This window comes from Aegilops tauschii, chromosome 2 (genome assembly GCF_002575655.3).
Source record: "Aegilops tauschii subsp. strangulata cultivar AL8/78 chromosome 2, Aet v6.0, whole genome shotgun sequence".
In the NCBI taxonomy this organism is placed as follows: Eukaryota; Viridiplantae; Streptophyta; class Magnoliopsida; order Poales; family Poaceae; genus Aegilops; species Aegilops tauschii.
Genome location: NC_053036.3, coordinates 82,753,718 through 82,825,806, shown reverse-complemented (window position 1 = coordinate 82,825,806; position 72,089 = coordinate 82,753,718). Strand labels below are relative to the sequence as shown.

The 72,089-nt window shown below is 45.0% G+C and overlaps 2 protein-coding genes across 2 annotated transcripts; both read left to right on the top strand.

The window, feature by feature from the left end:
- The first annotated feature begins 6,429 nt into the window (after positions 1–6,429).
- Positions 6,430–11,131, top strand: LOC109753061 (phosphatidylinositol 4-phosphate 5-kinase 6). The gene is made up of 8 exons (XM_020311996.4): positions 6,430–7,983; positions 8,357–8,521; positions 8,630–8,795; positions 8,905–9,021; positions 9,162–9,355; positions 9,465–9,571; positions 9,664–9,748; positions 10,353–11,131. Exons 1-8 carry the CDS (start codon positions 6,755–6,757, stop codon positions 10,639–10,641), a joined length of 2,352 nt encoding a protein of 783 aa, XP_020167585.1. The 5' UTR covers positions 6,430–6,754; the 3' UTR covers positions 10,642–11,131.
- Positions 11,132–20,302: 9,171 nt separating this feature from the next.
- LOC141040765 (uncharacterized) lies at positions 20,303–54,699 on the top strand. The gene is made up of 5 exons (XM_073506882.1): positions 20,303–20,450; positions 22,951–23,410; positions 23,491–23,710; positions 23,794–23,968; positions 54,542–54,699. Exons 1-5 carry the CDS (start codon positions 20,303–20,305, stop codon positions 54,697–54,699), a joined length of 1,161 nt encoding a protein of 386 aa, XP_073362983.1.
- The last annotated feature ends 17,390 nt before the right edge of the window (positions 54,700–72,089 follow it).

Here is a 72,089-nt window from a genome sequence, read left to right as displayed (position 1 = left end):
TAACCTTCTGTTATGGCCTATTTTTGGTATGTCGATCTCTGCCATTTGTGCCAGGATCTTCCTCCCAAACAAAGTAGACACGAGGATCTTCCCATTACTGTGACGTTTATTGCGTTGGCATTGGGTTAACTTAGACGCACTTGCAAAAACAAAAAACAAAAAAACTTACACATACATACTGTCTGCGACCGACCCAAATAAAAAACTGACTAAGACACCCATACGTCAAACAATGATTTCTATATATTTTTAAGTTATCATTGATTTTTTGCGAGGATTTTTATTCTTGATTGCCTGTATAGATGCCTACTCCACTCCTTTTTATAAGGTGGATTGATTTTTTAAAAGTCAAACATTTATATTTTAGCTAAAACATACAACGATAAATAAAAAATACAGTATAAAAAATACAAAAATGTATTTCATGGTGCATCTACTAATTTGGAATTGTAGACGTTGATTGCTTTCCTATAAACTAAGTCAAAGATAGAAACATTTGACTTTGAAAACTAACTAATATAGTCTATAAAAAGGAACTGGGAGGCAATAATACTCTTGACAATTGTTGGTCCGAAAGGGAGGATAACCTATTTAACCTAAACACATGTGTATTTTATTTACAAAAACTCAAAACATGTGTCTATTAAGTTTTAAAAAGTCTGAAAAAAATGAAAGTAGGCATGAAAATGTACAAACAAGATTATGAGAATAATGTGTTGATCTATAGCTTGCATAAAAAAGAAAATTGAAAAAGGAGCTGGATAGTTAGTATATTTAATGCTTCAAGTGTACCTTTTTTTGCACCAACTACAAGGATGCAAGACACTGCACAAAACTTCAAATCCACACATAATACCAAGTTCTCTACATGTGTGGTTTTTTATTATAAGAATGAGATTTTTCTAATGCTTTCATCTTGAGCACATAGCATATGCTAGCGTGTTCACTTTGAAGTTTTTTTTTTGCGAAAGGATCATATCTATTATAAAAATCATCTGAAGTAAAAAAACAACATCTCAAACATAATAAAATTACATGTTGTGCATAGACCACTGAACGAGCCGCCGACGCGGCAGGCGGATGGGAGGCGAGTCTATGGGCTCGCAGGTAGGGGTCGAGTGGAGTAAACCTTTCCCCTAATCAATAAGTTAATTGCAATTTGGTTCCTGCTTAAATTTTAATACAAAAACGACGAATATCTACCATTGGTTCAGAATTTGTCTCGATCAAACCTAAAATTATTGACAATCATTGCAAGGAAGTCACTGCATTGTTTTTTGTAATAAAAATACACAAGCAATCCTCAGATGTTTCTTTTAAAAGTGGGTGACCCCTTAGATTTCTCCAATTGGAAAGCAATACTGAACTGGAACATTTTTCTTAAAGTTAATTGGTTCAATGTATGTCATATTGTTTTTTTGCGAGAAAACTTCCGATCTATTCATCTTCAATCATGGCAGTACAACAAACGCCAGAAATAATAAAAATTACATCCAGATCCGTAGACCACCTAGCGACGATGAGAAGCACTGAAGCAATCCGAAGGCGCGCCGCCATCATCACCCCTCCCTCGCTAGAGTCAGGCACAACTTGTTGTAGTAGACAGTCGCGAAGTCATCGTGCTAAGGCCCCATAGGACCAACGCACTAGAACAACAACCGCCGCCGATGAAGAATAACGTAGATCAAAAGGATCCAACCTGAAGACACACGAACATAGAGCGAGCAATAACCAGATCCGAGCAAATCCACCGAGGATAGATCCGCCGGAGACACACCTCCACACGTCCACCAACGATGCTAGATGCACCTTCAGAATGGGAGCTAGGCGGGGAGACCTTTATTTCATCTTTAAGGAGCCGCCGCCGTCTCGTCTTCTTGAGCAGAACACAAACCCTAACAAAAATCAAAGAAACTACTAACAACGGAGCCCTCCCGCCGGCCTTTGCCAAGTTCACCGCACCCCCAAATGGCCCTAGGGCCACCGGAGGCGAGGTGGACCTGCGGCGGCGGCGGCGAGAGGCACGCGCCCTAGCTTTTTTCTGAGGAGGGGGAGGCGGCGGCTGCGTTTCCTTTTGCAAATTATGTCATATTGTTTTGACAGATATATAGTGGACCGGGCCCATTAACATACAGTCAAGCAACTTCAACTTAAAAATCACATGATGTACAGATATATAATGCCCAGACAATGCATTTCATAAAACATATTTGCCCCCTCTTTTTTGCCTGGATATTTGTCTCCTTTTTAGGTCGTCGTGTGGCAGAACCGGTCAGACGTGTGTGGGTGTGGCATGAGTCATTTTCCTGTACATTTTTCCTCCTCCCCTCTCCAGCAGACGCGTCCTGTTCCTCCATTTATTTCATTGTTTTTTTTCTTGCACTGTTTTTGTTGTTTTTTGAGGAAGGATCTTTCCACAGTGCGTGACAAATCCCAAAATCCAAACCCTTGGCAGGTCTCCAATATATATATCCCATTGATTGTCCGCACAGGGCGGATGTGCAACAAGAAGAGAACTGCTTTGGCCTGGCCCCTCCAACCAAGCAAGCTGATTGGACTGGAACTGGATTAGTATATCCGAACAGCTAAACGATGGACACGGAGCAAGAACAAGCACTGCAGCTGTGCGAGAACAATGCCGCAGTTGACCTCACAATACGTCCAACACTATTTTTTGGGCCCTTGAGTAAGTATCTGTCTCCTCGCACGTTGGAACGGCCATTGCAGATGTGATTAGATTAGGCCAACTGCACCGCAGGACTCTAAACGGACGTCCGGTTTGACCGGATTTTGTCCCTTTAGGGTGGCAATGGATTCGTCCATGTCCGCCTCTGTCCGTTGTGTTGTGGTTCGCCCAGCGCGCGGCCGCACCCAAATCATGTCCGTGTTGGACGTGATAAAAAAACAGAAAAACCAAAATAAAATGACTTCAAAAATAAATAAACCAATTAAAAAAATTAAAACATAAGTTAAGGGGCCATGGCCACAAAACGGCCCAGTTTCATGGTTCACTTAGGCCCAGTGCCTAATTAACATAAAAATAAAATAAAAAACGCCGCCCGCGATCCTGCCGCGCCCGGCGATGCCGTGGCCGTCGCCGTCTTCAGTGGCCGCCGGTGTTGTCGTCGTCGCTGACGAGGTCGACGTAGTCCGGCGGCGTCCAGAGGTGGGCCGGCGGTCCGTGGTGCACGGGGGCGGCGGGCTGGAAGGTGGCCGGTGCCTGCACCACCTCCTCCCGTGGCGAGGCGTCCCGATCCGGTGACCGCGGTGGCGTGGGGCACCAGTTCACGCCCCCCACGGCGTCGGCTATCTGCTCTGCCGTGCACGACCAGGTCCACCCCTAGCCCACCAGGCCCGGGTGAAACGCGGCCACCGGCGGCTCCTCCATCACCTCCTCCTTCACCACCATCTCCAGCTCGGGGATGGCGACGTCGCCGGACGTGGAGAGGGCCGTCATCTCCTCGAGGCCCTCCCATTGGCGCTCGTCGTGCGTGCGCATGGAGTCCTCCATGACACGCGCCATGAGACGGGCCTTCTCCTCCACTGTCATGCGAGGAGGTGGAGGTGGTGACGGAGACGGGGAAGGCGACGGCGTGGGCGTGAGGCCGCACACCCGCGTACGCCCGCGCACCTGAGGAGCAGCTGCTCGGCGCTCTGGACGTGGCCGCCGCGGCGCCGTAGACGTGCCGGCGAAGAAGGACGCCCGCCGCGTGTCGTGCTCGTCCTGGAACCAGGTGTCCCACATGGGCGAGTCGGGGGCGTACCTTTCGTCGTAGTATAGGTCGTCCGGAAGGAGGCGGCGGCGGTGCTCGATCTCCTGGCGGCATGCACGGCCGCTCAATGGGACCGGCGGGATGGGCACGCGGTCGGCTGACAAATGCCAGTTGTTTGGGAGGTGGACATCGCTCGAGGGAAGCGGCGTCCTCGTCTCCCAATAGCGGCGGCATACGGCCGCCTCGATGTAGTGCCGGTCGCGCTCGCCGGCGGCCGTGGGGGCGATGGAGAACGCGGGCGGCGCGGGGGCCCGACGCGGTGGTGATGCGGGCTCCTCCTTCTTCACGGAGCCGCGGCGGCGACCCGACGAGGAGCCGGCCTCGCGGTCGTGCTTCCCCTTACGGCCGTAGTTCCATAGGCCCATGGCTGCGAGGCGGCCGGCGAGCTCAAGGCTAGAGTTTGGGGACTTTGGGTTGTCGGGTTTCGAGGAGGCCGCGGGGTGGAGTGGGGCAGTGTGGACGACGACCGGTTCATGGCTTCCTTATTTAAGAAGGACCGCGACCGTTCGCCCGGGCGGATGACAGGCGGGGCCGGCCACCCGTGCGCATTGATATTGGGTGGTGGGAGGTAGGTCGCCGCCAGCCACGCGGTCGCGACGCAGACGAGTGACGCGTCCGTTTGGTGTCCGCCGTGACCCAAAACCAGCGCATATTTACGCTTGAAATGGGTCGACCCGGACACAAAACGGACCAGATGGGTCCGGGCCGTCGCGCGCTGGGCCGCCACGTTTGTTCCTTTTACCCCAAACGGACGGGGCCGGACGGGATGGGGTCGCGCGGTGGAGTTGGCTCTAGACATTGGCCGGCCAAGAGGAACCAATGGTGGTGTCGCGTTGCTATGAGTGTTGGAGAAAATAAGAACAGCTAGCTGTGCGGGCAGGGGTCACCTAATCGCAGGCAAGGACGCGGCTTTAAGAAATGGATCAAGACAAGATCGGCGGATCGCTTGCTTGCACGCACGACGCCATGGTTATGTGATCTTTTATTCCCGGGGCGGGGCGGGGCGGTGCAGTGCAGGACATGAGAAACTACAAGGTAAACGCCATTGTTTGTTAGGTCTGCGGATGCACTTTTGGTGCCTCGACGATACTGTCAGTATCAGATTTTCTTCAGAAAAATCAGGTTGGAACGGTAGAAGGCCATGGCAAATGCCATCTACTACCGAGATGAAGAAGATATTAGGTCGTTTTCGTCTTCTAGCTTTCTTGGGAAGGTGGATTGGATGAATCCGTGAACGTGGCCATGTTTTAGGGTTTTTGTTGATGCTTTGTGCAACCAGATCCACAGGCCGCTTCACTCACCGATGCGCCATTGATCTCCGACGTACGAGTGGTACTCTCAGGATTTGGGTTGGCATCCTATGCGATGATCCTAAAGTCAGCTCCATCTTAAAACACATCTCCATCTTTAAATACCGAAGCAGGAGTACATGAGTACAAATACAACATGCGTCGCATGACAGTGGAACAACCACCGGCAGGATCAGGGGCAGGACCAGCTCTGCCGCTCTCAACTCAGGAGAAGATGGCCTGCATGTCTATCCAGTAGCAGTATCTCCTGCTGATCCGCTTTATCAGATCCTGTCACCTCTCTTTTTTAGTCTTTTTCTCCGAAACCGAGCTTCACACAAAGTGCTCGATCTTAAGCAAGATTGGGCTATTTTTTAGGCAGCAAGACTGGGGTATGTGGTTTCAACCAAGATTAGAGACCAGGCGTTATTGGCTGAGCGCTGTTTGATTAATTAATAATGGCATCACCGACCGATGAACCAACTGGTTAGACCTAACAGTCAAGGGATTAGGACCATACACGCTGCTAGCATCAGCTGTTAGGAGTACGGCTGCAGATTGCCGGATGAGGCATTGACAAGGGAGGTTACGACTCCTAATCCTAAATATACTATAATTAGCAGCAGCAGCTGAATGCACCAGCTATTCAGCTAGGCTGGTCCTGCAGGTATGCTAGGTACAGAGACAAGGCACCATGCCATGCACCACACACACACCACAAATGGAGGCTGCAAAGAGGTTGAATTGTCAAGTAAACTGATATTATCTTTTTTTAAAGAAAATTGATTAATCTCTGTAAAACTGATTCGTGTTGCACTGTTGTGCGTCCACGTCGTCATGGGAATACGTCGTCGGTTTCCTGCTGCTGATGGATATGGCTTCCTCCTGTGCAGTGGAAACCTAGGAGAAAGAAAGAAAGACCAGGACAGGAGGCTCATGGGCAGACAAGCCCCTAAATTAAGCCACGGACTGATTGATTAGTTGGCTAGTGGTACTACTACCACCCTTGTGCTAACCTGAAGCTTAGCTTAGCTTAGCTTATTAGGGACAGCACTAGAACCCACGCATTAACCTAGCTACACAGGCCATAGGAACAAGACAAGCACCCGCACTAACCACCACAATAACCACCAACAAGACGACCCTGCTAGTAAACGCAAGAATCAACCAAGTCTCCTTGCTAAACTTTTTTGTCTTTGTTTTTAAGTCCGGTTGCTAAACTTATTCTGTAAAATTTGTTCAATTTTGACAAAAAAATGAAAAAGACAAAACTAGAACCAGTTTAGGATGGACGGAGGCCATCACGGGGGCCATGGGACGGATGGGAGGAGTACCAAGTTTCATCAAAAAGAGGCAGATAAAACAGAGGAAAACAAAGCGGAAAGACAGACACCCCTTCCACCTCCCCTCCCCTGTCTTCTTCCACCCCCCACCTCCGTCTCCTCGCCCCCCTCCCCAAAGCGCATTTCTTTCTTTCCCTCGCCCCTCTCGCTCTCGCTTGCGTGTCTCCATTAACTCCTCGCCATTACCCGCCTCACGCCCCCCAGCAATGCCGCCGTGGAGCGTGCGCGCGCGCGGCCTTCACCGGTGCTAGCTAGATCCACCGCCAAGTTCGGAGAGGGAGCTCGAGCGGCGGCGGCGGGACGAGGAGAAAGAAGAGACGGGTGTGGCCGGGAGAGGCGGGCGCGCCCAATGCACGAGCACACCCTGGCCAGGGCGTGGGAGGCGACGGTGCGCAAGGTGCAGCAGCATCCGCAGCCCGGGGGCAGGCGCCGGGTCGCCCCCATGCTGCCCGCCGACGACTCCGAGACGGCCTCCTCCTCGGCCTCCTCCTCCGCGGGCGTCGACGATGCCGACCCCCACCGCCACAGCAGCCAGGAGGAGTACGTCGAGCGCGGCCTCCCCAACGGGGACTTCTACACGGGCCAGTGGCGCGCCGGCGCGCCGCACGGCGCCGGGAAATACCTGTGGACGGACGGGTGCATGTACGAGGGGGAGTGGCGGCACGGCAAGGCCACGGGCCGGGGCAAGTTCTCCTGGCCCTCCGGCGCCACCTACGAGGGCGAGTTCAAGGACGGCTTCATGGACGGCGACGGCACCTACACCGGCGCCGCCGGGGACACCTACAAGGGCGCCTGGTCCATGAACCTCAAGCACGGCGACGGCAGGAAGAGCTACGCCAACGGCGACCAGTACGACGGCGAGTGGCGCTCCGGCCTGCAGGACGGCGCCGGCCGCTACATCTGGCGCAACGGGACCGAGTACACGGGGGAGTGGCGGGCCGGCCTCATCCACGGCCGCGGCGAGCTCGCCTGGGCCAACGGCAACCGCTACGACGGCGGCTGGGAGGACGGCTGCCCGCGCGGCCAGGGCACCTTCCGATGGGCCGACGGCAGCGTCTACGTCGGCTTCTGGACGCGAGACGGCCCCGGCGGCATTGTCCAGCAGAAGGGCGTCTACTACCCGTCCCCGGCGGCGTCCTCCCCGACGGCGCGCGACCCCCGCGACGTCTTCGCGAGGGAGTTGCCGGGCTTCATGGCCGCCGCCGGCGCCCCCGAGTCCACGCCGCTGCAGAGGCCGCTCAACAGCTCGGGCAACCGGACGGCCAATGGGCGGGCGAGCTCGGTGTCCGGGATGAGCAACTGCTCCGGCGGCGACCGCAAGTACGACAAGATTTGCATCTGGGAGTCGGACGGCGACATCACCTGCGACATTGTGGACGGGGCCGCCCTGGTGGACGACGCGCGGAGGAGCGTGAGGACGGAGGACGGCGCGGAGGGCGGGGAGCTTCTGCCGCCGCCGTCCCCGGCGCCGCGCATCGCCAAGTGGGTGTCCCCGCGGCAGGCGAAGCAGCAGGGGGAGACCATCGTCAAGGGGCACAAGCACTACGAGCTCATGCTCAACTTGCAGCTCGGCATCAGGTGTGTTGCTCTGCCCATCTCCCTCCATTAGCGACTCTGAACTATGCAGATTTTGGAACTTTGGCCGTGGAATTCGATCAACCGGAGAAATTTGCATTTGCTTTCAGCACCTTTGCCGATTTATTTACCAGTCTGAATTAGGGGATGCAGTATTACCCTGTCAGTGGTGAATTAGTAAAGGGTTTGCTTCGAATCATGCAATCGTTAGGAAATGAGAAGAATTGTGGGTTTGGCCAATCCGGTTTCGATACATGGCAAAGGCTTGTACCTTGTGGATTCTCAATCAACATGACAGCCATTAGTCATTTTTTAATCCATGATGATAGTTAAGTTTATCTTTATCTCTGCCCTAACAATGATGTGTTGGTCACAGGCATGCAGTTGGGAAGCAAGGTCCGGTTACGCTTGAGCTGAAATCGTCGGCATTCGATCCCAAGGAAAAAGTGTGGACAAAGTTCCCTCAGGAAGGCTCGAAACACACTCCGCGGCACAATTCTTGCGACTTCAGATGGAAGGATTACTGCCCACAGGTGTTCCGGTTGGTCATCACTCACCACTCCCCATTTCAAAGCTATATATATGATGTATCTTCCTTCTGGTGTCACTATGCTGATCAACATGCCATTTGTTCTGAATTGAATCGCAGGACATTGCGCAAGTTGTTCAAGGTGGATGCTGCTGATTACATGTTATCCCTCTGTGGAAGCGAGGCTCTCCGGGAGCTCTCGTCTCCGGGTAAGAGTGGAAGCTTCTTCTACCTAACAAACGATGACCGGTACATGATAAAGACAATGAAGAAATCAGAAGTGAAGGTTTGTTCTTTGTGGTTCCCTCTTGTCTCTAGGCTTTCTAATTAAGCTTCATCATAAATAATTCCAGAAGCTTTATGCTGAACGCAAGAAATGCTTGTTAACATTACAGATGCTTTTGAAGATGCTTCCAGCTTACTACAATCATGTCCGTGCGTTTGAGGATACTCTAGTGACTAAATTTTTTGGTCTACATTGTGTCAAGTTAGCTGGTGCAAATCAGAAGAAGGTTAGTGATGAATGCAACTTTATATTTCTTCTCCATACTTGGCACCATCTGTTTTGTATGATTTTGATTTGTATTCTTTATCATTATGTCCAATGTTCAAAACTTGCACCCTAACTGTTTGCTGTTGCACTACTACCCAGGTTCGCTTTGTCATAATGGGGAATCTATTCTGCTCTCATAATTCTATCCATAGGCGGTTTGATCTGAAAGGCTCGTCTCTTGGCCGCACAACTGACAAGCCACAAACTGAAATTGACCAGTATACAACTCTGAAAGACCTTGATCTAAACTTCATATTTAGATTAAAGAAGCAATGGTTTCAAGAGTTCCAAAGGTGCAACCATTTTCTTTTCATATTCTAGTTTGTGTTTTAGTTTATTACTAGTACCAATTTGTGCATTTAGTCCATAATGTTAATAAAGAACTTAATTGTATCCAAGCAGGCAAGTGGACAGGGATTGTGATTTCCTTGAGCAAGAGAAGATTATGGATTACAGTCTCCTGGTGGGGGTACATTTTAGGCATAATGGAGAGAAGCTTCTGACTGAAGGTTGGTTGGATAACTCGTAACACATTTGCAAACTTATCAAAGAACCATCAGTTGGTTGTTTATACCTTACAATGTGCACTGTTTGATTGAAGGTTGCATGGACAATGATACCAACACAGTATCAACACTTCGGCTTTCAAGAGGATACATGGATCAATTTCTTGCTGATCCAAATGGGTAAGCTAGATATTTTACCACCCTCATCTGTTATACCATGTACTTATGTTGTACTGGAATGCAATTTTGATCCTTGTATAGTAATTAGTATTAGGTGGCTTCATACTAGCAAATTATCAAATATTGCTAGTTTATGGATCCCTTTATTTATATATGGCTGAAAGTTGGTGGTTTGTTTGCTTGATACTTCTTTCTTAAGCAGCATTTTAATTCTAAGTCAATAGGGATGTCTAATTACAAAAGTTAACAATCAACAGTCATAACAACTGAAATGAAATAATTTTAAATGCCATCGATGTGATCATTCTTCTTTGACCTATTCAATTTCAAAATCTAGAACGTGTCGAGTTCTTTCGTGCCCACCATGGCTTATTTCTACACCTGGACCCTAGCTGTTCTTACCTTTAGATTCATATTTTTCAAGCGGCCCTGCATACGGTTGCATAGGCTGTCAACTAGCTGAATAGTAGGTAGGAGTAGTAAATATCCACAAAGTTGAACTTTCAAGATAGGGCTACTGAAGTTTTTCTTCCCCATAAAATTCTGGTTTATGCTGTTTCGCTATTTATTTGAGATATTTATCTGAATATCTGTGAATGAACAGGTTGTCTAAAATCAAACTCGGGACAAGTATGCCTGCAAGAGCAGAGCTGACTGCTAGGAAGAACGATTGCGAGCCGCAGCTCATTGGAGAGCCAACCGGGGAATACTACGATGTTATACTGTATTTTGGGATCATAGACATACTTCAAGATTATGACATCAGCAAAAGGCTTGAGCACGCGTACAAATCTTTCCAGTACGACCCGACCTCGATATCGGCAGTGGATCCAAGGCAGTACTCGAGGCGTTTTAAGGATTTCATATACAAAGCATTTCAAGAGGACAGCTGAAAAGATCCCGGAGCTTGACAACGAAGCCAGCCCCCCGATGCAGATGAACCTTGAGATGTCAATGGAAAGCTCAGCCTCTGCATAGCGAAGTGGGGTGCCCGAACTTGTACGCCATCGATTTTTTGGTACAAGGATGGTTGAGTGCGGCTTCAGCGCAGGCCATCCGGATGGTAGAGTTGCTCCAGAAATGGTCCGGCTCTCGCTTAAATTTAAATACTAGTTATATTAATATTGATACATACAATACATAGAGCTCACTGATATTTGTAGGGTAGGAGATGGAGATGGAGATGTTAACTTAGTGATTCAAGTTAAAAGATAGGAGAGTTGTAACCAAGCGCGCAAGCCGGTCCGGGAGTTGTAAATGTCTCTTTTTGTGTTTCACCTGAGGGTAGGCAGCATGTGTTAGGTTTTTTGTGGGGTAAAAAATTTGTTGATTGATACGCTTACGCTTGTCGACATACATGCCCATGGGAGGGACATGCTTGGATTTCTTCTGTCTCAACATTGTACATTGTTTTCCGTTTGGGACCTGGAATTGGAACACAGAGCGGCAGTGATGCCTCAGTTTTGTTCTCCTTTTCCTGGGCTGAATGATCGTGTCTTGGGCATTTGCCAAGTCCCAATGAATGATGCTGCACCCAAATGGGTCCAGGCCAACTGAACTTGGTGAGTGGCAGCTGAGGCATCGGCATTTTGTGTGCTCCGTCGGGGTCAGCCTGTGATGATGGCTTATCTGCAATCACCAAAAGTCGCAGGAAATTGGGTGTAATGTTTGCACATCTGGTGCAACTTGCTCCCCTGCCATGAGAGTGACAGATTCATCGGCTAGCTAGGTTCGTGTTTGAGTTTAACCTAAATCAGATCAATCTGAATTGGATGTGCTAACTAGAAGGAACTGCAACAGTGTATCTGATAACAACATCACATGTGTCCATCAATCTAAATCAGATCCGGGCCACTGTTTTCGGCACAGCTTAATTGTGGATGCTTTGCTGATGCCATGTATAGTACTACTATAGTAAGATTGTTGTTTTGTGCTGATGAAATGAGATGTTTGATACGCATGTCTGCCTGACTGCGTGGCCGCACCTTTCAGTCGCGGTCATCGAGTCATGCATAGGTAGTGCCTGGATCTGGATCTTGATATTTTTCATCTTGTGCTGCTGCGCCTTTGATCTGGAAGTAGCAATGATTGGACAGTGTTAGGTCCATAGTCGACGTGGATCCGAGTTCGTGGATGGAAGAAGTTAACATCTTCCGAAAGCGTTTCCTGCAGGTGCAAACAGCTCTGTAAAAGTGGTGCTGCGGTAGCGAAGGAAGGCTTGTTTGTAGCTGGTGCCGCCAGTGCTGGGTGAGCTTTCGTTTTGGTCTTTGAATTCTCTTCATAAAATATACTTCTGATTTCTGATCTTGTTGACATGATTATTGTATTTTATGGTGTTTGTGCTGATGGGGCGAGCTTAGAAAATTTGACGAGGAGGGGGTTGGAAGATGAGACAGTTGTGAGACGTGTTCCCGTGGTTTTATTATTATTATTATGCGTGTGATGTGGAGGGAGATCGTGGCCGGCAACTCTCGACACCGAACCTTCTCTCGTACGCTGATTGGACGCCGGCGATTCTGTTAACTGATGTAGAAAACAGAAAGGGGAGAAAAGGTAGGAGGAAAGTCGTGCATGCACCCAGGAAAAATGGCACCCGATGAACGAGCATGCCATGTACTATGCCAAAAACTAATCTTCACCATTTTTTTATGGAGGGCGTTGGATGATAATCTTTGTTTTTGGACAACATATATGATAATAGTATGTCATGATTGCGAGCATGTACTTATGTTTACCTGAACGCGAATCGGCAATCATGGTGTTGCCTGCATGTTCTCGCCACTTGCAAATACTCCCATATTATAGGATATATATAAATATATACCTCATGATTAAGCTAGAATCTGAGTGCATCTGGTACATAATTGAGTTGATCTCTGTGCAGATAACCTACCTGTGCTGTTATACGTGTCACGTTTGCCGCCGGCTCCACAAACTCAATGTTCGTGCCCGGCTGTTGCTGCCAAAAGGCAGGCCAGGTAGGGGAGAGGCAAATTTAAAGCCGAGAGGTGATGGTGCCCCAGATAATGGACACTGTCTCCAACTCTGAAATACTACTGCTGGTAGTATTATCTTTTCCTGAAAGCAAGCAAGCACTCTCAAGAGTTTGATCAAGTCCCATGATTCATTCTATCTTTGCCGTTAGTACTACACCTCGAGACAAGGAACCGGAGGGAAAATGTACAATCTCTCTGGTTAATCATATCCATGCAGATGCACGTCTCTCTCTGTGACGGCTCCCGTTGCCGGCCCAAACTGGGAGCTAGCCTACGAAATACGGCGTGGGAAAGCGACGCTGTCTGTACCTTCCGCATGTATGTCTGCTGCCTCTTCTTCTGCCGACGACGAAGCCTTTTTCCTTTTGACTCCAGCTACCGCTGCTTCTGGAGTACGGTATCAGTATCATACGTACATGCATGCATAGCCATGGAGCAGTGCATGGCAACGCAGCTGCTGCCTGCTTTGTGCAGCGCCTTCAGACAAAAAGGGCAAAGCGAGTTACCGGTGGCATTGCTCTCGGTGATTGGTTCGAACGGGTGGCAAAGCGGAGGACGGTCGGTTGGTTGTTGTGTTGCCCTTTGCTTTTGAGACCGGGGTGAGTGAGAGTGAGCTCCTGCTCCTGCTCCTGCGCCTCCCGACATGCAGCGGGTTAAAGTCGGGAGCAACATCGGTGAAAGCTCTGAACGAGCCAAAGATCAAAGATGATGGCAGGCAGGCAGACTGAGCGTACTGCGTACATGTGGTGCGATACGATACTACAATGCAGTGGCAGGTGGTGCTTTTCAATGGCTTTTCGTCGGTTTGAGTTTGCTTGTGTGTGTGGGTGTGGCATACTCCTCACGGCGCAATAAGCAGGGCGGCGAGTGTGCGTTGGAATTTCTCCCTTTTTTTTCTTTTCTTTTTGGATCTTGTGTGTGTTGGAACTTTGGAGGGAATACAAGAACAAGAACAAGAACAAGCACAAGCTTGACAGATTGGCATGGGCCTCTCGCAGCGAGTGGTTCCATTTGATTCCCACTGAGCTACACATCCGGGCAGAAAATTTACGTGGTTCGATTCCTACTGCTGGGCTGCACAGAATGGACACGTGATTCTTGCAAACTCACCGAGCTTCCATCTTCGGGCGTGGCTATATCTCACCCGAACCGAGGGATCCTTTGGTCTTGCCTCTAGCGCGAGGTTCACTGTAGCAGCCGGAGAGGTTTAGGGGAGCATCTATGGACCGGTTCGGTCGGGTTCAAAAACATCCGCTTGTTTTTTTTTTCCTTTGTGTTTTTCTCATCGGTTTTCGTCGATTTTCTTTGTTCTTTCAGTTTTTCTTCGTTTTTTCCTAGGTTTCATCATTTTCCCTTTTTCTTCTTCAAATACATGTCAAATTTTTAAATGCATGTTATACATTTTTCTTATACATGTCTAACATATTTTTGATACATGTTGAATATTTTTCAAGTACATAATTGATTTTTAAATGGTAAGCATTTTCTAACGTATTGAACATTTTTTGAATGGTACGAAACACTTTTTAAGAACTATGTGAACATCTTTTACATTGCATATATTTTTTAAAAAAATCCACCAACTACTTGGAACACGCGAACATTTTTTGAATGGTACGATTTTTTTTAACCGTGCAACATTCTTTTACATTGCATAAACATTATTTTTAAATGTGATGAACATATTTTTGAAGCACGTGATTCTTTCTGAATGACACGAAATAGTTTTTGAAATTACGCAAACATTTTTTTACATTAAGTAAACATGTTTCCAAAAGGTAAATGCTTTTCCCAGCTCAAAGGTGATGATTAGTAGATCCGAGGGTACCTAGAAAGCGAACACTTGTTCCCACGGTCATGATTGTTGATCAAAAAGGAACTTGAATTTTTTGGCAGAATTGCCGAGGAATTTAGAGAATTGAATTTTAATAAAGTAGTTTCATTCCGTGGCTTTATGCCCTTTCTACCTACATCGATTATAGTGGATTCAACAGGGACTTAAACAACTCATCATTCATTTCTCGATCAATTTGAAACCTTGGCGTCAAAAGGATTTTGAAAAAAACATCTTTAACTTTTCAAGGAATCCTTCATCAGTCCTTTCGGGAAATTTCCAAACGAGCAATTTAAAAAACACTCAAATGGCAAACCAAATAGGCCCTTAAATACCACTAAAGTTAAAAAGGCCCTCTTTCTCTAATTGAGAATTATAACAAGACAACATAATTAACACACTGATGGGTCTTGAGGGCCCATATTGACTGTTAAAGAAAGGCCTCATTTGGAGGGTGGGCAATGGCACTCAGATTCGTACTCCTATGGATTGCTTGTGGTCCTACTTTCAAACCAGTCACCCCAAAGAGGAACTGCCGATTGAACCAGGATTCTAACTTCATGCATGACGATGGCACTTGGAATACACAATTACTTAGCACGATTTTTTGGCCTATGGGTGTGCTGCACATTTGAAAAATTCATACGTCGCCAAGTTAGTGTGATGATTTCTTAGCATGGCAACCAGAGAAAAGTGACCGTTTTACTGTGAGAAGTGCTTATCATTTAGCTATGCAAAATCATGGGGAAGCCTTCCCAAGCGGAGCGTCTAGCGCTCATCCTGATGGTGGAGGAAATATTTGGAACTTGATTTGGTAGGCCAATGATCCGCATAAGATGGAGGTAATGGCATGGAAGGCTGCAACAGGCACTCTTGTGATGTTTAAATCCATGCATATAGACATCTGCATACACGTGCAACTTGTCCGATGTGCGGTGTCGAAGACAAGAGCTCTTTTCACACCTTGGCGACTTACATATCAGCAGTGCAACTCTTGGAAGATATGAGAAGGATCTGGCCACTCCCAAGGAACGGACAATTAGTAAATACTGGGAAGGAATGGCAGCTGAATGTGCTTTCAAACTGCACTGAAAAAGTACGTGATATGGCCATTACTTTGCTATGGAGGACTTGGGACTTGCGGACGGATGTTGTGCATGGAAACGAGAATGCTCCAGTACAATTTTCAGTTGACTATCTGGATAGCTACCTAAACTCTATTTGGTATGCTAAATAGCATAGCACAGAGGAGATGTTAAAAGATAATATGGCATTGGGAGAGGGTTGGTCTGAACCTAGAAAGAAGGGAACTACACCGTCTCCTCCGTGGCCAACTCCAGCTGCCGGGCAGGTTGCCTTGTCGGTCAATGGTTCATTTGCCTTAGACAGGCCGGTGGGTGCAGGGATGATCCTCAAAGACTCAGATAGACACATGATTTTTGTTGCTTACCAATATATCTTTTTCTGCAATGACGCTCTAGAAGCGGAACTACATGCAATAAGAGAGGGCCTAGCGTTGGCTTTGGAACGATCAAACTTCCATTAATCATCCAATCTGATTGTTCCATAGCGCTTTGTTACTTGTCCACATATAGTCTTGATAGATCGGCATATGGTCATTTAGTTTCGGACATTAAGCGGCTACTAGTTGGTAGAGAGTTTGTTCCTTTAAAAATTTATAGAGCTCAAAACAGACTAGCAGATTGCCCGGTTGAAAGTGCGTTAAGTCGACTAGGGGGGGGGGGGTGTGTTGAATAGACGATTTTTATGAATTCTTCACTGAGGAATTTGAGGGTGAGGAAATTCATTAGCGAAGAACTACTTGCAGCGGAATAAGTACTCAGATGCAGTCATAACATAACATAAGCATAGACATCATGAGGAAATAAAAACAAACACAGAGTACAGAAAACGTAAGCACAGGATAAACATGATAAAGACAAACAGACTGAAGAAATTGGACTGAGGAAATTGAGAAAATCTTCAGTCAAAGTCTTCAAACAGATATGAACTAGCACACAACACAGTAAAGAGGAAATGGAAGGGTTGAGAAAATAGAACCAGTAGGCTTGGTGAAGACAATGATTTGGTAGACCAGTTCTAACTGATGTGACAATTGTACATCTGGTTGGAGCGGCTAGGTATTTAAACCTGAGGACACACAGTCCTCACCGTATTCTCCTTGAGCTAAGGTCACACAGACCTCGTCCAATCACTCGTGGTAAGTCTTCATGTGACTTCCAAACCTTCACAAACTCGGTCACTCGGCGATCCACAATTTCCTCTTGGATGCTCTAGACCGTGACGCCTAACCGTGTGGAAGATGTACAGTTTTCAAAGGTAACAAGCGTCGGATCCACGCAGGATCAATCTCTTCAGTGATGCTCAATCACTTTGGGTTTGTAGGTGTTTGGGTTTGGGTTTTCCTCACTTGATGATTTTCGCTCAAAGTCCTCGAAGGATGGGATGCTCTCAATGACAAGTGTCAGTTTCTCTCGGAGCAGCCAACCAGCTAGTGGTTGCAGGGGGCGGCTATTTATAGCCTAGGGAGCAGCCCGACATGATAAGACATAAATGCCCTTCAATGATATGACCGTTAGGTGGGTAGATATTTTGGGACAGCTGGCGCATAGCACAACAACGTCGAAAATTTGAGTATCAAATTCCTCAGGGCTATCATGTTCCTTACTTGTAGTTAATCCGCACTAACGAATTCCTAACTCCTCAGTCAGAACAAATTCCTCAGAGACCAGAAGAACTTCATCTCTGTCGCTGAAGAAATTGACTGAACTGCATGAGATTTCCAATGGCTTCACTCGAAGGGATTGGTAGGTGTAGGATTTGAGATGAGCATCACTTGGAAACTTTTCCTTAGTTTTTCCTCGACCCCCTTCAACAGTACAGTGTTTCCTATGACTCAAGAAAGAGAAAATGAAACTACGAAAACAAAAGTCTTCACGCTTCATGTTCCTCGCATGAAATCCAAGTCTTCACGGTCACACCATTTTCTTCACTTTTATAGTCTTCAGAAAGTCTTTAGGAATCCAAAGTCTTCAGTTGAAGACATTCATTTTTAGGGGTCGACTTGCTCTATAAATATGAAACTCCTCATAGACTTATAGACCTGTATACACTCACAAACGCATTAGTCCCTTAACCTATAAGTCTTCAATATACCAAAATCACTAAGGGGCACTAGATGCACTTACAATCTCCCCCTTTTTGGTGATTGATGACAATATAGGTTAAGTTTTCAACGGGGATAAACATATGAAGTGTAAATACAGATATTGAGGAATTTGATTGCAAGATATAGAAGAACTCCCCCTGAAGATGTGCATAGTGAAGAATTTGCTTTTGAAGCAATGCACATTTGAAGAATAGAATCATGGAGATCTCCCCCCATATCTTGTAATTCATACACGCATATGACATGAAGAATTTGAAATGCATGATGAAATATGGTGACTGATGTGATTCAGCATGCGTGCATTAACATATGAGGAAATAGCATGCAGAAGAACATAGCGAAAGTATCAGACCACCATCGGGTTTAAGTTTACAACTCGATCCAATAAGAAGTCTTCAAAAGAATGAGAGTTGTAACTTAACAAAAAAAAAAACGCGCCCATATATAGACCCGCTTGAAGACTAACTCAAATTTCTCGCCTTTGTCATTGAATGACCAAAAGGGACGAAAATGAGGACTAACGCCCCTGAAGAATATCATGTTGATGGAGGAGCGCCAGTGTTGTTGGGGTCGGTTGTTGTAGTAGGGCCTGCCGCAATGTCATCCAAATCTTCATGCTCATCAGTGTCGCGCGATGAAGAATATGAGCAGGCCACCAATGAAGGAACTTTGACTTTCTTGAATTTCTTCGCTGGTGGTTGAGACCAGTCAAAGTCCTGCTTCAAACCCATTTGCTTCAGATCTTCTTCACCATAGAGATGAGACAAAACAGCCCAGGTGCGATTGAATACTTCATGGAGGTAGAAGTGGTTCTTCTTCACTGCATTGTGGGTAACAGTCATATTGTGAAGAATAGAACCAAACTAACGCTTAACCCATTTGTGGTTGCGATCGACCTTCTGGTGAAGACTGAGGAGAAGCTCACGATCAATCATCACCCTTGGAGCTGTGCCTTGAGGATTTTGCTTTGAGGCATTGGCGGCAGAGTCATGAGTGGCAGAGTCATCATTGGTGGAGTAAGATGCAGCTTTGCGGAACTGACTATCCAATGGACGAATGCCTTCATCAATAACAGTAGTGGCCTTGCCCTTTTCATCAGCTGAGGAAAATGTCCACTTGAGGACTTCAATGGGGGGCAAGTAGCTGAGATGATTTTGAAAGTCAGCCTTGTAATTGATTGAAGACCTTGATCTGAGGAATCTCATAATCCAGGGAGCGTAAGGCGTCAACTCAAAAGGTGACAATGCAACATTGGCCAGAGTCCTCATGAAGAAATCATGGTAGTTGACAAGAACGCCATGAATGATGTTGAATAGCAGATTCTTCATGATACCAACGCCTCTTCTTCATTAGAGTTGTGGCCCTTGATTGGACTCAAAGTCTTGTTCAAGATGCGATAGACAGTCCGTGGCACATACAACAATTCCTTCACGAGGAATTGGGTCCTTGGGGCTTGACCGGGCTTCAGCGGCTTCATCAACACTTGCATATAGTGATCAGTGAGTTCAGGTTCTTGATATATACAACACGCAACTTCAAGGGGAGGACTGACAGGCAGGGCATGAAGCAATTCATAGGCCGGTGCTTTGAAGTGAGTGTTTTCTGTCATCTAGTCCAACACCCAAGAGTTCACATCTTCAACATTTCTGGTGACGTGCAGCGTTGCATAGAACTGAAGAATTAGCTCTTCATTCCAATCACAGATATCGGTGCAGAAGTTGAGCAATCCAGCGTCGTGAAGAACGCTGAGAACTGGTGTGAAGCAAGGCAGCGATTCCATGTCCACATGAGGAATATGCTCATGGCCGAAGACTTTGTCCTTATCAAAAAGCAGTGAAGAATAGAAGTTTGCTTGGCTGGCAGTCCAGAAACGCTTCCTTCGTAGGCGAGCAGAGTCATAGGGATTGTAACCTGTGAAGAATACATGCTCGTGGAAGAAGTCATCAGCCTTCAAGTTTTGCTTCTTAGAGAAGGGATTCTTCGGCTGGGGCTGAGGAGCATTAGTCAATTGCATTACAGCCTCAGGGATCACATTCTCAGGAACCACAGGCTGAGGAATTTTAGTTTCTGCTTCAGTTGCAGCCTGGGTCTTCAATTCTTCATCAACATTAACATCAGCACTAGTGGCTAGAATTTCTTCATGAATGGAAGGAGTGGCTTGATGTTCATCAGAGCCCATTTGAACTTCAGTGTGCACTGGGGACTGAGGGATTTGTTGCAGTGGTGTGAACAAAGGAGAGTTGGGGTGCTGACTTTCCCAAAAGTCATCATTCATCACAGGCGTGGTGCTCCCAATGTCCACGTCTTCATTTTCTTCATTCAGTTCTTCAACGCCTACCTCTTCAGCTGTGAACTGAGGCATAGGCGATGAGACCACGGGGGTTGAAGGGATATTATCCGCTTCAATTTCTTCGTCCAACTGCTCTGAAGAAGCAGCAGAAGAAACATCTTCATCACATCCGCTTGGGATCTCATAATCTTCACCAAAGGGGACGAGTTCCTTTGATGGCATGCTTGACACAGGAACAACATCAATGGGATTCTCAAGTGAGCTTGTCAATATCTTCATCTTCTTCGGTGCTGAAGAATTTGATGAAGCATATGCTTTCCTCTTCTTCACTACTGCTCGCTCCGCAGCCTTAGTTTTCTTCGCTTATGATGCAGAAGGAAGAACTGGACTTGGTGTGGGTGCAGGAGGAGCAGAGGAAATTGGTTCATTTTCCTCAGGCACAACTGATGCAGTTGGCCTGGCTTGGTCAGTTTCTTCAGGCACAGCGGTTGAAGCTTCAGCTGCCCTGGCAATGTCATCAGCGGCTGGAATGCAGTCATCAGCCCTGGTACTTTCTGTTTCATCAGCAGCCTGATTTTCATCAGCGGTGCTGGCATGTTCTTCAGTCGGCTGAGCAGAAGCCTCAGCCTGAGGAGATTCATGTTGCGTTGGGGCTGCAACATTTGAGGTGAATCCCTTGGTCAAGTTGATGAATCTGACTTTGGCTCCAACCCAGTCAGCATAGTAGCGATCAAATTCATCACTATGATTCTTGATCTCTGATTGCAGAGCTACAAGTTCTTCAGGTGAAAGCTTCAAAATGTTTTTCTTCAGAAAGCGCTCTTTCTTGTACTGTGCTTTCTTCACCTGCCTTCCCTGTTCATATTTCCATTTTTGCTCACCAATGAAGGCAATCAACATATCACTACTGGAATTTGCTTATTTGCCGTCTGCCTATTCTTTGCCGTCTGCTGGCGGACGGCAAAGAAGGTCTTTGCCGTCAGCTTGCAAAAAACGGACGGTAAAGAACTGGCTGATGGCAAAGAATGTCTTTGCCATCAGCCAATTCTTTGCCGTGTGCTAGCGGACGGCAAAGAATCTTTGCCGTCAGCTGGCGGACGGCAAAGAGAGAGGTGGGCCCCACTAACGAGCTGTTTAGAAAAAACCTAACGGCCCCCTCTTTGCCGTCCGCTAGCAGACGGCAAAGAGCAAAAAAGCGGACGACAAAGAGATAACCTAACTAACGGCCGTCCCCCACCCCGCTCCCTCCCTCCCTCTCTCTCTTTCTGTCCTCCCCACCCCGACGACCACCGCCACCCGCCGCCGCCCCCGCCACCAGCCACCCGCCGCCACCCTACCACCCGCCGCCGCCACCCGCCCACCCACCGCCTCTCGCCCCGTCGCCCCGACCACCCGCCGCGCCCCTTGCCCCGTCGCCCCACCGCCCGCCGCCGCCCCGTCGCCCCGCACCCCTCCCCTGCGGCGCCCCTTCCACGCCGGCCAGCCGCCCCCTCCCCTCCCCTGCGTGGCCGTCCCCGCCTCGTCCTGCCGCGGCCTCCCCCTCCACCGGGCCGCCGCCACCCCACCCGCCGCGGCCTCCCCCTCCACCAGGCCGCCGCTGCCCCCACCCGTCGCGGACTCCCCTCCACCGGGCCGCCGCCGCCCCCACCCGCCGCGGCCTCCCCTTCCACTGGGCCGCCGCCTCCCCCTCCACCGGCGATCCCCTGCGCAGGTGAGTGATCTTCCCCCCTTTTTTTAGTTTAGTTTGTTTTAGTTTAGTTTCTTTTAGTTACTTTTAGTTAATTTAGTTTCTGTTTTAGTTATAGTTTTACTTTAGTTTTAGTTTCAGTTTAGTTTTAGTTTAGTTTATTTTAGATTAGTTTTAGTTTTAGTTTAGAAGAATAAGAAGAGTAGAAGGAGGAGGAGGAGGGAGGAAGAGGTGGAGGGAGAAGAAGAAAGAAAAGAAGAAGAAGAAAGAAGATGAAGAAGAAGAAGAAGAAGAAGAAGAGGAAGAAAGAAGAGGAAGAGGAAGAGGAGGAGGGAGGAAGAGGAGGAGAAGAAGAAGAAGAAAAGAAGAAGAAGAAGAAGAAGAAGAGGAAAAAGGAGAAGAGGAAGAAGAAGAAGAAGAAGAAGAAGAAGAAGAAAAGAAGAAGAAGAGAAGAAGAAAAGGAAAAAAACAGGAAAAAAGAAGAAGAAGAAGAAGAAGAAGAAGAAGAAGAAGAAGAAGAAGAAAAAGATACCCTAACACCCCGACCCCGACATCCTGACACCCCGACCCCGACACCCTGACAACCTGACACCACACCTGACCCACACCCCGACCCCGACCCCGACACCCTGACACCCCGACCCCGACACGCCACCCCGACACCCCGGCACGACACCCCGACCCCCGACACCCTGACACCACACCCCGACCCCGACCACCCCGACACCCCGACCCCGAAACAGCACCCCGACCCCGACACGGCACCCCGACCCCGACACGACACCCACGACACCAGAGGCAGACGAGGTCATATATTTGTGAATTATGAGTTAGGTCATATATTTGATGCCACTGAACCCTATGAGCCCGTCATTGATTATAGTGATGATGATGATTATGCATTTATTGATGATAGTGATCGAGATTATTAGTAGTGTCAGGTATTCAATTTTTTTATGTTGTACTTGATGATGATACATAAGTGATATACATATTATTATTCATGTCGGTATTTTTTTATGTTGTACTAATTTCGTTTACTCTTTGTCATGGCAGGTGTTGAAAGATGGTGGGCGCTGGTCGGGAGCGCTCCGAGGCCCCTTCTTTGTCGGCGCGTGGTGGGAGGTCTTCCATTCCACACACACCTCTCCGCCGAGCGTTGCTGAACAGTATGGCGACACCGCCGGGCCCTTCTTCGTCGACAGCGGTGCCCAGCAGGGGACGAGGTAAGGGAGGGAAGAAGAGAGGAGTTGGAGGACGTGGTCGCGGGAGAGGAGGTAGGGTGACTGCTAGGGCGCGTTCCTCGCCGCCACCCCCAGCTGTTTCACCCGAGCACGTGACTGCTAGGGTGGACTCGTCCGAGGAGGAGGCTACACGGACTCCGGTCCATGAGCCTTCGGCCCACGAGCCTCGGGTCGACGGGCCTTTGGCCTACGAGCCTTGGGTCGACGCGCCTTCGGCCCACGAGACCCCGGAGGAGCACACGTCTGGATGGGGTACCTTGCCGGATGAGCCTGAGGGGCCGAGTGGCCATGCTGATGATGGCGGGGAGCCGACTGATATTGAGGAGGAGGGGGGCACCGTCTACCAGCGTGGTTGTACACGGCTCCCGTCCGTGCCGGCGACCCGCGAGCAGAGGTGGTTGATTTTCCCTGATGGGGAGAGGTAAGTGCATTTAATCCTTTTGTAGCTTCTGCATTCACGTTTCTTCAAATATCTAATGCGTTGGCCTTGTCATGCTGTAGGGGTTGGGACCACCATCATAGTGTCCGCCGGCCCAACTCCGTCCTTGGAGTGCTTTGCCGGCAAAACTTCCCGGGGTTTGTCACGTTGCCTGGTGAGGGTCGGCTTCCAGAGCTTGGATTGAGCTGGGAGCACTACTTGGCTGCCCCGGCCCCGCCGGGTGAGATTATCGACGGTGTCTTGTGCGACACGAGGGCAGATGTGGTGATCAGAAAGTTCTGGGTAATTTCTCCTTTACACATTTAAAAATCTTCAACTAGGTAGTTATTAATTGTGCTAATCAATATTGTCTCATTTGATTGCAGACATTCTACAGGTGTGAGGAGGGATACGAGGAGGAGGCGGCAAATGTTATCGAGAACGTCTGCAAGCGCCTACTACAGAACTTACGGCACGAGGCTCGGGTGCAGGCTGTTCGAGACTACTACGCCTTGCGTGGTATCAAGAAGCCCAAGCCGGCGTGCCGCAATAAGTTCCTGAGTAAGGAGCAGTACATGAAGGTAATTCTTAAGGCCTTGTACTTACTTCCTTCATTTAGTAAATCATAGCCGTAGCGCTCAAGTTTCTATTTGCTAAATTAGGCGCCTCCGAGATGGTGTGCGGATCGGATGGATTGTTGGGAGGTGTTGGTCAATGAGTGGTGCTCAAAAGAATGGCTAGCCGTCCACAACGCGGCCAAGGACAAACGTGCCCAAATGGAAGGTGTGCCACACCATCAAGGCAGCTCCAACTTATATCAGTTCGGGCGGAATTGGGTGTGTGGTTTGCTTCATGATTCATGCAATTCATTCATCATGCTAGCTTGAGCCCTTTAATTACTAATTTACTTTGTTTCTCTCTTTCAGGCACGCTACAATAAGGCGGATAAGGTGCCAGAGGTGTACGACCTGTATGCCATGGCCCACACTGCCTCTTTCAAGAAAGTCAAGGCATTCTCTCCGTCTGACCTCGATGATGCAAACAACTTCACCAACATCTCCTCCCACGACAAGCTCGTGAAATATAGAGATGAGGGGAAGGCGAGGAAAGGGGAGGACTTTAACCCGAGCCAGGGTCCCATTGATCCAGAGCTGGTGATGATATCTGGTGGCGGGAGGTCCCATGGCTCCATAGCCATTGGAGATGGACTTATCCGTTGTCCTAGCACTCTCCCGGAGATCAAGGCGCGCCAGTCGAGCTCCGCTCCTGAGATAAGGCCTCGTGAACGGCCAGTCCAACTCGCCATCAAGGTTAGTTATACGTACTCAGTTATCATTCTCCATTACATTGTCTGTGCTTCCATCAATGATTACAAATGGTAACGAGGAGTGGTGTTGCAGGCTGCTATAGAGAGTGAGAGAGATAGAACGGAGAAACTTCTGGCGGAGGCGGCGGAGAGGCAGCGGGAGTTGGAGGAGAGGACGACAACGATGTTGGAGGAGGAGAGGGCACGGAATGACATGCAGGCAAGGGCCATGTACGAGCTCCTTATGGTAAGTTTCTTCTACAGATTAGCCAAAACATTCATGTAGTGTTTGTCTCATTACTAACTAGTATGACTGAGTCGTCAAAACCAAATGTGCAGTCTGTGTGCGAGAAGACCGGTCAGACCGCTCCGCCGATGCCAGTGATTGCTCCTGGGACCACGGTGAGTTTAATTTGAATGGACATTACTTGCTAGTCTTAACACTTGAGTGTCATCATGCTAACGAGACATTGGAAATGATCTTTGGTGCAGCGTAACTCCAGACAAGCATCGCACAATCCTTCTCCAGCTACCGGCACGAGCCTGCCCGCTCCTACACCTCCATGATCATGGTAAGTTTCTCTAGTGTTTTGCTTAACAAATGCATAAAGACCTAGACTTAGCCTTATTTCCTCCAAAATGCTTACCACAATGACCTAGACTTAGCTTTATTTCCTCCAAAATGACTTAATAAGCTTACTGACCTCCAAAACCATCCATTTTACCTAAGTTAGCTCTAAAACGATCTATATTTAGCTTTGTTTCCTCCAAAATGACCAAAGTTATAGTTAACTAGGTTTGCTCAATAATGACATGTACTTAGCTTACTTATGTAAAAAAATGGCATAATTAGCCTAGTTAGCTCAAAAACGATCCATTTTACCTAAGTTAGTTCTAAAATGATCCATTTTACCTTAATTAGCTCATAAACGATCCATTTTACCCAAGTTAGCTCTAAAATGACCATTTTACCTTACTTAGCTCATAAATGATCCATTTTACCCAAGTTAGCTCTAAAATGACCCATTTTACCTTACTTAGCTCATAAATGATCCATCTTACCTAGGTTAGCTCTAAAATGATGCATTTTACCTAAGTTAGCTCATAAGCGATCCATTTCACCTAGGTTAGCTCATAAACGATCCATTTCACCTAAGTTAGCTCACAAACGATCAATTTCACCTAAATTAGCTCATAAATGTCATATATTCTTCTTCTTCTTCATTTTCTTCTTCTTCTTCTTCTTCTTCTTCTAATCTTCTTCTTCTAACTTTCTTATTTCCCATTTTGCAGAATTCATTCGCTTCACGGAAGCTAGCATAGATGGAGTGCTTGTTTGGATGAACTATGTTTCTTTTATATCGATGAACTATGCATGTATGGTAGGATGACACTATTGTAATATGTATGGTTGGATGCATGTATGTGGAACTTGCTATGTATGGTTGACGGAACTATGCATGTATGATGAAATTATATGTGTTGGATATCTCATATGTTTGCTGTGAACTTGCCATGTGAAAAATATATATGTATCATCTATTTGCTGTGCAAATGGTTGGGTATAAGAAAAAACAGAAAAAAAGAGGCAATGCAGACTCTTTGCCGTCTGCCACCGACGGCAACGGGCTCTTTGCCGTCCGCGGCGGACGGCAAAGAAGCCATGTGGCAACCACCTGTGCTTCCTAGCAGCTGACCCATTTGGTCAGTTTGCCTATAGTGGCAGACGACAAAGGCTTGATGCTCTTTGCCGTCAGCCACGGACGGCAAAGACTGCCATTAGCCACCTAACGGACTAACAGCGAATTTATTGCCGTCGGCTTTCTTTGCCGTCCGCCGCTGATGGCAAAGGCCCCTTTGCCGTCCGCTTCAGAAAGCAGACGGCAAAGAAGCTCTTTACCGATGCCTACTTTGCCGGAGCCTTTTGCCATCCGCCATCCTTGCCTTTGCCGTCTGCCATGGCAAACGGCAAAGTAGCTGATTCCTGTAGTGTATGACTTTGACCAGGAGTGAGGTTCATGTCAGGCAGAGGTGTGTTGGGGTCCTTGTGCCATAAGTCGATGAAGTCTAGGATCAACTTTGGATCTAGCATCAATGGCACACTACTGCCTTTGGCTCTAGCGGCCCTTTGCTGTTTGTCTCTGATGATTTCGGCAAGTTCCTCATCATCAGCTTCGTCATCATCGGACGGTACTTGAAAGGCGACCTGCTTCTTGTGAGGACTTGGTCTAGTGCCTCGTCCAGCAGTGGCCTTTGTCTTCAGCAAGGTAGGGCCTGTTGAGGAAAGCGGAGGATTTGAAGAACTTGCAGAGGCTCCTGAGGCAATTCAGATATCTTTTGTCCTTTGGCACGAGGCGATATGCACAGGTGCTGAGGACTTTGGAGGAGCTGGAGCAGCTTGAGGAATTGGCCGTGAGGGCTTTGCAGAGCTAGGCTGTGAGGGCATTTGAGACGAAGCACTGGGCTTGTGAGCGGGCTTCTTGGGCATAGCCTTCTTAGGCTTGCTAGCAGAGGCCTCAGCAGTGTCAGTTGCAGAATCTTCATTGAATTTCTTCACTGCCTCTTTTGCCATTTTAGCCAACTTGGCTTGACACTTGGCCCACTCCTTGGGGAAATCCTCACCTCTTCTGATGCTAGCGGGATCAGCAACTTGGCCAGGTGCCAATGGAGGTCTTGGGCATGAAGGGTGTACAACGAATTTCTTCATGTACTTGGGAGTGACATAGCGATATTCCCTCCATTCTCTAGCCCATCTCCTCTCAATCCTATGTATGCGCACTTTGCGCTCATTCTTCGTTTTATGAGGAGGAGTGCTGTACCCTGCATAGATGTCTTCAGGTATCTCAAAAGCATTGTTGACTTCTAACTTCTTCCCTCCCTTCCGAGGTTTCTTGCCGTCAGCCATTTTCTTCAGCTGAGGATTCTGAACAATTGAGTTCTCTGATGAGGTATGTAACTTTTCTTTGAGGAACGCTGCAAATGAGTTAAGTTGATGAGAACCTAGTGATTCAGCAGCGGATATGTGTACCTGTGAACAGTGTATAGGTGCGAAGAATTTGGAGAGGTCATATGCGTTCTCAGAGGTTTTTGCAAAAAACAACAAGTTTGAGGAATTTGACCAGATGTGTCTTGAGGAATTTCACTAAGCGTTCTTTGACTTAGGTTCCAAAGTTGTATAGATTGAAAATCCACACAATTGAGGAATCTTGAAGAAAAATGTAGCTTAGGGAAATAGATCAAGAACTGATGTTTGTGTGAGGTGTTTAGAGTGTGAAGATTGAAGAATAAACACCTTTTGAAGATTTGTAGAAATCAAAGGAATCAACAAGGGCAGTAAAAATGACTTTTAATTACCCTTGACGAAGAACACGACAAACTGTGAATAGTAGATTTGAAGCTCGTCGGTTCAGATCTTCCATGCCCTAACTTGGCAGAGGAAGACAGCTACGGCGGCGGCGGAGCGAAGAAATCCACGGCCGACGCGAGTACGACAACGACGAGATCGAGGCAGCGAAGCTCTTCCTCACTGGCGACGATTGAAGTAGCGGCGGCGCTAGGTTTTGAGAGCTCGAGGGAGGGAGTGAGGTCGAGCGGAGTAAAAATAGTCTGAGTAGGGTGAGGGGTATTTATAGCCGAGGTGAAAAACCGCTCGCCCGAGGAAAATGGACGAACGTGCTCCTGACCCTTCTCATCCTTGTGACATGTGTCACCCACGTACTCAGAGGTGGAGATCGTGTGAGATCGTGGGTGAATAGATAATCATATCGTGGAATGTGGAACGGTTTGAGCGCCAAAAGCCAAAAATTTAGATAAGGAAATTTAATGTTTCATTCGCAATTTCTTCAGCTGAAAATGACACAGTGAAGATTTTGAACGGGTTTCAAACAGAAGACACATGAAGAATTTGTGAACAGATTGGGTTGAGTTTAGCATAGAGGGGGAAGGGTCTGATCACATTCACTTAGCAGAAAAAGCAACTTGAAAAATTGCAATAAGTGAATGCTGTAGAGGACATAAACTCATATATATATATAGTCAATGAAGAATAATGATGGAAACAGTGAAGATAATGCAAAGTTGAACAAATTGAACAACTGAGGAATTTCAAACATGAAGAAAAACTCAAATTGAAGATTTTCAACTTTTGTTGGTGGCGTGACCCACCGTATAAGAATGATGATTTCAGACGCCGCGTACAATTGTCGTAGGGCTCTGAGAATCAAATTCTTCGCTAATTTCTTCTCACTTAGAGTGTTAGTCTTTATTGATTGAAGAAAAACGTTACTTCGTGTGTTGCACATCTAAGTCATCTATTTAACATAAGTGTTAGGATGTGTGTCCTTTTCAAAGGACATTCGAAGATTCTAAGATATTTAGCTCACACCGCAACTTGCTAAATCTCTTCTCATCCAAGGGCTTTGTGAAGATATCGGCTAGCTGTTCTTCAGTCTTCACATGCTCGATGGAGATATCGCCCTTCAACACATGATCACGAAGAAAATGATGACGAATCTGAATGTGCTTTATCTTCGAGTGCTGAACTGGGTTATGAGCAATCTTGATGGCACTCTCATTGTCACAGTAGAGAGGCACATTCTTCGCGTTGACGCCGTAGTCCTTGAGGGTTTGCTTCATCCATAGCAATTGAGCACAGCACGATCCAGCAGCAATGTACTCAGCTTCAGCAGTAGACCGTGATACACAGTTCTGTTTCTTCAAGGACCAACAGACTAAGGATCGTCCGAGGAAATGGCATGTTGATACGTCTCCAACGTATCTATAATTTATGAAGTATTCATGCTATTATATTATCCATCTTGGATGTTTTATGGGATTTACTATGCACTTTTATATTATTTTTGGGACTAACCTATTGACCCAGAGCCTAGTGCCAGTTCCTGTTTTTTCCCTTGTTTCAGTGTTTCAAAGAAAAGGAATATCAAACGGAGTCAAAACGGAATGAAACCTTCTGGAGAAGTTATTTTTAGAAGGAAAGCAACCCGAGAGATTTGGAGTGCATGTCAGGAAAGCAACGAGGGAGGCACGAGGCAGGGGGGCGCGCCCACCCCCCCGGGCGCGCCCTCCACCCTCTTGGGCCCCTCGTGGCTCCCCTGACGTATTTCTCCCGCCTATATATATCCATATACCCTAAAACGATCGGGGAACAGATTAGATCGGGAGTTCCGCCGCCGCAAGCCTTTGTAGCCACGAAAAACCAATCGGGACCCTGTTCCGGCACCCTGCCAGAGGGGGGATCCCTCACCGGTGGCCATTTGCATCATCCCGTCGCTCTCCGTGACGAGGAGGGAGTAGTTCACCCTCGGGGCTGAGGGTATGTACCAGTAGCTATGTGTTTGATCTCTCTCTCTCTCTCGTGTTCTTGATTTGGCACGATCTTGATGTATCGCGAGCTTTGCTATTATAGTTGGATCTTATGTTGCTTCTCCCCCTCTACTCTCTTGTAATGGATTGAATTTTCCTTTGAAGTAATCTTATCGGATTGAGTCTTTAATGATTTGAGAACACTTGATGTATGTCTTGCCGTGCGTATCTGTGGTGACAATGGGATATCACGTGACTCACTTGATGTATGTTTTGGTGATCAACTTGCGGGTTCCGCCCATGAACCTATGCATAGGGGTTGGCACACGTTTTCGTCTTGACTCTCCGGTATAAACTTTGGGGCACTCTTTGAGGTTCTATGTGTTGGTTGAATAGATGAATCTGAGATTGTGTGATGCATACCGTATAATCATACCCACGGATACTTGAGGTGACATTGGAGTATCTAGGTGACATTAGGGTTTTGGTTGATATGTGTCTTAAGGTGTTATTCTAGTATGAACTCTAGGGTTATTTGTGACACTTATAGGAATAGCCCAACGGATTGATTGGAAAGAATAACTTTGAGGTGGTTTCGTACCCTACAATAATCTCTTTGTTTGTTCTCCGCTATTAGTGACTTTGGAGTGACTCTTTGTTGCATGTTGAGGGATAGTTATATGATCTAATTATGTTATAATTGTTGCGAGAACTTGCACTAGTGAAAGTATGAACCCTAGGCCTTGTTTCCTAGCATTGCAATACCGTTATCATTAGTTACCTTGCTTTTTTTATATTTTCAGATTACAAAAACCTATATCTACCATCCATATTGCACTTGTATCACCATCTCTTCGCCGAACTAGTGCACCTATACAATTTACCATTGTATTGGGTGTGTTGGGGACGCAAGAGACTCTTTGTTATTTGGTTGCAGGGTTGCTTGAGAGAGACCATCTTCATCCTACGCCTCCCACGGATTGATAAACCTTAGGTCATCCACTTGAGGGAAATTTGCTACTGTCCTACAAACCTCTGCACTTGGAGGCCCAACAACATCTACAAGAAGAAGGTTGCGTAGTAGACATCAAGCAGTTTCTGGCGCCGTTGCCGGGGAGGTGAGTGCTTGAAGGTATATCTTTAGATCTTGCAATCGAATCTTTTAGTTTCTTGTTTTAGCACTAGTTTAGTTTATAAAAGAAAACTACAAAAAAATGGAATTGAGTTTGCCTCATACGCTTCATCTTTTTAATATCTTTCGTGAGTATGATGGAAAGGAAAAATGTGCCAAAGTGTTAGAAGAAGAATGCATTAAAATGTTTGGCACTAAATCTTTGAATGATGAGCATGATTGCAATGTTGTTAGTATGAACTCCTTGAATATCCATAGTACTAATGATAATTGCACTAGTTATGATGAAAATGTCTCCTATAAACATGTCAATTTTTGTGGAGTGCATTGGGTTTGCAAGTACACACCAAATAGGGAAGATAGATATTGCAAGAGGCATAAGCATTTAGAAACTAAATGGTTGCAAGAAAGGCTAGATGCGTGTGCTGAAAATTTAAACTTTCTTAGCCATACTTGTGAACTTTGCAATGAACGTGATCATTTCAGTACCCAATGCAAATTGTTTCATGATCGTATCGTGTCCAAAAATTGTGATGACTTTATTTCCCTTGCACATCATAATGAACTTAGTTTGCTCTTGGGTTATGAAGAAATGAAACGTATAACTAAGGTTATTCCAGAATTTGCCCTTGATAGAGTTCTTCATTTTGATCTAGAAGAAATTTATATGTATTGTGCGGTGAATTGCATTGAAAATCCTTATATTGCCAATTACATAAAGAAAAGAAAACAAATAGAGGATGAAGAGTACTAACGAAAGGGAAGAAACTTCCCAATATCCTCCTATTATTTCTTATGATGAATCAGGTAACGAGGAGGAGCCTTCTATTGAATCAATCTCATTAATAAGGAGCTCCAAAAAGAGGATTGAACCCACACATGATGTGGTGAAGAAGAAGAAAAGAAAAAGGAAGAGAGGTAAAAAGATATCTCTCCCAAATAATGTTGCTCCTATTATTGTTGTGCCTCATGAAAATGAATCAAAAATAATTGTGGAAGATGATGCACTTGATGATGATCTCATTATGCCTACTGCTTGTTGTGATGATTATGATTGGGAAGATAATAATACTCTTTATTGTCTTGAAAATCTTTTTGGCACTTGCTTGGAAGAATATGATAATTGCTATACTATTAGTGCTATCCATACTATTAATGATGAGAGTGATTATGCTTATGATATGAAAAGGCCCAAGCTTGGGGAAGCTATGTTTGATGAGAATGACATATTTGAGAATATATTTTCTGAAATTAATGTTTGTCCCAAGCTTGGGGATGCTATGTTTAATAATGATGATATTTTTAGTCTCCCAAGTTTTGATATGCAAATTAATAATGATGATAGCATGCCTCCTACTTATGATAATTATATTGATGAAAGTGGGTTTGGAAGTGTGTCAACTTTAGGAAGTAATGATCCCACTATTTTGGAGGATGTTGAATCTTATAATATTTATGAAAGTGGATTTGGAGAGGTCATGACTTTATTTAGTGATGAATCCACTATTTCGGAAGAGGTTTCAATTGATTATGATGAGAACAAAGTTGCTACTTATGATGATTATTGTGATGAAACTTATGCTATAAAGAGCAGTGATGATTATATTTATAAAAATTGTCATGATTATGATTGCCCTTTGTCTGAACATTACTCTTTTAATGAGGAAACAATTTATAGTATTCAAGTCTCTTATGATACTCCCACTATTCCGAATGAGAAGAATTTTGCTTATGTGGAGAGTAGTAAAATTTCTATGCAAGTCGATCATGAAAAGAATGCTTTAGGTGCTGGTTATATTGTTGAATTCATTCATGATGCTACTGAAAATTATTATGAGGGAGGAACATATGCTTGTAGGAATTGCAATAATATCAAGTTTCCTCTCTATGTGCTTAAAGTTTTGAAGTTATGCTTGTTTTGCCTTCCTATGCTAGTTGATTATTGTTTCCATAAGTTGTTTGCTCACAAAATCCCTATGCATAGAAGTGGGTTAGACTTAAATGTGCTAGTCATGTTCTTCATTATGCTCTCTTTATGTTTCAATTCTTATCTTTTATGTGAGCATCATTGAAATCATCATGCCTAGCTAGGGGCGTTAAACGATAGCGCTTGTTGGGAGGCAACCCAATTTTATTTTAGTTTCTTGCTTTTTGGTTCTGTTTAGGAATAAATAATCCATCTAGCTTCTGTTGAGATGTGGTTTTATATTTTAATTAGTGTTTGTGCCAAGTAGAACCTTTGGGAAGACTTGGGTGAAGTCTTTATGATCATGCTGTAAAAAACAGAAACTTTAGCGCTCACGACATTAGCTTCAACATTTTACTGGAGAGTGATATTTAGTTGATTCTTTTTGCAGATGATTACTAGACAAATTCCTCAGGTCCACCAATTTATTTTAGAATTTTTGGAGTTCCAGAAGTTTGCGTTAGTTACAGATTACTACAGACTGTTCTGTTTTTGACAGATTCTGTTTTCATTGTGTTGCTTGCTTATTTTGATGAATCTATGGCTAGTAAAATAGTTTATAAACCATAGAGAAGTTGGAATACAGTAGGTTTAACACCAATATAAATAAATAATGAGTTCATTACAGTACCTTGAAGTGGTGTTTTGTTTTCTTTCGCTAACGGAGCTTACGAGTTTTCTGTTAAGTTTTGTGTTGTGAAGTTTTCAAGTTTTGGGTAAAGATTCGATGGACTACGGAATAAGGAGTGGCAAGAGCCTAAGCTTGGGGATGCCCAAGGCACCCCAAGGTAATATTCAAGGAAAACCAAGAGCCTAAGCTTGGGGATGCCCCGGATGGCATCCCCTCTTTCGTCTTCGTCCATCGGTAACTTTACTTGGAGCTATATTTTTATTCACCACATGATATGTGTTTTGCTTGGAGCGTCATTTTATTTTCTTTTGCTTTGCTTACTGTTTGAATAAATTACCAAGATCTGAAATTCTTAAATGAGAGAGAGTCTTTACAAAGCTACATAATTATTTAACTACTCATTGATCTTCACTCATATCTTTTTGGAGTAGTTTGTCATTTACTCGTGTGCTTCACTTATATCCTGTGAGTAAATGGTTGAATGAATTGAATATCATAAATATGAAATTATATATGTTTCATATGCTTATCCCATGGGGAGTAATGACTTCACATATACGAAGTAGAGGTGGTAAATTTTTTGAAGGTTAGCAAACATTGTATTGGTCACTTGAACAATTCATGAAAGAATATTGAAGGAAGAGAGATTTCACATATAAATATACTATCTTGGACATCTTCTATGGTTGTGAGCCCCATTAATTATTTTCAAACCTGAGCAAATTAGTTGAAGTTGGATAAGGAATACAACATAATGAGTTATGCTTGGGTATATTTGTATAGAAGTTATATTGTTATGGATCCTCTAACATGTGGTGCTTGCTATTTAGAATCCTTTGCTAGCCAAAATATTTGTACTAAGCGGGAATACTGCTTGTGCATCCAAATTCCTTGAACCAAATTTCTTCCATGAGTGTCCACCATATCTACCTATATGCGGTATTTACCTGCCGTTCCAAGTAAATTTGCATGTGCCAAACTCTAAACCTTCAAATAATAATCTGTTTTGTATGCCTGAATCGCTCATGTAGCGACTAGGGGCTAGCAGTATCTTCCATGCTAGGTGGGTTATTCTCACAATGAGTGGACTCCGCTCATCATTCACGAGAAAATGCCTGGTAACTGGGATGCCCAGTCCCATGATCAAAAGATCAAAATCAAATAAAAAATAATTGCAAACAAAACTCCCCCCAGGTTTGATGTTAGTTGGAGGCACCCGTTGTTTCGGGAAAGCCATGGATTGATGATTGTTGGTGGAGGGGGAGTAAAAATCTTTACCTTTCTGTTTGGGAACCTCCTATAATGTATGTAGTATGGAAGATATTGGGAACTCTTGGTCGTTATGTTGACAATGAAAGCATACCTCTCAAAATTATTTTCATCTCTGTTTTTGCTTCGAGCTCTGCACCTCTGCAAATCCCTGCTTCCCTCTGCGAAGGGCCTATCTTTTACTTTTATGCAAGAGTCAGTAGTATTCCTTCTCATTCCAACCTACTCTTTAGTTGGCAAGCATCATGTGATGGAAAGATATAGGCATATATGGCCATTCAAATATATCTGAGCATGAATTATTATCGTTGACATTACCATTGAGGTAAAAATTTGGGAGGCAAAACATTAAGCCCCTATCTTTCTCTATGTTCTATGAATACTATTTGTTCTAAAAATATGCTTTGAGTGGTAGCAATCATGGAAGACTATATGATAGTTGAGTATGTGAAGTTTGCTGAATCAAAGCTCTGACATAGACTCTACCTGAAAATAAGATGAATTGCAATTGTTTGATGACTGAGAACTATTTGTTAGTTTTCAAGAAAGTTTATGATCTATATTTTAACATGTGAATAGTTTGTTACTTGATCATGAAAAGTTCTATGAGTTGAGCTACTGTTATGACATATAATGATGCTAGAAAAGGTGATTGAAATTATCATTGATCAAACTTATGCACCTGCTAGCATTCACACTTCATAAATTATTTCTTTTTATCATTTACCTACTCGAGGACGAGCAGGAATTAAGCTTGGGGATGCTGATACGTCTCCAACGTATCTATAATTTATGAAGTATTCATGCTATTATATTATCCATCTTGGATGATTTATTGGCTTTACTATGCACTTTTATATTATTTTTGGGACTAACCTATTGACCCAGAGCCCAGTGCCAGTTCCTGTTTTTTCCCTTGTTTCAGTGTTTTGAAGAAAAGGAATATCAAACGGAGTCGAAACAGAATGAAACCTTCTGGAGAAGTTATTTTTAGAAGGAAAGCAACCCGGGAGACTTGGAGTGCACGTCAGGAAAGCAACGAGGGAGGCACAAGGCAGGGGGGCGCGCCCTCCACCCTTGTGGGCCCCTCATGGCTCCCCTGACGTATTTCTCTTGCTTATATATATCCATATACCCTAAAACGATTGGGGAACAGATTAGATCGAGAGTTCTGCCGCCACAAGCCTCTATAGCCACGAAAAACCAATCGGGACCCTGTTCCGGCACCCTGCCGGAGGGGGGATCCCTCACCGGTGGCCATCTTCATCATCCCGGCGCTCTCCATGACGAGGAGGGAGTAGTTCACCCTCGGGGCTGAGGGTATGTACCAGTAGCTATGTGTTTGATCTCTCTCTCTCTCGTGTTCTTGATTTGGCACGATCTTGATGTATCGCGAGCTTTGCTATTATAGTTGGATCTTATGTTGCTTCTCCCCCTCTACTCTCTTGTAATGGATTGAGTTTTCCCTTTGAAGTAATCTTATCGGATTGAGTCTTTAATGATTTGAGAACACTTGATGTATGTCTTGCCGTGCGTATCTGTGGTGACAATGGGATATCACGTGACTCACTCGATGTATGTTTTGGTGATCAACTTGCGGGTTCCGCCCATGAACCTATGCATAGGGGTTGGCACACGGTTTCGTCTTGACTCTTCGGTATAAACTTTGGGGCACTCTTTGAGGTTCTATGTGTTGGTTGAATAGATGAATCTGAGATTGTGTGATGCATACCGTATAATCATACCCACGGATACTTGAGGTGACATTGGAGTATCTAGGTGACATTAGGGTTTTGGTTGATATGTTTCTTAAGGTGTTATTCTAGTACGAACTCTAGGGTTGTTTGTGACACTTATAGGAATAGCCCAACGGATTGATTGGAAAGAATAACTTTGAGGTGGTTTCGTACCCTACAATAATCTCTTCGTTTCTTCTCCGCTATTAGTGACTTTGGAGTGACTCTATGTTGCATGTTGAGGGATAGTTATATGATCTAATTATGTTATAATTGTTGAGAGAACTTGCACTAGTGAAAGTATGAACCCTAGGCCTTGTTTCCTAGCATTGCAATACTGTTTATGCTCACTTTTATCATTAGTTACCTTGCTTTTTTTATATTTTCAGATTACAAAAACCTATATCTACCATCCATATTGCACTTGTATCACCATCTCTTCGCCGAACTAGTGCACCTATACAATTTACCATTGTATTGGGTGTGTTGGGGACACAAGAGACTCTTTGTTATTTGGTTGCAGGGTTGCTTGAGAGAGACCATCTTCATCCTACGCCTCCCACGGATTGATAAACCTTAGGTCATCCACTTGAGGGAAATTTGCTACTGTCCTACAAACCTCTGCACTTGGAGGCCCAACAACGTCTACAAGAAGAAGATTGCGTAGTAGACATCACATGTGCCTGATGTTGACTTGCGGTCCACACGATCACCAGCATAGTCAGAGTCTGAATATCCAATGAGATCAAAAGCCGAGCCCTTGGGATACCATAATCCAAGTGTTGGAGTGTGAGCTAGATATCGAAGAATATGCTTCACAGCCTTATGGTGTGATTCCTTCGGTGTAGCTTGAAAGCGGGCACACATGCAAACACTAAGCATAATATCTGGCCTAGATGCACATAAATACAATAAATAACCAATCATGGAGCGGTATACCTTTTGATCGAAGTCAATACCATTTTCATCAGTGCACAGATGGCCATTTGTGGGCATAGGGATTTTGACGCCTTTGCAGTCTTGCATGTCGAATTTCTTCAATACATCCTTGAGGTATTTCACCTGAGATATGAATATGCCATTGCGCTGTTGACGAATTTGAATACATAAGAAGAATTTAAATTCTCCCATCATAGACATTTCATATTCCTCCCTCATCATATAACCAAATTTGTTAGTGTAACGTTGGTCAGTACAGCCAAAGATAATATCATCAACATATATTTGGCACACAAATAATTCATCATCATAAGATTTAGTGAAAAGGGTTGGGCCAAGTGAACCTGGTTTGAAGCCTTTCTTCATGAGGAATTCTTTCAAAGTATCATACCACGCCCAAGGGTCTGCTTGAGGCCATAGAGGGCCTTATTGAGTCTGTAGACTTGGTCAGGATGCTTCGGATCTTCAAAACCTGGGGGTTGATCAACATATACTTCTTCCTCAAGCCTACCATGGAGAAATGCACTTTTCACATCCATTTGATATAAGATAATGTCATGATGGTTAGCATAAGCGAGTAATATGCGAATAGCCTCAAGTCTAGCAACAGGTGCAAAAGTTTCATCAAAATCAATTCCTTCAACCTGTGTGTAGCCTTGAGCTACAAGCCGTGCCTTATTCCTCACCACAAGGCCATTTTCATCTTGCTTGTTGCGGTAGATCCACTTTGTGCCAATGATATTGTGCTTGCGAGGGTCTGGTCGCTTGACCAGTTCCCAGACGTTGTTGAGATCGAACTGATGTAATTCCTCTTGCATAGCTTGAATCCACTCAGGCTACAGAAATGCTTCATCTACCTTAGTGGGCTCTGTGATAGAGACAAAAGAAAAATGCCCACAAAAGTTAGAAAAATGTGAAGCTTTTGAGCGTGTGAGAGGACCTGGTGCGTTGATGTCGCTGATGATTTTCTCAATCTGCACTTCATTTGCAACGCGAGGATGAGCGGGTTGATGACGAGGAATTGGATCAGCATTTTCTTCAGCACCATTTTCTTCAGGTGTTCCAGCATGATGTTCTTCATGATCAGGAATGACTTCTTCTGCAGATTCTTCGGTAGGAATGACATCCTCAGTAGCCTTGAACTTGATGGTTTCCTCAGGAGACTTTTCATCTAGCATAGGAGGTAGGTGCTCTCTTTGCGAGCCATTAGTTTCATCGAACCGCACATCTACAGTTTCAACAACCTTGTGGTGAAAGGAGTGTTGGGGATCGTAGCAGAATTTTAAAATTTTCTACGCATCACCAAGATCCATCTATGGAGTTTACTAGCAACGAGAAGGAAGGAGTGCATCTACATACCCTTGTAGATCGCGAGCGGAAGCGTTCAAGTGAACGGGGTTGATGGAGCCGTACTCGTCGTGATCCAAATCACCGATGACCAAGCGCCAAACGGACGGCACCTCCGCGTTCAACACACGTACGGAGCAGTGACGTCTCCTCCTTCTTGATCCAGCAAGGGGGAAGGAGAGGTTGATGGAGATCCAGCAGCACGACGGCGTGGTGGTGGAAGTAGCGGGGATCCCGGCAGGGCTTCGCCAAGCGCAAACGGGAGGGAGAGGTGTCACGGGAGGGAGAGGGAGGCGCCAGGGGCTAGGGTACTGCTGCCCTCCCTCCCCCCACTATATATAGGGGTCCTGGGGGGGCGCCGGCCCCCTAGAGATCCCATCTGAGGGGGGGCGGCCAAGGGGGTGGCTTGCCCCCCAAGCCAAGTGGGGCGCCCCCCACCCCCAGGGTTTCCAACCCTAGGCGCAGGGGAGGCCCAAGGGGGCGCACCAGCCCACCAGTGGCTGGTTCCCCTCCCCACTTCAGCCCATGGGGCCTTCTGGGACAGGTGGCCCCACCCGGTGGACCCCCGGGACCCTTCCGGTGGTCCCGGTACAATACCGATAACCCCTGAAACTTTCCCGGTGGCCGAAACTGGACTTCCTATATATAATTCTTCACCTCCGGACCATTCCGGAACTCCTCGTGATGTCCGGGATCTCATCCGGGACTCCAAACAACTTTCGGGTTTCCGCATACTAATATCTCTACAACCCTAGCGTCACCGAACCTTAAGTGTGTAGACCCTACGGGTTCGGGAGACATGCAGACATGACCGAGACGACTCTCCGGTCAATAACCAACAGCGGGATCTGGATACCCATGTTGGCTCCCACATGTTCCACGATGATCTCATCGGATGAACCACGATGTCGAGGATTCAATCAATCCCGTATACAATTCCCTTTGTCAATCGGTACGTTACTTGCCCGAGATTCGATCGTCGGTATCCCAATACCTCGTTCAATCTCGTTACCGGCAAGTCACTTTACTCGTACCGTAATACATGATCCCGTGACCAGACACTTGGTCACATTGAGCTCATTATGATGATGCATTACCGAGTGGGCCCAGAGATACCTCTCCGTCATACGGAGTGACAAATCCCAGTCTCGATCCGTGCCAACCCAACAGACACTTTCGGAGATACCCGTAGTGCACCTTTATAGTCACCCAGTTACGTTGTGATGTTTGGTACACCCAAAGCACTCCTACGGCATCCGAGAGTTGCACGATCTCATGGTCTAAGGAAATGATACTTGACATTGGAAAAGCTCTAGCAAACGAACTACACGATCTTTGTGCTATGCTTAGGATTGGGTCTTGTCCATCACATCATTCTCCTAATGATGTGATCCCGTTATCAATGACATCCAATGTCCATAGTCAGGAAACCATGACTATCTGTTGATCAACAAGCTAGTCAACTAGAGGCTCACTAGGGACATGTTGTGGTCTATGTATTCACACATGTATTACGATTTCCGGATAACACAATTATAGCATGAACAATAGACAATTATCATGAACAAGGAAATATAATAATAACCATTTTATTATTGCCTCTAGGGCATATTTCCAACAGTCTCCCACTTGCACTAGAGTCAATAATCTAGTTACATTGTGATGAATCGAACACCCATAGAGTTCTGGTGTTGATCATGTTTTGCTCTAGGGAGAGGTTTAGTCAACGGATCTGCTACATTCAGGTCCGTATGTACTTTACAAATATCTATGTCTCCATTTTGAACACTTTCACGAATGGAGTTGAAGCGACGCTTGATATGCCTGGTCTTCCTGTGAAACCTGGGCTCCTTGGCAAGGGAAATAGCTCCAGTGTTGTCACAGAAGAGAGTCATCGGGCCCGACGCATTGGGAATCACCCCTAGGTCGGTAATGAACTTCTTCATCCAGATTGCTTCTTGCGCTGCCTCTGAGGCCGCCATGTACTCCGCTTCACATGTAGATCCCGCCACGACGCTTTGCTTGCAACTGCACCAGCTTACTGCCCCTCCATTCAAAATATACATGTATCCGGTTTGTGACTTCGAGTCATCCAGATCTGTGTCGAAGTTAGCGTCGACGTAACCCTTTACGACGAGCTCTTCGTCACCTCCATAAACGAGAAACATATCCTTAGTCCTCTTTAGGTACTTCAGGATATTCTTGACCGTTGTCCAGTGTTCCATGCCGGGATTACTTTGGTACCTTCCTACCAAACTTACGGCAAGGTTTACATCAGGTCTGGTACACAGCATGGCATACATAATAGACCCTATGGCCGAGGCATAGGGGTTGACACTCATCTTTTCTCTATCTTCTGCCGTGGTCGGGCATTGAGCCGTGCTCAATTGCACACCTTGCAATAGAGGCAAGAACCCCTTCTTGGACTTATCCATATTGAACTTCTTCAATATCTTGTCAAGGTATGTACTCTGTCAAAGACCAATGAGGCGTCTTGATCTATCTCTATAGATCTTGATGCCTAATATATAAGCAGCTTCTCCAAGGTCCTTCATTGAAAAACACTTATTCAAGTAGGCCTTTATACTTTCCAAGAATTCTATATCATTTCCCATCAATAGTATGTCATCCACATATAATAAGAGAAATGCTACAGAGCTCCCACTCACTTTCTTGTAAACACAGGCTTCTCCATAAGTCTGTGTAAACCCAAACGCTTTGATCATCTCATCAAATCGAATATTCCAACTCCGAGATGCTTGCACCAGCCCATAGATGGAGCGCTGGAGCTTGCATACCTTGTTAGCATTCTTAGGATCGACAAAACCTTCCGGCTGCATCATATACAATTCTTCCTTAAGAAAGCCGTTAAGGAATGCCGTTTTGACGTCCATTTGCCATATCTCATAATCATAGAATGCGGCAATTGCTAACATGATTCGGACGGACTTCAGCTTCGCTACGGGTGAGAAAGTCTCATCGTAGTCAACCCCTTGAACTTGTCGATAACCCTTAGCGACAAGTCGAGCCTTATAGATGGTCACATTACCATCCGCGTCTGTCTTCTTCTTAAAGATCCATTTATTTTCTATGGCTCGCTGATCATCGGGCAAGTCAGTCAAAGTCCATACTTCGTTTTCATACATGGATCCTATCTCGGATTTCATGGCTTCTAGCCATTTGTCGGAATCTGGGCCCGCCATTGCTTCTTCATAGTTCGAAGGTTCACCGTTGTCTAACAACATGATTTCCAGGACAGGGTTGCCGTACCACTCTGGTGCGGAACGTGTCCTTGTGGACCTACGAAGTTCAGCAGTAACTTGATCCGAAGCTTCATGATCATCATCATTAACTTCCTCCCCAGTCGGTGTAGGCACCACAGGAACATCTTCCCGCGCTGCGCTACTTTCCGGTTCGGAAGGGGTGACTATCACCTCATCAAGTTCCACTTTCCTCCCACTTATTTCTTTTGAGAGAAACTCTTTCTCCAGAAAGGACCCGTTCTTGGCAACAAAGATTTTGCCTTCGGATCTGAGGTAGAAGGTATACCCAATGGTTTCCTTAGGGTATCCTATGAAGACGCATTTTTCCGACTTGGGTTCGAGCTTTTCAGGTTGAAGTTTCTTGACATAAGCATCGCATCCCCAAACTTTTAGAAACGACAGCTTAGGTTTCTTCCCAAACCATAATTCATACGGTGTCGTCTCAACGGATTTCGACGGAGCCCTATTTAAAGTGAATGCGGCAGTCTCTAAAGCATAGCCCCAAAATGAGAGCGGTAGATCGGTAAGAGACATCATAGATCGCACCATATCCAATAGAGTGCGATTACGACGTTCGGACACACCATTTCGCTGAGGTGTTCCAGGCGGCGTGAGTTGTGAAACGATTCCACATTTCCTTAAGTGCGTACCAAATTCGTGACTTAAATATTCTCCCCCACGATCTGATCATAAGAACTTTATTTTCCTGTCACGTTGATTCTCAACCTCACTCTGAAATTCCTTGAACTTTTCAAAGGTTTCAGACTTGTGTTTCATTAGGCAGACATACCCATATCTACTTAAGTCATCAGTGAGAGTGAGAACATAACGATAGCCACCGCGAGCCTCAACACTCATTGGACCGCACACATCAGTATGTATGATTTCCAATAAGTTGGTTGCTCGCTCCATTGTTCCGGAGAATGGAGTCTTGGTCATCTTACCCATGAGGCATGGTTCGCACGTGTCAAATGATTCGTAATCAAGAGACTCCAAAAGTCCATCTGCATGGAGCTTCTTCATGCGTTTGACACCAATGTGACCGAGGCGGCAGTGCCACAAGTATGTGGGACTATCGTTATCAACTTTACATCTTTTGGTATTCACACTATGAATATGTGTAACATCACGTTCGAGATTCATTAAGAATAAACCATTGACCAGCGGGGCATGACCATAAAACATATCTCTCATATAAATAGAACAACCATTATTCTCGGATTTAAATGAGTAGCCATCTCGAATTAAACGAGATCCTGATACAATGTTCATGCTCAAAGCTGGCACTAAATAACAATTATTGAGGTTTAAAACTAATCCTGTAGGTACATGTAGAGGCAGCGTGCCGACGGCGATCACATCGACCTTGGAACCATTCCCGACGCGCATCATCTCCTCGTCCTTCGCCAGTCTCCGCTTATTCCGCAGCTCCTGTTTTGAGTTACAAATATGAGCAACCGCACCGGTATCAAATACCCAGGAGCTACTACGAGTACTGGTAAGGTACACATCAATTACATGTATATCACATATACCTTTGGTGTTGCCGGCCTTCTTGTCCGCTAAGTATTTGGGGGCAGTTCCGCTTCCAGTGACCACTTCCCTTGCAAAAAAAGCACTCAGTCTCAGGCTTGGGTCCATTCTTTGACTTCTTCCCGGCAACTGGCTTACCGGGCGCGGCAACTCCCTTGCCGTCCTTCTTGAAGTTCTTCTTACCCTTGCCTTTCTTGAACTTAGTGGTTTTATTCACCATCAACACTTGATGTTCCTTTTTGATCTCCACCTCTGCTGATTTCAGCATTGAATATACCTCAGGAATGGTCTTTTCCATCCCCTGCATATTGAAGTTCATCACAAAGCTCTTGTAGCTTGGTGGAAGCGACTGAAGGATTCTGTCAATGACCGCGTCATCCGGGAGATTAACTCCCAGCTGAGACAAGCGGTTGTGTAACCCAGACAGTTTGAGTATGTGCTCACCGACAGAACTATTTTCCTCCATCTTACAACTGAAGAACTTGTCGGAGACTTCATATCTCTCGACTCGGGCATGAGCTTGGAAAACCATTTTCAGCTCTTCGAACATCTCATATGCTCCGTGTTTCTCAAAACGCTTTTGGAGCCCCGGTTGTAAGCTGTAAAGCATGCTGCACGGAACGAGGGAGTAATCATCAGCACGTGATTGCCAAGCGTTCATAACGTCTTGGTTCTCTGGGATGGGTGCTTCACCTAGCGGTGCTTCTAGGACATAATCTTTCTTGGCAGCTATGAGGATGATCCTCAGGTTCCGGACCCAGTCCGTATAGTTGCTGCCATCATCTTTCATCTTGGTTTTCTCTAGGAACGCGTTGAAGTTGAGGGCAACGTAGGCCATTTGATCTACAAGACATATTGTAAAGATTTTAGACTAAGTTCATGATAATTAAGTTCATCTAATCAAATTATACAATGAACTCCCACTCAGATAGACATCCCTCTAGTCATCTAAGTGAAACATGATCCGAGTTAACTAGGCCGTGTCCGATCATCACGTGAGACGGACTAGTCAAGATCGGTGAACATCTTCATGTTGATCGTATCTTCTATACGACTCATGCTCGACCTTTCGGTCTTCCGTGTTCCGAGGCCATGTCTGTACATGCTAGGCTCGTCAAGTCAACCTAAGTGTATTGCGTGTGTTCTGAGGCCATGTCTGTACATGCTAGGCTCGTCAACACCCGTTGTATGCGAACGTTAGAATCTATCACACCCGATCATCACGTGGTGCTTCGAAGCAACGAACCTTCGCAACGGTGCACAGTTAGGGGGAACACTTTCTTGAAATTATTATAAGGGATCATCTTACTTACTACCGTCGTTCTAAGCAAATAAGATGTAAAACATGATAAACATCACATGCAATCAAATAGTGACATGATATGGCCAATATCATTTTGCTCCTTTGATCTCCATCTTCGGGCGCCATGATCATCTTCGTCACCGGCATGACACCATGATCTCCATCATCATGATCTCCATCATCGTGTCTTCATGAAGTTGTCACGCCAACGATTACTTCTACTTCTATGGCTAACGTGTTTAGCAATAAAGTAAAGTAATTTACATGGCGTTATTCAATGACACGCAGGTCATACAAAAATAAAGACAACTCCTATGGCTCCTGCCGGTTGTCATATTCATCGACATGCAAGTCGTGATTCATATTACAAGAACATGATCAATCTCATACATCACATATATCATTCATCACATCTTCTCGCCATATCACATCACAAGGCACATGCTGCAAAAACAAGTTAGACGTCCTCTAATTGTTGTTGCAAGTTTTTACGTGGCTTCTATAGGTTTCTAGCAAGAACGTTTCTTACCTACGTAAAACCACAACGTGATATGCCAATTTCTATTTACCCTTCATAAGGACCCTTTTCATCGAATCCGTTCCAACTAAAGTGGGAGAGATAGACACCCGCTAGCCACCTTATGCAACTAGTGCATGTCAGTCGGTGGAACCTGTCTCACGTAAGCGTACGTGTAAGGTCGGTCCGTGCCGCTTCATCCCACAATACCGCCGAAACAAGATAAGACTAGTAGTGGCAAGAAAAATTGACAACATCTACGCCCACAACTGCTTTGTGTTCTACTCGTGCATAGAAACTACGCATAGGCCTGGCTCATTATGCCACTGTTGGGGATCGTAGCAGAATTTTAAAATTTTCTACGCATCACCAAGATCCATCTATGGAGTTTACTAGCAACGAGAAGGAAGGAGTGCATCTACATACCCTTGTAGATCGCGAGCGGAAGCGTTCAAGTGAACGGGGTTGATGGAGTCGTACACGTCGTGATCCAAATCACCGATGACCAAGCGCCGAACGGACGGCACCTCCACGTTCAACACACGTACGGAGTAGCGATGTCTCCTCCTTCTTGATCCAGATGGGGGGAAGGAGAGGTTGATGGAGATCCAGCAGCACGACGGCGTGGTGGTGGAAGTAGCGGGGATCCCGGCAGGGCTTCGCCAAGCGCAAACGGGAGGGAGAGGTGTCACGGGAGGGAGAGGGAGGCGCCAGGGGCTAGGGTACTGCTGCCCTCCCTCCCCCCACTATATATAGGGGTCCTGGGGCAGGGGGCGCCGGCCCCCTGGAGATCCCATCTGAGGGGGGGGCGGCGGCCAAGGGGGTGGCTTGCCCCCCAAGCCAAGTGGGGCGCCCCCCACCCCCAGGGTTTCCAACCCTAGGCGCAGGGGAGGCCCAAGGGGGGTGCACCAGCCCACCAGTGGCTGGTTCCCCTCCCCACTTCAGCCCATGGGGCCTTCCGGGACAGGTGGCCCCACCCGGTGGACCCCCGGGACCCTTCCGGTGGTCCCGGTACAATACCGATAACCCCCGAAACTTTCCCGGTGGCCGAAACTGGACTTCCTATATATATAATTCTTCACCTCCGGACCATTCCGGAACTCCTCGTGACGCCCGGGATCTCATCCGGGACTTCGAACAACTTTCGGGTTTCCGCATACTAATATCTCTACAACCCTAGCGTCACCGAACCTTAAGTGTGTAGACCCTACGGGTTCGGGAGACATGCAGACATGACCGAGACGACTCTCCGGTCAATAACCAACAGCGGGATCTGGATACCCATGTTGGCTCCCACATGTTCCACGATGATCTCATCGGATGAACCACGATGTCGAGGATTCAATCAATCCCGTATACAATTCCCTTTGTCAATCGGTACGTTACTTGCCCGAGATTCGATCGTCGGTATCCCAATACCTCGTTCAATCTCGTTACCGGCAAGTCACTTTACTCGTACCGTAATGCATGATCCCGTGACCAGACACTTGGTCACATTGAGCTCATTATGATGATGCATTACCGAGTGGGCCCAGAGATACCTCTCCGTCATACGGAGTGACAAATCCCAGTCTCGATCCGTGCCAACCCAACAGACACTTTCGGAGATACCCGTAGTGCACCTTTATAGTCACCCAGTTATGTTGTGACGTTTGGTACACCCAAAGCACTCCTACGGCATCCAGGAGTTGCACGATCTCATGGTCTAAGGAAATGATACTTGACATTGGAAAAGCTCTAGCAAACGAACTACACGATCTTTGTGCTATGCTTAGGATTGGGTCTTGTCCATCACATCATTCTCCTAATGATGTGATCCCGTTATCAATGACATCCAATGTCCATAGTCAGGAAACCATGACTATCTTTTGATCAACGAGCTAGTCAACTAGAGGCTCAGTAGGGACATGTTGTGGTCTATGTATTCACACATGTATTACGATTTCCGGATAACACAATTATAGCATGAACAATAGACAATTATCATGAACAAGGAAATATAATAATAACCATTTTATTATTGCCTCTAGGGCATATTTCCAACAAGGAGTTCAAGACTCTGTAGGTGTGCGAGTCCTTTCCGTAACCAAGCATAATACCTTCGTGTGCTTTCGGTGCAAATTTAGAATTGTGATGAGGATATCTAATCCAACATTTAGCACCGAAGACTTTGAAATAACTCACATTGGATTTCTTGTCAGTGAGGAGTTCATATGAAGTCTTCTTGAAGAATTTGTGAAGATATACCCGGTTGATGATGTGGCACGCAATATCAATTGCCTCAATCCAGAAATGACGAGGCATCTTGTATTCATCTAGCACAGTGCAAGCCATCTCAACAAGAGTCCTGTTCTTGCGCTCCACGACGCCATTTTGCTGAGGAGTATAAGGAGCAGATAACTCATGAGTAATACCAAGTTCATCAAGATAGTCATCAAGACCAGTATTCTTGAACTCAGTTCCATTGTCACCTCTGATGTGCTTGATCTTCACACCAAAGTTGGTTCAAGCCCTCGAGGAAAATCGTTTGAAGACTTCCTGCACTTCACGTTTGTAAGTGACGATATGTACCCATGTATAACGAGAGTAATCATCAACAATAACAAAGCCATATAGAGATGCTTCATTAGTGAATGCAGAATAATGATTAGGACCAAAGAGATCCATGTGAAGCAATTCAAACGGTTGAGTGGTAGTCATGATAGTCTTCGCTGGATGCTTGGCCTTGGTCATCTTTCCAGCTTCACAGGCTCCGCACAAGTGATCCTTGAGGAATTTGACATTCTCAATGCCAATGACATGCTTCTTCTTCGCGAGCGTGTGCAAGTTCCTCATGCCAGCATGACCAAGTCGTCGATGCCATAGCCAGCCTTCTGAAGCTTTTGCAAGTAGACATATAGCTGGTTGTGGTCCTGTAGAGAAATCAACAATATATAGATCTCCTCTCCTAAAGTCTTCGAAGACTTTGGAATGGTCAGCTTGCATGATCACAACACAATGATACTTGCCAAAGATAACAATCATATCAAGATCACAAAGCATTGAGACTGACATGAGGTTGAATCATAAGGACTCGATAAGCATGACTTTTTTCATGTGTCTATCCTTTGAGATCACATCCTTACCTAGACCCAATACCTTGCTTTTGCCTTTGTCAGCGTAGGTGTTATGCTTCAGATGCGATGGAGATAAGGGAGCGTCCATCAATAGATTCTTGTCACCAGTCATGTGATTTGTACATCCATTATCGAGGACCCACTCATTGGCTTTGGGTTGATCATCCTGCAGATGAATTAGTGCAGCTTACGAACTCATATACTTCATCAGTGAAGAATATGACATCAAATTCATCAGATCAATTTCATCAAGCAATAGAACAGATATAGAAATATGAGGACGTCAGAAATGAAAGTTCATTTCTTCATGATTAGCTTGCATCCTTTCAAACATTTTCAGGTCTCCAGCAAATTCTTCAGACGTTTGAGTACGTCTGGAGATCTGACCCTACATAAGAGATTAGTTCTTTTTCTTCACCACCCACATCTGAAGGGGTGGCAAAGAGTTCATCATTCCGCGAGCTTCATAAGAGAATGGTGGCATAGAAGCCAGTCCACTTCGTCTCACATAAGAGGAGTTAGGGTAAGCATACGAATAAGCAGAGAAATTCTTCGAGGACTTATGAACATAATGATTAGAAGAATAATGCTCATATTCATAGCCCTTAGATCTTCCCTGCGAAACAGAAGTGTTAGCACGATGATGTTCATATGAGGACTTTGATCCTTTTGAGGAATTTGATCCACGTGAGGAATTTGGTCTGTATGAGGACTTGGATCCATCTGAAGAATTTGGTCCATATGAAGAATTTGATCTGGGGTTCCTATTCTTCACAGGTGGTGTCATGATGACATTCACCTGAAGACTTTCAAGGCACCTTTTGGGAACCCAGATTTTCTTCATAGGAGGGCCGTTCCTGCAGTTAGTGCCAACATATCTGGCAAATACTTCACCATTCTGATTTTTGAACAGCTTATAGTTTGAGTCAAATGACTCATCAGAAGAATGAGGAGATTCACATGTAAAGCCAGATAAAGTAGATGGATCTACTGGAGGTCCCTTTGCAGCAACCCATGAGGTTTTGGGGTACTGCTCAGGCTTCCAGTATGTTCCATCAGCATTGAGTTTTCTCTCAAAGGCAATACCCTCTTTCCTAGGGTTCCTGTTGAGGATATGCTTTTTAAGCACATCACAAAGAGCTTGATGCCCTTTGAGGCTTTTGTACATGCCTGTCATATACAATTCCTTCAGCCCTGCATTTTCAGTGATACTAGCAATATTCTCATATGAGGAATTAGTGATAGCAGAGACAGGTGAAGAATTTGTAGCAGTAGAAGCATTTGAACATTCAGGTGAAGAATTAGCAGATTCACGTTCAATACACTTCAAACATGGAGCAATAAATTCTTCCTGAGCAGCGCTGATTTGTTGAGCAAGTAATGAATCACGCTCCTTCCGAAGATCTTCATAACTCACCCTTAGCTTCTCAAGATCTTGCTTTCTTTGAAGAAATTCATAAGAAAGCTTCTCATGATCAGATTAGAGAGTGTTATGATGACTTTGAAGGTTGTCAAACTTAGACTGAAGTCTCTGAAATTTTTTAGTCAAAGTTTTAGTGCGATCCATTTCTTCACCCAACATATCATCACTCTCATAAGCATATTTTGAACTTTTTCCAGAGCTCTTTGCTGTTTAGTGGCAAGGGAAGCAAGTTTGGTGTAGCTGGGTCCAAATTCGTCACCAGATTCATCATCGCTTGACTCAGACAGGTAGCATTCAGTTACCTTGGCACTTTTTGCCATAAGGCATGGTGCAGAGTATGATGATTCTGGCTAAAAAATAATAGCCTTGCGCGATACCATGAAATCCTCAAACCAGGGATCACGGTCAGATCTATGACCTTCATAGACCTCAGAGAGTCGGTCCCAGATAAGCTTCGCATGGCTAAGATGCATAATGTTCCTGAACTGATTTTGAGACAGACAGGAGCAGATGATGTCCTTCGCCGTGAGGTTGAGAAGAGCGTACTTGCGAATGTCATCAGCTTCCGCCATCTTGCACAGATTGGTAAGACCAATCTCAGTGACGGTCCACAGCTCGCTGTTCATTGCCATGAGTCGCTTCTTCATCATGGCCTTCCACTTGGGATAATCATGACCGTCAAAGATGGGGCATGACACAGTCTTCATTCCTGCGGTCGACATAACTAAAACTCCAGACAGTTAAACCAAAATCACACAAAACAAGGGAGTACCTTGCTCTGATACCAATTGAAAGCGCGTTAAGTCAACTAGAGGGGGGGGTGAATAGGCGATTTTTATGAATTCTTCACTGAAGAATTTCAGGGTGAGGAAATTCCTTAGCGAAGAACTACTTGCAGCGGAATAAGTACTCAGATGCAGTCATAACATAACATAAGCACAGACATCATGATGAACTGAAAACAAACATAGAGTACAGAAAGCGTAAGCACAGGATAAACAGGATAAAGACCAACAAGCTGAAGAAATTGGACTGAGGAAATTGAGAAAATCTCCAGTCAAAGTCTTCAAACAGATAATAAACAAGCACACAACACAGTAAAGAGGAAATGGAAGGGTTGAGGAAATAGAACCAGTAGGCTTGGTGAAGACAATGATTTGGTAGACCAGTTCCAACTGCTGTGACAGTTGTACGTCTGGTTGGAGCGGCTAGATATTTAAACCTGAGGACACACAGTCCTCACCGTATTCTCCTTGAGCTAAGGTCACACAGACCTCGCCCAATCACTGTGGTAAGTCTTCAGGTGACTTCCAAACCTCCACAAACTCGGTCAGTCGGCGATCCACAATTTCCTCTTGGATGCTCTAGACCTTGACGCCTAACCGTCTAGAAGATGCACAGTCTTCAATGGTAACAAGCGTCGGATCCACATAGGATCAATCTCTTCAGTGATGCTCAATCACTTTGGGTTTGTAGGTGTTTGTTTGGGTTTTCCTCACTTGATGATTTTCGCTCAAAGTCCTTGGAGGATGGGATGCTCTCAATGACAAGTGTCAGTTTCTCTCGGAGCAGCCAACCAGCTAGTGGTTGTAGGAGGCGGCTATTTATAGCCTAGGGAGCAGCCCGACATGATAAGACATAAATGCCCTTCAATGATATGACCTTAGGTGGGTAGATATTTTTGGACAGCTGGCGCATAGCACAGCAACGCCGAAAATTTGAGTATCAAATTCCTCAGGGCTATCATGTTTCTCACTTGTAGGCAATCCGCACTGTCGAATTCCTAACTTCCTAGTCAGAACAAATTTCTCAAAGACCAGAAGAACTTCGTCTCTGTCACTGAAGAAATTGACTGAACTGCATGAGATTTCTAATGGCTTCACTCGAAGGGATTGGTAGGTGTAGGATTTGAGATGAGCATCACTTGGAAACTTTTCCTTAGTTTTTCCTCGACCCCTTTAACAGTACGGTGTTTCCTATGACTCAAGAAAGAGAAAATGAAACTACGAAAACAAAAGTCTTCACGCTTCATGTTCCTCGCATGAAGTCCAAGTCTTCACGGTCACACCGTTTTCTTCACTTTCATAGTCTTCAGAAAGTCTTCAGGAATCCAAAGTCTTCAGTTGAAGACATTCATTTTTAGGGGTCGACTTTCTGTGTAAATATCAAACTCCTCATAGACTTATAGACCTGTATACACTCACAAACGCATTAGTCCCTTAACCTATAAGTCTTCAATACACCAAAATCACTAAGGGGCACTAGATGCACTTACACCGGTGAACTATGATAGAGTAGAGTGTACCATGACTTGTTGGTTACAGGATTGCCCACCTTGTATCGCTGAGTTTTTTGCCAGTTGACGGTGACTCCGCATCTATGGAATAAAATTCTTTATCTTCTAAAAAAGACTCATATCATTTTTTCTTAATCCATTATTCCAAGAAAATGGATTATTCCATGAATTGCACAAAGCGAGGCTCATCAAAATGAAAAATCTAATACTAGTATAAGACTACTAAAAAAATAAGAAAATAAGAAAAAAAAACTTGAACGATGAAATTTCTGCTCCTGAATATTCAATTGACCGATTAATTTCTTATAACGTATTCTATTTTCCTGAACAATTTTTCCTAACGTGTAAACATTTATGTCATGGAACATTTTTTTGAATGCTATACATATTTTGAAAAAGTTGCATGAACATTTTTTTACACTTCATGATTTTTTTAAATTCATGATGAACATTTAGAAACAAGTAGCTAATGTAATACCTGAAACATATATATTTAGAATATTTGAAAATATCGACAAAAAAAATGAACAAAAATAAAAACAAACTAGCTAACAAACAAATGAAGGAGCGCGCTATTGACCGGAGTAGTAGCTCGTCGCTTGAGGTGAGGGGATGCTCTTCTCTATACCTGGCCCCGGGATACACGGCCCGAAAAAGCCCGACCCGACCCGGCCCGAGGCACACATCAGGCCGGGCTTGGGCCTGAGTTTTTTCTGCCCGAAGCACACGTCAGGCGGGCCTGGGCTTGGGTATTTTACGTTTTAGGGAAGGGGCCCAGCCCGAGGTCCGAGGCCTGGTGGGCTTTTCCTCTGACAGGCCAGGCTTGGGCCTAAAAAGTAGGCCCAATGGCTGGACCGGGCTCGGGCCTAGGTTTTCTGCCTTGGCTTGGTCAGGCCCGGCCCGGCGGATGGCCAGGTATACTCCGCTCCCTGCCCGCGACACAAGACCCGTCGTTGGATACAACTCGAGTGGTATGGGTTGCTCATACTTGCCGACAGCGGAGGCTATTGGGATGGCCCAATACTGTAGCAAATGCTAGTTTTTTTTTCCGTTTTCTTTTTGTCGAGTTTTCCACTGTTCTAGCATCAGTTTTCCTCAAAGATTCTCTGGTTTTTTTGGCTTTTTTCTTATTCTTTTTTCTATTTTCCATATATTTTTACATTTCTCATCTACATTAGGAAAATATATATTAAACATGTTTAACATTTTTCACATACATGATTACCAATTTTCAAATATAGATTTTGTTGTCTATTGTTTTTCATGCACATTGTACATTTTACATATACTTATAAAACATTTTACTATATACGTTTAAATTTTAAAAATACATGGTTAATATTATTTTTCAAATCATGTTTTGCACTTTTTTTTGAATCATGGTGCTGCCGGTGCCGGGTGAGCTTTCTTTTTTGGTCTCCGAAATTTGTCTTGATAAAATATGCTTCTGAGTTCTGATCTTGTTAGCATGAGTAGTATTTTATTTATGGTGCTTGATGTAAGCATTGAAAATTTGACGAGGAGGGGGTTGGAAGATGAGACAGTTGTGAGACGTGTTCCCGTTATTTTTTATGCGTTCGATGGGGAGGAGATCGTGGCCGGCAACTCTCGACACCGAACCTTCTCTTGTACGCTGATTGGACGCCGGTGATTCTGTTAACCAATATAGAAAACAGAAAGGGGAGAAAAGTCGTGCATGCACCCAGGAAAAATGGCGGCCAATGAACGATCGAGCATTGCCATGTATACCAAAAAATTAATACTGTATGAAATAGAGTATAAAAACTGCACCATTTTTCTATGGAGGACGTTAGATGATAATCTTTGTTTGTGGAGAACATATATATGATAATACTATGTCATGATTGCGAGCATGTACTTATATTTACCTGAACGCGAATCGGCAATGATGGTGTTGCCTGCATGTTCTCGCCACTTGCAATGCTACCATATAATAGTATCTATATATACCTCATAAATACGTATATCAATCAAATCATCCATCTAATTTTAGCTTTTCCCCTGATTAATCTAGAATCTGAGCACATCTACGACATAATTGAGCTGATCTCTGTACAGCTACCACCTACCTGTGTTGTTATACGTGTCACGTTTGCCGTCGGCTCCACAAACTCAGGGTTCGTGCTGCCAAAAGGCAGGCCAGTCAGGGAGGTGATGGTGTCCCCCACATAATGGAAGCTGCCTCCAACTCTGAAGTACTAGGTAATACTGTAGGTACCACTGGTGTTAGGGCTTCTTTGATTCAAAGGATTTTCAAAGAAAATTTGGAGGATTCTAATCCTTAGGGATTTTTTTTATCTTGATCGTTTGATTCGTAGGTTTGTAAACCATAGAATTTTTTTTCATAGGATTCATTTGCACTAGATTTCATAGAAAACATCCCATCCACTCAAACCACTTTGAAAGAATCCTGCGTTTTTTCCTATGCACAATCAAATACTCGTACAATCCTATAGGATTCAAGACGACATTCCACTCTAATCCCATGTTTTGAAAATCCTACGAATCAAAGAGGCCCTTATCTTTTCCTGAAAGAACGCACTCTCAAGAGTCAAGAGCTTGATCAAGTCCCATGATTCATTCTATCTTTGCCGTTAGCACACCGGTACAATCTCTCTGGTTAATCATATCCATGAATGGCTCGGTCTGTGACGACGCGCGTTGCCGGCCCGAATTGGGAGCCTACGAAATACGGCGTGGGAAAGCGACGCTACACCTTCCGTATGTCGGCTACCTGTTCTTCTGCCGACGACGAAGCCTTTTTTCCTTTGGGAACCGCTTGTAACCGGCAGGCCGGCCGAAGCTTCGGCCGGTCACGCACGGAGCGTTCGATCCGTCTCACGCGTCCCGCACGCTGAGCTGTAGCCGCGCAGTCCTCTCGTCCTCTCAACCTTATCCTTTTATGAGAGCCGTCAGCCACTCGTTCCCCCGCGCTGCCCTCTTCTCTGTTTTCTCGGATCCCCTCTCTCCATGTCCATCCTCCTCTGACCCATCTCTCTCCTCCATCCCCTACAAGTGGTGCTACCGAGCAGGAGCTGCCACAGCGCGAGGATGCATGGGGCCGAGCGATGGGGGATGCTACAAGCTGCTCGCCGCCGGTGCTAGAGCCGGCCAGGATGGGAGCTACAACTGGCAAACTTTTTTGCTACAACCGACTACACATATGCTGGAACCGGCCGTTTTTTTAGCTACAACTCGCGGAGCAGCAACGGTGGCATGTTGTTTTTGCTGGAACCGGCACCTGGATTTGCTGGAACTGGCGATCAAAATTGCTACATCCATGGCTGCGAGCAAACCTCCAAGTGCTGGAACCGACGACTTGTTTTGCTGCAATCGGCAAGAAGTTTGCTGGAACCAGCAAATGCTCGATGCTGGTTTGGGGCGTGACGGCGAGCTACGACCGGCCGACCAGAGAAAAAGCTACAATAATATTCTAGAAAAGCAACAATGGTGGTACACGAAGCTGCAACCCATCGTGCGACGAGCACCGGCGACCAGAGAAAAAAGCTGCAATTGTTTTCCGAGAAGCTACTACCGGCGACATCAATTTGTTACCACCATTCATGGCGGTGACCGGCAACTGGAATTGGCGCTGCTACAACTGTGCTTATGGGAGCTGCAACCATCGGAGCTTTTTCGTCGGAGAATGCTACCACGTTGTCTCGCACAAGCTACAACCATACACGCGCAAAGCTGCAAGCATTGTTGTTTTTGCTACAACCACTGCTACGAACTGCAGCCAACAGGCATCGGGAGAAAGGCGCGTTGTTCGTAGATCCATCGGTCAGGACGACTGGCATCGGGCGGCTAGGGCGCGACCGGCCCAAATTTGGGCCGGCGCGCCGGCGCCTAGCAGCGCCCATGGCAATGCAGCTGCTGCCTGCTTTGTGCAGCGCCTTCACACAAAAAGGGCAAAGCGAGCAGGGCCGGGCCGGCAAAACCCGGGGCGCTGTGCGAAACTAAAAAATGGGGCCCTATCTTGCTATAGAAATGAACTAACAAGCAATTATAATGTATAGGTATCTCGCAGAATTTTTTTATATATAGTGTATAATATAAGATGTACTAATTAAATTATGTTCTTTCTTTTCTCTTGCGCTTATATGGACCAGACTGATTTTTCCTCATGATGACTCAAATCAGTATTATTGAAACACAAGATAAAAAAGATGAATAGAAGTTATACAATATCATATATCAATTGAAGATCATGCGTCAATATTTTGCAATTAAACGAACCGTCTAACTCACCTAGTTTTGGGTCTTGTCCGGTTGAACTACTAGACTGTGATCTTTAACCGAGGAGGTAAGAACCAATCTGTAACGAAGTAATGATTCCTACGAAAATAATTAGGAAATTAGAAATTAGGAGTAGGAACCGAAGCTAATCGGAAAGGAGGATTCGCTAAGCACCTAGAGGCTGGAGTCGGTCAGTCGGTCATGGATAGGTCCGATGAGGCGATTTCGTTTCCTGTAGCAACGGCGAAAGAACTGCAGCGGACTGAAGTCTCGATCCCACAAAATTGGGAGAGGCAGCTACGAAGGCAACAACAGCAGCTCGATTTTGATCGCTCTGATGAGGCGAAGGCGACAACCGACGAGACGATCTCGTTTCGTGTTGTGCCGCGGACGGGACTGCTGTTGCGGTTTCAGATCGAGGCGATTCCGATCGATTGCTGGAGCGATCCCTTGTTTTTAGACCGAGCAGTTTCCTTTTTCTGAGAACATCGAGTGATCCTTTTTCCATCGAGCGATCGAGGCACCAGCGCTCGACGGCCTCGACTCGGCCCAACTCCAGCGCCGAGCGGCCAGTGCGGCAGAGCCTTGGCATGTTTTTAGAAATACTATGCCTATATAAAAAATTTGGGGCCCCTCAAAATTATGGGCCCTGTGCGGGCCGCACATTTGGCACCACTATGGGCCCGGCCCTGAAAGCGAGATAGGGCGTGTTTGGCAGCCGTAGCTGGCGGCCCTGGCTTAGCTCCGCCTTGCTCAATGGAGACTGATTGAGGAAATGCAGGTTGTAATGCAACACCTGCACATTGCTTGGTTGCCCACATCTAGTTCCCTCGCGTTAGGGGATAGCTTAGCGCATGGTATTTGGTTGTCCGCATTGTCTGAACTCACGCATAAGCACGGTGTTTGACTGCACGCACGGTACGAAAATGTGCTAAATAGGGCTGCCGAATCGGCGGGAGGTGAGCCTAGATCCTCACACCGATTTTTCGGAGACGCGCGCGAGCTCGCGCCATCTCTCTCCTCGCACGAGCTGGGCGCTACGTTCCTGGCTTTGGAGAAACTACCGATCTGGGCGTAGCTCATGGGCCTGGCTATGAGTGCTTTAAAGTTTGTGCCGTGCAGGCCGAACAGTGTATGCAGGCCAACCAAATAGGCTGTTTTAATTGCACGTGGGCCTGATTGGCCCAAATGCGGGCAACTAAACGCGCCCTTACCGCTGGTGCTGCACTCGGTTTATTGGTACGAACAGGGCGGCAAAGGGGAGGAGGGTTGGTTGTTTGTTGCGTTGCACTTTGCTTTTGCGACAGGGGCGAGTGAGAGTGTGAGCGAGAGTGAGCTCCTGCTCCTGCGCCTCGCGACATGCAGCGGGTTAAAGTCGGGAGCAACATCGGTGAAAGCTCTGAACGAGCCAAAGATGAAAGATGATGGCAGGCAACCTGAGCGTACATGTGGTGCCATATGATACAATGCAGTGGCATGGGTGAAAGTTGAAGCCCGAGCCAGCCACCCAGGTGGTGCTTTTGAATGGCTTTCCATCGGTTTCAGTTTGCTTGCGTGTGTGTGTGGCATACTCCTCACGTCGCAATAAGCAGGGCGGCGAGTGTGCGTTGGAATATTCCCCTTTTTCTTTTTGGACCTTGTGTGTGTTGGAACTTTGTTTGGAAGGGAAACAACAACAAGCACAAGCGCACGCTTTGAAAGATTGGCTTGGGCCTCTCGCAGCAAGTGGTTCGATTTGACTCCCACTGGGCCTGGGCTACATAATCTGGGCAGGCTGAGAGTTATTGTGTGTCTTGGGTTTGATTACTACTGGGCTGCAGAGTTAATTATTGCAAATTCATCGAGCTTGCACCTTTAGGCGCGGCTATGGGCCTGTTCTGAAGTCCTCCACCTCCACGCTTCACAAACTCCATGGATGAAAATGTCGCGAACGGTTGGGCTCCGAGAAGCTAGATTCTCGAAGCTATGACCGATGGTAGTGCAAAATCTTGAAGGACGTCGGCTCCACTGACACGAAAAGCTGGAGTTAGCCACTATTACAACCGAAGTGCCATAACCAAGTGAAGCTAATCGAACCGGTGCGCCCGCCCAAACATATCGCTTCTCACTCCCTCGACCGAATAGGTACATGGACTCGTTCCCTCGATGTCTAGCCCAAACTGGGCTACCTTCAACCAGACGAAACTGGTGCCCAACCAGGCCAGCAACCTCCTAGCTAGGCTTTAGCGCTGGCAGAAGCTACGGCGACGCCGAACACTTTGGAATCACCGGGTGGATGAAGAAGCTGACTAGGGAAGCTGGATTTGTGAAGTTCTGTGAAGTTGAAGGAGATCAGAACATGCCCTAGATCTATCTTTTAAGCATGCTAGGTCGGGTGCTCCTAATTGGCACTTCACGCGCTGACTAACACTTTCGGCGCTGACGCGTATCAGTTGGGCTAGCCCATTATTACTCTACAGTCCTTGCTCGCTCATTCGAGCCGCTCGCTCTCCCTTGTTTAGTTGAATGGTTATGTTGACTGGGCGGCCTTTGACCATTGACTTTGCAAAAAGTTCATAGATTTGCAGAAAAAGTACACGCTTTTTAAAAAAATCATGAAAACAAAAAAAGTTCATCAATTTTGAAAACAGTTCACTCAATTTGAAAAACTTCATCGGATTTGGAAGAAAGTTCAGAAAAAGGAAAAAAAATCATCAATTTTGACAAAAGTTCATCAAATTCGGAAAAAAGTTTCCATTTTTTTAAAAGTCATCAATTTTGAAAAAGTATTCACGAATTTGAAAAAAAGTTCATCAATTTTCGAAAAGATAATTATTTTTTAAAAAGAGTTCATTGATTTTAAAATAAGTTTCATCAATTTTTTTAAAAAGTCACACATTTTAAAAAAAGCTAATAAATTTTGAAAAAAAGTTCACGGTTTATAAAAAGGTTCAAGCATTTAGCAAAATAACATGAAAAAACCGGAAGAAAACCGTTTAAAGAAAAAAGAAAAAATAAAGAAAAAGTTGTGAGTAAATACATCAGGATTGTTTGTTGCATCCTACATTAAAACACGCGCTCGCCGGTTCGAATTGGCTACTACCCAGGCAGTTTTTCCCTTTTAAAACGGCAAATAACTAAGAAACTGGCGCCTGGAGCGCTGAATAGGAAAGTATCTCACCCATATTATCGACATATAGTTTGGTCTCGCCTTTCACAGGAGGTTAGTGGGCCGGCAGTACTGTACCTGTCAGGAGCGGTTTTGGGAAGCTTCTATGGACCGGTCTGGTCCAGTTTTACAAGCTTCGGTGCTGGTTTTCTTTCTCTTTTTCATAGCGGTTTCGATGGTTTTTACAAATTTCTTCCACATTATATTGTTTCTGTTATTTTCTTGATACATGTGAACTTTTTTAAATACACGTCATACATTTTTCTTATACAAGCGTACCATTTTATTGATACACATTGAACATTTCTCAAATACATTATGAACATTTTTCCAAATAAACATTTGATATTTTTTCTAATAAATCCCAAATATTTTCAAATACACATTGAGCATATTTTTCATGGTACGAAATAAATTTTTCAAAAACATATTTGAACTTTTCTAATATAAATGTTAAATAGTTTCTATTAAAAGTTGAACTTTGTTTGGTATTAAACCATTTTTCAATTACAAATTTCTTCTCTCAAATAAAATTAAAATATTCGAATACACATTGAACATTTTTTGATGGTATGAAACATTTTTCTTAAACTATGTTAACATTTGATTTTTGTTGTACAAACATATTTTTTTATGTCACAAACAATACTTGGAACACGCAAAAAAAATTGCGATGTCACAAACTATATTTTTTAATGTTATGATTTTTTTGAAACTACGATTTTTTGTATTGTATGAAATGTTTCTAAAAATTTGGTGAATGCTTGTTTGAAACGTGTGAACATTTTTTGAATGACACGAAACATTTTTTTGAAATTATGTCATGTTTTAAGTCATGTAAGGAAGTTTTGAAAATGTCACAAGCATTTTTTATAATGCGTAAACATTTTGAAAGGTCCTGAATCTTTTGAATGCTATGATCTTTTTAAAATTCACGATGAACTTTTTTTCAAAGAGTGCTACTGTAATGTTCATTATATATCTGTATATATATATATAGAATATTTCAAAATATAAACTAAAAGAAAAAACAAACTAACTTTTTTTTAGAAAATCCAAACTTTGTTACTGAAAGTTCACAATTTTTGGGATACAAATAGGATCGTGGGGTTGACCCAATTATACATGGCCCTCTCGATCAAGAGAATGCGCACATTTGGCAAGCATAGGGGCCTCAACATTGAGACCTCCTCTTCGGCGCCTTAGGCGCCCGTTCGCTTAGCGGGCGCTCACGCAGCAGCGTCGCGAGGGCCGGCCCAGCTAGCACGCTCACACCTTCCTGTAAACGTGCACGAAGGGAAGGAGCGAGCGATGTATTTTTCAATTTAACGATCCATGTGTTTTTCTGTTTTCAAATTCGATCGCTCGCTCCTTCCCTTCGTGCACGTTTCGGTCGTTCGTTTTTTTTGCTGTTCGTCCCTTCTTTCACAAAACTGAAAAACACATGGATATGTAAAATTTATAAATTTGAAATCACGAATTTGAAATTTTGCATCAATACTAAAAAAGTTAATCAAATTTTGAACACAAAATTGCAAAATTTCATCACAGTTGAAAAAAAGTTCATCAAAATTTGGAAAAAGTTCATCGGATTTGGAAAAAGTTCATCGAATTTGAAAAACAGTTCACCAAAATTTGAAAAAATGTTCACTGAATTTGAAAAAATTCATCAAATTTGAAAAATGTTCATCGAATATCGAAAAAGTTCATCCATTTTGGAAAAAAATCATCAATTTTGAAATAAGTTCATCAACTTTGAAGAAAAAAGTTCACGAATTTCTTCGCACTTGTTTTCCATGAATTTGGAAAAGAAAGAAAAAAGTAACAAAGAGAAAGGACAAAGAAAGAAGAGGTAGAAGAAAAGGCAAAACAACCCACTATATGAACATGTGAGGTCGGTTGGTTATGCCGTCGTGCTATTAATGAGAACGTCGCGGGTTCGAATCCTGTCCTTGTGCACGCTCTTTTTTGCCCTTTATAGAAGGGCAACACTCTGCACCGGCCCAACGATCCGGGCGGTCCAACCAGGACCGTACGATCCTAGGATTCTAGTCGTCGGATATGCCTTTTACCTTTCGTCCTTCTTCTCCATGGCCTTCCTGAAAAAATTGCAGCATCGCATAGACGAAGAGACAGGAGGCTGCGGCCAGCGCCGTCTACTCCCGCCGCAGATTCGCCGCCGGTCATCGCCCTCGCCGCACGTATTGCTGCGCCGCGGGAGATCACCGACGTTGGCGACGGCGACCAACGCGCTGTAAAACCACCATCGTGCCGCCGATGCTTCCCGGCCATGGATTTTTCTCGAACCGTCGATGTGGATGCTGGAAACATATTTGGAAAATGCTGGAACCGGCTATTATAGATGTTGCATCCGATGATGTTTTTTGTTGGAACCAGAGCTGTAGCCAGAAATGCGGTCGTCGTCGTTTGTTACAACCGTACCCGATAAAGGCTACATCCACGTTCGTACAGAGCTGCAACCTTTTCACACCAAAAGCTACATCCATCGACGACATATGTTGACAAATGTTACAACTATACATTGAAATAGCTTCGTCCATGTTCGCGAAAGCTGCAACCGGCGAGCGTGGTGACCGCACACGGTGATTTTGTTTTTGCTACAACCAACTTCGTTTTCTTTGCTACTACCGGCTTCGTTTTTTGATACAGCCATGGCTGGTGAGCCATGGCTGGTGAGCGTGGTGACCGCGGGCGGCGAGGACGGGCAGCGCTGCTCCAAGCAACATTCGCGCGAGGACGGCCTCGTGGATTTATGCTACATGCTACAACCGGCATTGAAAATTGCTACCACCACGTGCCGTATAGCTACAACCGCAATCGTGATTTGCTGCATCGCACGACAATGCGTATTTTGCTGGAAGCGATGCTCATATTTGCTGGAATGGGGTGAGTGAGATGTTGCAACGGCGAGGGATCTGTGCGACGAGCTGCGACTCATGGACATGAGCGGCGGCGAGCCCGCCGGTGAGCTGCAGCTATCTCCATCGGAGCTACAACCGTCGCGTCGAGAGCTGCAAAACAGCAGGTTGTGTGGGTGCGTGAACGACGATGAGGACGGGCGCGAGGGCGGCGAACAGCGACGAGGACGGCCGGCATGGGCGGCGACCAGCGACTTGGACGGCCGGCGTGGGCGAGGACTGGAGATGCGGTCGGCCAGCCCGCGAAATGAGAGAGAGATGGAGCAGCGCAACCACACATGGCGTTGATGGCGAGCAGTTGGTTTGATGGCGAGCAGTTGGTGGACCCGGTCACCATGCATCCCACCACGCGAGAAGGCTGCTGTACGATAAAAGTAGATCGCACGGGTCGCGCGCGACCGGCGCCCCGGCCCCAAACGTTTCCCTTTATAGAAACAGAAAAATGCGAAAACAAGTGGGATGGGCCCGCCCGTTATCAAACCAAGCGTACAGGAGGGGGTATGCGCCCTGTACGAAATGCCCTATATTCGGCGCTTAACGCGCCGAATAGGATTTGGCCTCAACGTTTGATGACCACCATTGCCCCTTGAGGATGTCATTACTACTTGCTTGGAGTCTTAGGCAATCACGATATCGTGTAGAACTAGATAATCAACTAGGCCTAGTAGCTCACCACTTTGGGCGAGGGGGCGCTTGTGCTTGCTTCCAGCGAGACAAAGCCCATCGAAAGAAAGTAAGGCGTCAGTGCTAAAGCTTCGTCTCAAGCATCAACACATCAAACGAATAGGAATCGAAAGCCAGGGAAGCATCGTCAAAGACTCGAGAAGTAGGCAAGTGAAGGCAAGGAATTTCAGTTCTAGTATTTATTGTTGCTAGGTAGGTGTCACTATCTCTTCATTCAGTAGTTAATGCTTATCCCTTTTTTAGGGGTTTATCCGAATAGCTCGCCTCTACTCAAAATGAGTCCATAGTGGGCCGGCCCAGTAGGGAGCTGATTGGTTTGGTTCGTTCGCTTGTTTCCTTCGTTTGTTTTCGTTGTTTTTCCTTTTAAATATTTTTTTATAATTAGAAATATTTTACCTATTTTGTCCACTTTGTTTGTTTTTGTTTTATATTAAAAATGACTTTACTTAATTTTTGAAAATTTCACTGTGCTTTAAAAAAATGTTCAGGTAATGTAAATTTTAGTTTGCGTACTCTATTAAAATAGTTCTTATTTCCAAAAACATTTAAATATTGTTCATGTGTTAAAAAATATGTTTGGGACAGTTAAATAAATCTTCACACTTTACAAAAAATGTTCTGGTAATTTTTGAAAAATGTTTCGTACCATTCAATAAGAATTATGAGATTTTTAAAAATATATTTGCAACACATACAAAAGGCTTGCACATTTCAAAAAATAATGTGCATCACATATATAAAAATGCACAATGCATGTTTAAATGTTCAGTGTGTATTTAAAGAAATATCAATATGTATTCGTCAAATGTTTAGCATATATTCATAAAAATGTTCAACCTAAAACTAGAAAAATGTTTAACAAAGTACCTGAAAATGGTCAATGTGTATGATATATATTCGATGCGCATTTGCCAAATTTTCAACATGTATTTGAATAAAGCACATACAAAAAATAACAAAAAGAAAAACTGAAAATAAAAACAAAAAATCGTAGAGGAAAAACAGATGAAAAAAGCCCGGTCGGAGCCTTTGCAAACCGGGCGGAAGGTCCCAAAACCAGTGGCTACTGTACATAGAAACTTCCCCGAACCATCGCAACCAATGTTATTAGGCTGGCCCATCAGCGAACTTTGTAGGCGAGCCATGCTTCTGTCTCACAATAAGCGAGACAGAGCACTAAGGTCCATCATCTTCTAAAACACAAAAAAATATCTCACATCATCAATACACCCGGTTCCATTGCCTTTCCCGGCGGAATGCAACGACAAGGATGGACTTCCTGATCGATCGACGCACCACAACGAGAAATCCTAGAATTTGGAAAATGGTATTTAGGACAATACAAATTATTTTGCTTATAATAACCCTAATAAATTACCATTAACTAAGTCCGTGGCACGGTTAAAAAAAAGTCTGTGACACAGGTGCTTTGCCTTTGCATTATAGATGATGGATTCAGAAGAAGAAAGTGCATGCTTATTGGCCTATGTTCGAAAGATCACATAGGCGGCTTAGGCACGCTTTCGCGCTAGGCGACGATCAAACACCCACCTAGGGCATAATGAGTATTCTAGGTATGCCAAGCAAGAACTTGCCATTAAATATGGAAATCGTGCTATATTGCCAAATAAGCCATATTCCAACATTAGGGGATGGTAGTTTACTCATTTACATGTTATAAATTATTGACTATACACATATTTTGACCGCCTAGGCCGCGCCTAAGGTACTTAAGCATCACCTAGGTGCTAGGCAAAGGCTAACCGCCTCGTCTATGCCTAGCGCTTTTTGAACCTTACCATCAAAAGAGATAGAAAATATTATATTACCTCAGCTATATAGATGGTGTTGCCGAGAGGAGGCATCATCGAGTTAAACTAAGTCAGATTTGATCAAACAAACAACATTGTTAGTCCTCGACGCAATTTGCTGAAAAATGCCATGATTTCTCTCATTCCAAAAGTTCTAGTTACAGTTGCTGATTTCTTGGGCCCATGCCCATAATTCTTTCGTTAGTTGCACTATAAAGATAATTTTACTTGTGTTGTTGACGTTCTACCAATGAATTATACAAGGATTCCTATCCAAAATGGTAAGTTGACAAATAGTGACTAAAAGAAAGTAGTGAATAGAATACAATAGAAGTTAGAAACCTTGCGAGGAAATTTGATGTTTCATGGTGCAAAATAAATTCTGCTAAGATAATGTTTAAGTAATGTGCCTTATTACATGATGTTGTGTTTGACATGCCTAAAGGTTTTCTACATAGGGTGTAATTACTACGAAAGGGTTATTGTGGTAAGATAGTGATGAGTCACAGAAATACATAAATTTAGTTACGTGGCGTCATGTTTGACAACAAGTTGACCAGGGAGGCTATGGAAGCTCAAAAATGAGGATTGACTTTGGTAGAAGTTAGTGAGGACGTATCTTAGTAAAGAACTGCCAATGTCAGCGAATAATAAATCTAATCAGTCACATTTCATGAATGGGGTAAATCCTATCCATTCATAAATTATGTAGAAAGGTAATGGTTTGAATATCTAATTTTGGAGAAGGTAGCGGGTAATGATGTAAATACTCCCTCCATTTTATATACAAGGCCACTATGAAAAACACATTTTGCAGCTATACAAGGCCACTAACAAATGGAGGCAAATATTGAAGGAAATATGCCCTAGAGCCAATAATAAAGTTGTTATTTATATTTCCTTATATCATGATAAATGTTTATTATTCATGCTAGAATTGTATTAACCGGAAACTTGATACATGTAAGAATACATAGACAAGACAAAGTGTCCCTAGTATGCCTCTACTAGACTAGCTCGTTAACCAAAGATGGTTAAGTTTCCTGACCATAGACATGTGTTGTCATTTGGTGAACGGGATCACATCATTAGAAGAATGATGTGATGGACAAGACCCATCCGTTAGCTTAGCATAATGATCATAAGTTTTATTGCTATTTCTTTCTTCATGACTTATACATATTCCTCTGACTATGAGATTATGCAACTCCCGAATACCGGAGGAACACCTTGTGTGCTATCAAACGTCATAACGTAACTGGGTGATTATAAAGATGCTCTACAGGTGTCTCCGAAGGTGTTTGTTGGGTTGGAATAGATCAAGATTAGGATTTGTCACTCCGAGTATCGGAGAGGTATCTTTGGGCCCTCTCGGTAATGCACATCTCTATAAGCCTTGCAAGCAATGTGACTAATGAGTTAGTTAAGGAATGATGCACTACGGAACGATTAAAGAGACTTGCTGGTAACGACATTGAACTAGGTATGATGATACCGACGATCGAATCTCGGGCAAGTAACATACCGATGACAAAGGGAATAACGTCTGTTGTTATGCGGTTTGACCGATAAAGATCTTCATAGAATATGTAGGAACCAATATGAGCATCCAGGTTCTGCTATTGGTTATTGACCGGAGATGTGTCTCGGTCATGTCTACAAAGTTCTCGAACCCGTAGGGCCCGCACGCTTAACGTTCGACGACAATTTGTATTATGCGATATGTGTTTTGGTGACCGAAGTTTGTTCGGAGTTCCGGATGAGATCACGGACATGACGAGGAGTATTGAAATGGTCGAGAGGTAAAGATTGATATATTGGAAGGTTATATACAGACATTGGAATGGTTTCGAAGAGGTTTGGGGATTTATCAGAGTATCGGGAGGTTATCGGAACCCCCCAGGAAAGTTAATGGGCCTGATGGGCCATAGTGGAGAGAGGGAGGAGGCCACAAGAGGTGGCACGCGCCTCCCCCTGCCCAATCCGAATTGGACAAGGGGTGGGGGCGCCCCCCCTTTCCCCTTTGGCCCTCTCCGTCGGAAGGAGGGGGGGGAATCCTACTAGGAGTGCAGTCCTAGTAGGACTCCCCCTTGGCGCACCTCCTCCTCGCCGGCCACCTCCTCCCCCTCTCCTTTATATACGGGGGCGGGGGGCACCCCAAAGGCACATCAATTGTTCTCTTAGCCGTGTGTGGTGGCCCCCTCCGCAGTTTACTCCTTCGGTCATAGCGTCGTAGTGCTTAGGCGAAGCCCTGCGCGGATCGCATCACCATCACCGTCACCACGCCGTCGTGCTGACGGAACTCTCCCTCGACCCTCTGCTGGATCAAGAGTTTGAGGGATGTCATCGAGCTGAACGTGTGCTGAACACGGAGGTGACGTACGTTCGGTACTTGGATCGGTTGGATCATGAAGACGTTCGACTACATCAACCGCGTTAACCTACCGCTTCCGCTTTCGGTCTACGAGGGTATGTGAACACACTCTCCCCCTCTCATTCCTATGCATCTCCTAGATAGATCTTGCGTGATCGTAGGAATTTTTTTTGAAATTGCATGCTATGTTCCCCAACAGTGGCATCCGAGCCAGGTCTATGCGTAGATGATATGCACGAGTAGAACACAAAGAGTTGTGGGCGATAATAGTCATACTTCTTACCACCAACGTCTTATTTTGATTCGGCGGTATTGTTGGATGAAGCGGCCTGGACCAACATTACATGACCACGTTCAGGAGACCGGTTCAACCGACGTGCTTTGCGCATAGGTGGCTGGCGGGTGTCTGTCTCTCCAACTTTAGTTGAATCGAATTTGACAACGGCCGGTCCTTGTTGAAGGTTAAAACAGCACACTTGATGAAAAATCGTTGTGGTTTTGATGCGTAGGTAAGAACGGTTCTTGCTAGAAGCCCGTAGCAGCCACGTAAAACTTGCAACAACAAAGTAGAGGATGTCTAACTTGTTTTTGCAGGGCATGTTGTGATGTGATATGGTTAAGACGTGATGAGATATAAATTGTTGTATGAGATGATCATGTTTTGTAAAAGTTATCGGCAACTGGCAGGAGCCTTATAGTTGTCTCTTTATTGTATGAAATGCAATCGCCATGTAATTGCTTTACTTAATCACTAAGCGGTAGCGATAGTCGTGGAAGCAATAGTTGGCGAGACGACAACGACGTTACGATGGAGATCGAAGGCACAAGATGATGATGGCCATATCATGTCACATATTTTGATGGCATGTGATGTCTATCCTGTATGCATCTTATTTTGCTTAGTACGGCGGTAGCATTATCAGATGATCCCTCACTAAATTTCAAGGTACAAGTGTTCTCCTTGAGTATGCACCGTTGCTACAGTTCGTCGTGCCGAGACACCACGTGATGATCGGGTGTGATAAGCTCTACGTTCACATACAACGGGTGCAAGCCAGTTTTGCACGTGCAGAATACTCGGGTTAAACTTGACGATCCTAGCATATGCAGATATGGCCTCGGAACACTGAGACCGAAAGGTCGAACGTGAATCATATAGTAGATATGATCAACATAGTGATGTTCACCATTGAAAACTACTCCATCTCACGCGATGATCGGACATGGTTTAGTTGATATGGTTCACGTGATCATTTAGATGACTAGAGGGATGTCAATCTAAGTGGGAGTTCTTAAGTAATATGATTAATTGAACTTAAATTTATCATGAACTTAGTCCTGATAGTTTTTGCATATCTATGTTGTTGTAGATCAATGGCCCGTGCTACTGTTCCCTTGAATTTTAATGCGTTCCTAGAGAAAGTTAAGTTGAAAGATGATGGTAGAAACTACACGGACTGGGTCCGTAACTTGAGGATTATCCTCATTGCTGCACAGAAGAATTACGTCCTGGAAGCATCGCTAGGTGCAAGACCCGCTGCAGGAGCAACTCCGGACGTTATGAATGTCTGGCAGAGCAAAGCTGATGACTACTCGATAGTTCAGTGTGCCATGCTTTACGGCTTAGAATCGGGACTTCAAAGACATTTTGAACGTCATGGAGCATATGAGATGTTCCAGGAGTTGAAGTTAATATTTCAAGCAAATGCCCGAGTTGAGAGATATGAAGTCTCCAACAAGTTCTATAGCTGCAAGATGGAGGAGAATAGTTCTTTCAGTGAACACATACTTAGAATGTGTGGGTACCATAACCACTTGACTCAGCTGGGAGTTAATCTTCCTGATGATAGTGTCATTGACAGAGTTCTTCAATCACTGCCACCAAGCTATAAAGGCTTCGTGATGAACTATAATATGCAAGGGATGGAGAAGACAATTCCCGAGCTCTTCGCGATGCTAAAGGCTGCGGAGGTAGAAATCAAGAAGGAGCATCAAGTGCTGATGGTTAACAAGACCACTAGTTTCAAGAAAAAGGGCAAAGGGAAGAAGAGGAACTTCAAGAAGAACAACAAGCAAGTTGCTGCTCAAGGGAAGAAGCCAAAGTCTGGACCTAAGCCTGAAACTGAGTGCTTCTACTGCAAAGGGACTGGTCACTAGAAGCGGAACTGCCCCAAGTATTCGGCGGATAAGAAGGATGGCAAAGTGAAAGGTATACTTGATATACATGTTATTGATGTGTACCTGATACGTATCCAACGTATCTACTTTTTATCACGCTTTTCCTCTTTTTTTGGACTCTAATTTGCATGATTTGAATGAAACTAACCCCGGACTGACGTTGTTTTCAGCAGAACTACCATGGTGTTGTTTTTGTGCAGAAATGAAAGTTCCCAGAATGGAACGAAACTTTGCGAGGATTTTTTGTATCAATAATAAGAATTTCTGGAGCCAAGACCCACCAGAGAGGGGCCCCTGGGTGGGCACAACCCACCAGGGCGTGCCCCCCTCTCCTGGCGCGCCCAGGTGGGTTGTACCCACCTGGTGGCCCCGCTGATGACCCCCCGATACTATAAATTCACATTATTCAAAAAAAAGTAGGGAGAAAGAATTATCACAATCCACGAGACGGAGCCGCCGCCAAGCCCTGTTCTTCCTCGGGAGGGCAGATCTGGAGTCCGTTTGGGGCTCCGGAGAGGGGGATCTTCATTCTTCGTCATCACCAACCCATCTCCATCACCAATTCCATGATGCTCCCCACCAGGAGTGAGTAATTCCTTCGTAGGCTCACTGGTCGGTGAGGAGTTGGATGAGATTCATCATGTAATCGAGTTAGTTTTGTGAGGGCTTGATCCCTAGTATCCACTATGTTCTTAGATTGATGTTGCTATGACTTTGCTATGCTTAATGCTTTTCACTTTGGGCCCGGGTGCCATGAACTCAGATCTGAACCGTTTATGAATTCATCATTATATCCATGTTTTAGATCCGATCTTGCAAGTTATAGTCACCTACTACATGTTATGATCCAGCAACCCCGGAGTGACAACAACCGGGCCCACTCCCGGTGATGACCGTAGTTTGAGGAGTTCATGTATTCACTATGTGTTAATGCTTTGTTCCAGTTCTCTATTAAAAGGAGGCCTTAATATCCCTTAGTTTCCAATATGGACCCTGCTGCCACAGGAGGGTAGGACAAAAGATGTCATGCAAGTTCTTTTAATAAAGCATGTATGACTATTTACAGAATACATGCCTACATTATATCGATGAACTGGAGCTAGTGCGGTATCGCCCTAGGTTATAACTGTCACATGATGAATATCATCCAACAAGTCACCGATCCAATGCCTATGAATTTATCCTTATTGATCTTGTTGCGTTACTATTGCCATCATCACTGTTACACTTGCTACAAATTAGTGCTATCACTGTTACTGTTACCGTTGCTGTTGTCCCTACTATCAAAACTATCAAACTACTTTGCTACCGATCACTTTGCTGCAGATAATTAATCTCCAGGTGTGGTTGAATTGACAACTCAGCTGCTAATACCTTCAAATATTCTTTGGCTCCCCTTGTGTCGAATATATAAATTTGGGTTAAATACTTACCCTCAAAAACTGTTGCGATCCCCTATACTTGTGGGTTATAAGACCTTTTTATGGCGCTGTTGCCGGGGAGCATAGCTATATTTGTTGAGTCGCTTGGGATTATTATCATATTATCACTATGAAGAATCTGAAGGATCCTAAATCGAAGATATTTCCCTCAAGTACGAGGGGAGGTAAGAAACTTCCATCCGGTTCTGCTTTAGATTCACCTTCTGTTATGAGTAAACTTGCACCACCACCACATGCTATGAATTCCAATATGTCGCAAGTTATTGATGATGCTACTTCTACTATGAATGATGCTTATGATGATGCTAGTACCTTGCTTGATAATGAGGATGTGCCACTTGGTGATTTTCTTGATTAACAAATTGCTAGAGTTATACAACATGATGTTGTTGAATCTAATGATGAGCTTGAAACTGAAACTCCTGAAACACCTGCTAGAACTAGCCTTCCTAGATATGAATTGCCTAAGGTACCTGAAGGTTATGTTATGAGTGAAGAAGCAACTAGAGATATTCTTGCTTGCAATGATAGAGATGATCTAGAGAAATTATTATGCAAGTATAAAGAAAAATCTCTGAATGCTAGAATGAAATGTGATCCTAAGTTTGCTACTTCACCTATCTGTATTGCTGATAAGGATTATGAATTCTTTGTTGACCCAGAGTTAATTACTTTGGTTGAATCTGATCCTTTTCATGGTTATGAAACCGAAACTGTTGTGGCACATCTTACTAAGTTGAATGATAT

What these genes read in the sequence shown, in the direction of transcription:
- LOC109753061 (XM_020311996.4), top strand. Translation starts at nt 6,755, where the DNA reads ATGCACGAGCACACCCTGGCCAGGGCGTGGGAGGCGACGGTGCGCAAG. An exon ending in AACTTGCAGCTCGGCATCAG is followed by an intron (nt 7,984 to 8,356) that starts GTGTGTTGCTCT and finishes TGTTGGTCACAG; the next exon opens with GCATGCAGTTGGGAAGCAAG. An exon ending in TGGTTTCAAGAGTTCCAAAG is followed by an intron (nt 9,356 to 9,464) that starts GTGCAACCATTT and finishes GTATCCAAGCAG; the next exon opens with GCAAGTGGACAGGGATTGTG.
- LOC141040765 (XM_073506882.1), top strand. Translation starts at nt 20,303, where the DNA reads ATGGGATTCTCAAGTGAGCTTGTCAATATCTTCATCTTCTTCGGTGCT. An exon ending in TGGTGATCAGAAAGTTCTGG is followed by an intron (nt 23,711 to 23,793) that starts GTAATTTCTCCT and finishes ATTTGATTGCAG; the next exon opens with ACATTCTACAGGTGTGAGGA. An exon ending in GTGCCGCAATAAGTTCCTGA is followed by an intron (nt 23,969 to 54,541) that starts GTAAGGAGCAGT and finishes TGATTAATCTAG; the next exon opens with AATCTGAGCACATCTACGAC.